General features: G+C 44.9%; 1 protein-coding gene across 4 annotated transcripts; it reads right to left on the reverse strand.

Moving 5' to 3' along the window:
- Positions 1–32,128: 32,128 nt before the first annotated feature.
- On the reverse strand, positions 32,129–60,438 carry TENT4A (terminal nucleotidyltransferase 4A). 4 transcript variants are annotated; one of them, XM_077933586.1, is made up of 13 exons: positions 59,650–60,438; positions 55,072–55,195; positions 53,352–53,398; positions 52,428–52,548; positions 43,507–43,614; positions 40,515–40,643; positions 39,127–39,340; positions 37,370–37,496; positions 36,929–37,029; positions 36,552–36,718; positions 35,124–35,282; positions 34,774–34,843; positions 32,129–34,110 (listed from the first exon to the last, which is right to left on the reverse strand). In XM_077933586.1, exons 1-13 carry the CDS (start codon positions 60,327–60,329, stop codon positions 34,085–34,087), a joined length of 2,073 nt encoding a protein of 690 aa, XP_077789712.1. In that variant the 5' UTR covers positions 60,330–60,438; the 3' UTR covers positions 32,129–34,084. The 4 variants fall into 4 exon arrangements, with proteins under 4 accessions (XP_077789712.1, XP_077789710.1, XP_077789709.1 ...); XM_077933584.1 differs by having other exon boundaries at positions 34,774–34,846; positions 59,650–60,437; XM_077933583.1 differs by having other exon boundaries at positions 32,129–34,843; positions 59,650–60,437.
- Positions 60,439–60,948: the final 510 nt, after the last annotated feature.

The raw sequence follows: 60,948 nt of genomic DNA on the forward strand, positions 1-60,948 counted from the left end.
TGGTGTTCTCAAAGGCATCTGGTTGGGGCAGTCTGAGCTATATAGGTCTTCAGGTGGCATAACCAGCACTCTGAACTGTGCACAGAAATGGCTCAGTAGGTGGTGAAGTTGTTTTAACAAGGGGCTCACATGCTCCCTGAAAGCAGCCCCCATCAGCAGTCTGGCTGCAGCAGTCTGGACCAGAAGAAGCTTCCAAATGCTTGTCAAAGGCAGCCCCACATAGAGCGTGTTACAGTAGTTTAGCCAGGATACAAGTAAGGCATGTGTCACCGTGGCCAGATCCATCATCTCAAGGAATGGGTGCAGTTGGAGCCTAAGCCATAATTGTGCAAATGCTGTCCTGGCCACTGGTGAAACTTCTCTTCCAGGTTCAGGACATAATCCAGAAGGACCCTCAAACTGTGAGCCTAAGTCTTCAAGGAGAGTAGAACCTTATCCAGTGCCAGCTGGATCCCTCTTCCCTTTTGACTGACCAGGAGAACCACAGACATTCCAAACATTCTGGATTACCCTAGAAGAGCAGTGGGCAGAAATGATAATATTTTTGGTGTCTGTCTTTAAAATGCTGCCTGCGCTGTACAAAGACTTTGGATTGGACAGAACAAATTATGGGCTATTACCTCCCAATAGATCCTATTAAATTACTTCAAAGAAGAGAGGATGACACCTAAAATGCGAAGGAAACTAATTACCTCTTTTCTATTAGTGGCTAAGTTCCAGTAGCATATGAATGGAAATTGAATTAAATCCCATACTCAGTGATTTGGTAAAATGTGGGACTTAATGGCGGCAGAATATGGAGCCAGTTGAAAGCAGCACAGAACTAATCTGATCCAGATGAGCTCCTGGGCACTTTGTGGCCTTTGGGCGAATGGTGGGTTGTTTGACCAATGAAGGTTAAAGTCATATTCTTCTTTCAGCATACTCCGAAAGCTGGGGAATACATAACTATACAGCACAGAAACTAACAAGACAAATTGCAGATCACAAGATTTTCTCTTTAGTGCTACAGACTTTTTTTTCCTCGTTAAGTTTTGCTGTAACATGGATAAAATCCCCAGCTGCTTTTTGTGAGGCTGTGTGATGAATGGCTTAGTGCATGGAGATAGCTTCCATTTCATGTGGCCTCTACCTGCCTCTCTGTCCCATCTTGAAATGTTTCTGGGCATTATTGTTGTATGGTTGATTTTATTATACTGTTATTCTCTTCCGTTAAGAATTTTCTGGGGCAGCAGCACTAGATTTAGCTTCCATTAGATGAAACAATACAAGAGACTTATGGTGTTCACATCATCTTTGCTTTATTTTCAAATATACAAGCAGAGCAGAATAGGCATTCCTACAGCATGCAGCAAATTCACTAACCCTGCATTTGATTTCCCAGAGAGACAGCCTGCAACCTAAGTTGCTTCGCCTTCAGCCATTTCACATACTATTGCATTCCCTCCAGATTCAAATTGCAAAACTGGCTCCTACTATTGCCTGTTCCTTTCCCTCAGTCAGCATGGTATTGCCTTCCCCAAGCTCTGATGGTAATCTCAATCCAAAAACTAAAGAGAGATTCCCTAGCATCAGGAGAATATCTCTTGCCACTAGCTCTCATTCACCAATCAATCAATCAATCAATCAATCAATCAATCAATCGCTAAAGCCAGACATCAGTCGTTTTCTCAGTAAACATCTGCAATTATATCTCTTCTCCCTTGGAAGGCTCAGAGTTACAGTATATGGGGATTCCATCTGTTTCCTATTCACATCTTCCTCCCGCCCCTGTTAAGTTGTGGGTGAACATATCAGACGACACAGCGATTCTTCAAACAGCTCTTGTTTATTCACAGGCCAGGGCAGAACTGAACTGAAGAGCTCAGTCAGCCTGCTTATATAGAGCTCCAGTACCATGTTACTGTAACAACTTTCTAAAACTATCCAATCACTGAACGTCACTTTCGATCCTTCATTTGCATAACTATCTACAGTATCCCCCTGCTGGCCCAGGGTGAGAACTTCAGTACATAACACCCCTCCCCACCGAGATAAGGCGTTAGTTACAATAGTAATGGTTTCCTTATATACAGCACTACACGTAATGGTTCAATTAGGCACAAAAGCATATCGGTTACATTTCACATACTTCCACATACTTAGACCAACAGTGTTACATGTCCAACAACATAGTCCTTTAAATAAGTTGGGCGCTTGGAAACTCTGCCAGACTGCCGGGGAGAGGTACCCAGGTCCGGTGGGCTGCCTGATTCTTGCTGAGGCTGTGGCGCGACCCTAGGTGGCGTTGAAACCAAGTCCCCTGGATCCGCTGCTGTGGGTGGAAACTCCACGAGTGGAGTTGGCGGAATGTCAGGCACGGCAGTGGTCTGAGTCTGTGGTAAGTCTGGCAGACCCTCTGAAGTGGCTTGGTTCAGCTCCATGCCCGCAGTTTGCGAGAGAGGTGTAGGTGGAGCCTCGCCATCTGTAAGTGTCTGTTCTGGAGCCACGAGCACAGTTGGGGGCATCACGGTAGTGTCCAAGTCCCCAACCCTTTTGCCGAGCGCACCATTCTCTCCGCTTGCCCGTTGCTGGATGGATGAAATGGTGCCGTTAGGGCATGCCGGATGCCCAGTCCCAAAAGGTACCACTCAAAAGTGCCTGACGTGAACTGCTGTCCATTGTCGGAGACAAGGACATCAGGACACCCATGGGTCGCAAAGAGGCCTCGCAGCACCTGGATGACGGCCTCGGTAGGGGTGGAGGGCATCAGGGCCACCTCCAGCCATTTGGAATGGGTGTGCACCACTACCATAACGGTCCGGCCATGAAAGGGGCTGGCCAGATCGATGTGCACCCTCGACCAGGGTGTCTTGAGCGTCTCCCAGGTGTGTCCCTTAGCTGCCGGTGCCGCAGGCCTCGATTCTTGGCACGCTTGACAGGCGGAAACCCAGGCAGTGATGGTTTCGTCCATGTTAGGCCACCAGACGTAACACCGAGCCAACGCCTTCATTTTGATGATTCCTGGGTGGCCAATGTGCAGAGCCTCCAGGACACGTTGACGGAGTCTTTGGGGAATCACGACGCGGTCTCCCCACAGCAGACAGCCGTGATGAGCCGAGAGTTCGTGTTGTCTGGTTGCGAAGGGCTGGAACTCTGATGCAAAAGGCCCTTGTGGCCGCCCCCTCCACACCCAGTTGAGCACACAGCTGATCCTGGGCAGATGCGGAGGCCACAGGCGCTACCGGAAGATCCTCAATCAGGAGGAGCGATGAAGCAGGAGCCGGGTCTTCCACAAACGCTGGAAGAGGGCAACGGCTAAGGGCGTCGGCATGGCCCATCGATTTCCCCAGGCGATGGACAAGCCGGTAGTGGTAGGCAGCCAGGAAAACAGTCCATCGCAGCATGCGCACGAGAGGAGTTGGTCGATCACCGGCGAGGAGGCCCAGGAGCGGCTTGTGGTCAGTGATGAGGTCGAAAGTCCTGCCGTAGAGGTATTCATGGAACCTCTTCACTCCAGCCACGAGTGCCAGTGCCTCCTTGTCGAGCTGGCTGTAATTCCGTTCAGTCAGAGATAGCGTCCTGGAAAAGTAGGCGAGCGGTGCTTCTCTTCCGTCTGGAAAACGGTGACTAAGGACAGCGCCGATGCCAAAAGGTGAGGCGTCGCAGGCAAGGACCAGTGGCCTGGCTTCACTGTACTGTACCAGCACACTGTCCGATGAAAGGAGAGCCTTGACAGCGTTGAAGGCGGCCGTCTCCCGATGACCCCAGGACCAAGGTGTCTTCGTGCTGAGAAGTCGGTGAAGAGGCTCAGCCACCGTGGCTTTGTGGGGCAGGAACATGTTATAAAAGTTCAGCAGTCCGTCTTGTTCTTCGGGATGGGGGCCTGCTGGATAGCGCGGATCTTGGATGTGGTCGGGTGAAGGCCGGAGGCATCAATAAATAGCCCAGGAACTCCACCTGTGGAATGGCGATCTGGCACTTCTCCCTCTTTACCTTGAGCCCGGCCTCCTGGAACCTGGTCAGCACGGCGCGGAGGCACTCGAACAGCTGCTGGTGTGAGTCTGCGGACACCAAGACGTCATCAAAATACGGTACCACACCCGGAAGCCCTTGCAGGAGACGCTCCATAAGGCTTTGGAAGATACTAGGAGCCACACTCACCCCGAACTGCAAACGGTGGCAATGGAATGCCCCTCGGTGGGTGACAATCATCTGGGCTTCAGCAGTGGCATCATCGATGGGCAGTTGTTGATAGGCTTGGGCAAGGTCCAGCTTAGCAAAGACCTTACCCTCACCCAAGGAATGCAGCAGGTGTTGGACAACAGGAACCGGATAAGCGTGCTGCTGAAGTGCCTTGTTGATCGTGCACTTGTAGTCAGCGCAGATTCTCACCGACCCGTCCGGCTTGACAGGCATGACGATGGGGGTTTCCCACTTGGCGTGGTCAACCGGCTCCAAAATTCCTTGGGCGATCAGCTTGTCCAGTTGTTCGTCCACCTTAGCCTTGAGAGCAAAGGGAACCCGGCGTGGCTTTAGCTTGATGGGGGCGACTTGTAGATCAAGACTAAAGGAGATGAGCGTACCTGTATATTGCCCCAAAGTGCCGTCAAAAACCTCGGCAAAGTCTTTGACCAGACCCTCAGTCTCTGCATTAGAGATGCAGTTGATGCTGGTGACTTCCAGGCCGAGGGCATCAAACCAGTCTAGCCCTAGGAGGCTTGGCCGCTGACCTTCGACCACCACCAGCTGGAGCAGGCCCGAAAACTCCTTGAAGGCGATCCAGAACCGGCCAACGCCTACCATGGGAATGTCGTTTCCCTGGTAGTCTCTCAGGTGTACGTGGTGAGAGTTGAGTTGCCTTTTGGACACTCTGGGTACCAGTCTTTTGATGGTGCTCCAAGACACGATGGACAGGGCAGACCCGGTGTCAATCTCCATGTCACATGGAGCTCCTTCAATGAGCACCGTGACGTTCAGCTTGCGTCGCGTAAGCGAGTCAGTTTGGCCAATCGTGGTTCCAGATGGGCAGCGGCAGTTGGTGAGAGCGAAACAGCTTTCCTTGGCAGACTGGAGTGAAGACTTGGCTTGCAAGTTGGTGAAGGGGGGGTGTCATACGGAGCTGATTGGCAGACCTTAGCGATGTGGCCCCTTCTGGAACACGTCCGACAGATGGCGTCTCTGAATCAACACTTGGCACGGGAATGGTTGCCTCTGCAGCTGGCACATTCCGGTTGGCCCTAGGACTTCTGTTGGAACTTCCTGCACTCCTGCTTTGTCTGGTGCACATCATCATCTTCACTGGAGGATCCCTCATCACTGCTGGCCTCTTCGTGATGCACTGGAACTGGCTTCCTAGCAAGACACGGGCTGCTGGCCTTGCGGATCTCCTGGGCAGCTTCTGAGGCCACAGCCTCCTCAATGGCTTTCTGCAGCGTGAGGTCTGGCTTGGCGAGGAGACGCCGTTGCAGATGGATGTCCCGGACCCCGCAGACAATTCGATCCATCAGGGCATCGTCTAAGTCTCGGAACTCGCAGTGCATTGCAGCCTGTCAGAGGGCGGTGGTGTAGTTGTTGATTGACTCCCCCTCTGCCTGGTTCCGGTGGTAAAACGCATGGCGGGCAGCAATCTTGGATGACTTTGGCGCATAGTGGTTGCGGAGCTTCTCTTGGATCGTGTCCCATGGTGTTGCCTGGACTGCTAAAGGCGCAACCAATGCTCGGGCCGTCTCAAACACCTCAGGCCCACAGAGGCTGAGGAATAGGCCCCGCTTCCGTTCCTTTGATACTGCTGTCAGCTCGTTGGCTTGGAGGTAGCAGTCGAACCGAGCGAGGTAGGAGTCCCATGGTTCAGAGGCTGGTGCAAATGGCGGTAGAGGCACAAGTGAAGCCATGATTCCAATGCTGGCGTGAAGGGCGATGGATGGAACACTGTGCTCTAGCCAGAACAGTCAGCTCTGAATTGGTTCTGTTCAGTGATTTCGCACAGTGATTCAGCTCCGTTCAGAGGAAGGCCGCATGTGGCTGTGCTCTGATGTCCATCAATCCCACCTTCGTCGCCAGTGTTAAGTTGTGGGCGAACATATCAGATGACACAGCGATTCTTCCAAAGCAGCTCTTTATTTGTCAGCTGGAACAGAACTGACTGAGGAGCTCAGTCAGCCTGCTTATATAGAGCTCCAGAACAATGTAACTGTTGCCATTTTCTAAAACTATCCAATCACTGAACGTCACTTCCGATCCTTCATTTGCATACAAACTATCCAATCACTGAACGTCACTTTCGATCCTTCATTTGCATAACTATCTACAGTATCCCCCTGCTGGCCCAGGGTGAGAACTTCAGTACATAACAGTGGTGGTGATGATGGAAAATGGCATGGAAAGAGAGGATCCATAGAGAGAGAAAATTTCCCTAGAGCCATGGTTCCAGACAAAGAGAGAAAGAGAGAAAGCCTGGGTAGAGTCATGCAGGAAGCTTCATAGATGTCTGGGGATTTGAACCTGGATTTCTCTGCTCTGAGACTTCCCACTGGGAGGTTTAAGTCTTCCCTCTCCAGCTATGTGAAAACATGCCCCACCCCTTGCTAGTGTAGCAGTTTGTATGAGGAACAACACCAATCTGCTAAGAGCTTCCCAGTTAAACTGTGAAGGGGTTAGGTAAGCCTCAAACTAAGTAAAAGGCGCGGGAAAAAAGAAATGGCCTGTGTCTCTCACTGGCTGCTAGAGAGGCAACCCTTTCACACCCAGCAGGTGTGTCAATCAGGATCAGGCCTAGGCAAACGTGGCCCTTCAGATGTTTTGGGACTACAACTCTCATGATCCCTAGCTAACAGGACCAGTGGTCAGGGCTGATGGGAGTCATAGTCCCAAAACATCTGGATGGCCGAGTTTGCCTAGGCCTGATCAGGATAAAAGGAACAAGGTCCAGGCCTCACATCTCTCTCATGGGTATGCTGCCTTTACTAACAACCAGGCCCTAAAACATTAGAGAGCACTCAAGTAAAGGCAATCCATTAAAATGTATTTTCTTTGCATAAACCAGTAGCTGCTGACTCATGCCCTGAGGGAGGAGAAATTGTATTATTAATTTGTATTGTACCCCTTCTTCTCTAAATATGAATGACTAGCAATTCATGTTAAACCATGATCGCAGAAGAGACCTTTTGCCCTGTGTGTCACCTGGGCCTCAGAATGCGTGCATGGCAAAGCTGAGCTTTGTTTTTAAAATTATGAAGAAAGCAAGAAAGACATAACTGTGAAACTTGGGGGCCTACATGGTCTATGAAATAATAACTGCTATCATTTGTAAGCTATGTAGCACCCTAAGCTTGCTTACCAAGGCTCCAGTGATACACAGCGGTCTGGGTTGCAACCTCATTTGTACAAGATGTTAGAAACACAGAAAGTTTTCTACAATGATTGAAGAATTAATTTTGCATTCAGATCCTAAACTCAGCAACCTGGTTTCTTGGCAATTTTCTCCCCTGAAGTTTTCATCTTCAGGAGTCCTCTATCCTGCATTCTGGTGAGCAGCCAGCTTTTCTTTGGGGCTCTTTGGAGAATTCTCTCACTTTCTGAGCAAGGTTAAGAAGAACAGGTTGAGAGCAAATAATAAAATGATTGAAGGAAACCGCAATATGTATTAGCAGGTCTATTAATCCTTTAGTAAGAGGTGAAGCTCCAACTGCCCTTACATTTCCATGAGCCCCAAAATGGATGGAAATCTTCAGGATATCCATATTCATGCAAGAAACTAAGTAGCTTGGGAATCGCCTTTTATTCATACAGGCTGCAATGAAATATAAGCAGGAGCTCATTAATACAAATAGCCCAAGGAAACGTTCGAACCATTTAGAGAAACACTTTCTGTTTACACAGAAAGTTAGTTTACACTGCAGTTAGTTACTTAGAACTAACTGTAGAACACAGCAACAAATATGGAAAGTTAGAGACTGCTTTTCTACTGGGAATAGGTTTATGGAGGACATAAAGACTACAATAACATTAATGCAACCAGTGGCGCCGCAACGGGGGTGTGGGGGGTGTGCTGCGCCCTGGGTGCCATGCCTGGGGGGGTGACAAGAAGGCACCCCGCAGGGGCTCGCCCCACCACAATGGCGTGAGCAGCCATCGCGCTGCTGCAGCTGCATGTGAAGGATCCTCCGTTTGTGCCTGCAGGCTCAAGCAGAGGACCCCGCACCATCCGTATGCCACTGGAGCAGCACCGCCAGCAAACTGCTATGTACGGCACATGTGTAGCGTCACTACGTACGGCGCATGCATCGTACGTATCGACGCTGCACATGCGCCCTACATAGCGACACCCTACCCCAGGTATCACGATGCCTTTGTTCACCCCTGAATGCAACACGACAATTAAATCTGATCTACCAACCAAATCATGGTTAGCACATAAACTAATAAAAAGGGTATATCAAAATTAATTTGGGTATGTTTGTGGAGGACCCCTCACTGCTAGTGCTGGACTTATTTGGGTTCAGATTTATCTCACCAAGTTAGATGGTTCACAGTTGAATCCTTCATAGAATCACAGAATTGCAGAGTTGGAAGGGATCCTGAGGATCATCTAGTCCAACCCTCTCCAATGCAGGAATATGCAGTTGTCCCATAGAAGGATTAAACCTGCAACCTTGGCATTATCTGCACCAAGCTCTAACCAACTGAGCTATTCATCTCTTTCCAAGGAGACCCCGGCAGAAGATAAAGGAAGATGCTCGGGGTGAGGATGATGCTGTGCCCCCCAGGCTCCAGCTCTAGTGCTGTTCTTGCTCCCAGATTGGCTGTCTTCTTTGAGGATGGGCAACTTGTTGCTGAGGAAAGCCACCTTGGCACCTAGCACATCTACTAGCCAGAGAGCAGGTAACAATGAGCTCCCATAGTAGGCAGAAGAACACTCCTGATTCTACACCATCCTAACTAGGCACAAACAGACCCTCCTAGTCGTCTTGAGGAGGATCCCAAGCCCCAGTTGCCTCTAACATTGCCTCCGCTGTGCTGCAGGTTGACTATTCAATTAAATGAACCCAGTCTTTAACAATAAAGAAAAATAAAGAACAGCAGCAGCAAAAGAAATGGTATTCATCTCAGGTAAACTGAAATATTCCTGTAAGAAGTCTTTTCATTTCCTCTTAAGGTTTTTATTATTGAAAACTCAACCAATTTCTAGGGATGGTAGTCAAAACTCATAAATCAGTTGATTTAGAACTTGACAAGGCAATGGGTAAGTGTTGTTCTGTGACAGCCTGCATTCTATCAGCTCCAGACCTTTTCACTTTCCTTTATGGTGACAATGACAGCACTGGCGGAGGAAGAGGAGGGCGGTTGGAGCACACCACCCCCACAGCGCAATCCCGGTGGGGTGCCATCGCGGCTGCCCCCCTGCCCGCGCTGGGTGCCACAGCCCCGCAGGTGGTGTGCCACACCCCCAGGACACACACCAGCCATACGCCCGCCTGCTCTCTGCCCCCCCTGCTGCTGGAGCATGAAGCTCTGCCACTGAATGACAGCTGTGCAGGGGGAGCTGGGGGTGGAACCTTATTCACAGTGATTCAGGAGCCTATGAAGTAATTACTCAAGTGATATGATTTACTGGACACAGTAAATTAATAAAAGTGCACTCTGGAGCAAACTCAGATTCTTTTCCTATGGCATCAACACTGAAAAACAGTGATGCTCTGAAAATGAGGCTCATCATAAATTCTCTGGGGGAATTTAAACAATCGTTATGTCAAAGGGGATTCAAAACGTCTGCTCAGAAAACCTCACAAAGTATTGGAAACCTCATGAGGTGGCCAAAGTATTGGAGCCTCAGCTTCAGGATCTGTCCTTCCAGTGAGCACTCAGGGCTGATTTCCTTCAGAATGGATAGGTTTGATCTTCTTGCAGTCCATGGGACTCTCAAGAGTCTCCTCCAGCACCATAATTCTAAAGCATCAATTCTTCAGCGATCAGCCTTCTTTATGGTCCAGCACTCACTTCCATACATCACTACTGGGAAAACCATAGTATTAACTATACGGACCTTTGTTGGCAAAGTGATGTCTCTGCTTTTTAAGATGCTGTCTAGGTTTGTCATTGCGTTTCTCCCAAGAAGCAGGCTTCTTTTAATTTTGTGTCACCATCTGCAGTGATCATGGAGCCCAATTTTGTTAACAAAATCTGCCCTTTTTCCCTTAAGGGGTATCCAAGAGCCTGTATAGAGTCCTTAAGTGGGTTCCCTATCAGTAGGAGAAAATAACAGAGGCCAACCAGAGAATATTGAGAAGCAAAGCAGCTAGTAAGCCTGATCTTTATTAAAACTGTTGCAACAGGGTGCTCCCCCCACATGCAGGAGAGAGGAGAAAGACCCAGAACAAAGGTGTGCCAGCCCTTATATAGACTTTTGAAATTGCCCACCCTCAAACTCAGGACCACCCCCAGAAACATCACAGAAGGGGTATAGCCCAGGACCACCCCCACCCCCCAAATACATCATACATACATCACAGAAAGAGGTGGCCTCCAGCAAAATCCTATCTGGTAGAAAACTTGTCAATGGTCACTGATTGGATCACCAGGGCAGCCTGGCCATTCTTTTGTAATGGTAAATACTTAATTCCTTAATTCCTCACCCTATTCACACCTTAAATGTGCCCTTAAGACAGGATTTGTGAGCACAGAGACAATGGGGAGGCTTTTACATTTCCTCCCTCCTTGCAGAGAAACATTTGGTCAGTTTGGGAGAGTCAAAATGGTTTCAGGACTGTCTTCCTGTACTGTTTCAGACATGTGGTTTATATATTTATGTACGTGTTTGCCTTGTACATTTAATTTATATATTTGAGACCTTAAATTCTTATAACACCAAGAAAGTAAAATCTCTCATTGCCTCCATTTCTTCACCTATTTGCCAGGAGGTGATGGGCCCAGTGGCCATGATCTTATTTTTTTTTGATGTTGAGCTTCAGACCATATTTTGCACTCTCCTCTTTCACCCTCATTAAGAGGTTCTTTAATTCCTCCTCACTTTCTGCCATCAAGGTTGTGTCATCTGCATATCTGAGGTTGTTGATATTTCTTCCGGCAATCTTAATTCCGGCTTGGGATTCATCCAGTCCAGCCTTTCGCATGATGAATTCTGCATATAATTTAAATCAATATGTCAAGACTACACTGGCATAAACTTGCTCATCCCAACTCAGCTGGGGCTCAACCAATATTGGTCTCCCCAAAAGGGTGTTATGGGGACATGGCAGAAGTGGAGCCAGAAGTTGGAGGCTTGGTCAGGATCCTAAGTCTATTTAGGTCAGTTATCTGACCTGGCAACCCAGCACAGAACGCCTTGGATTCCCACTGCGAGACTTAGGTACAGCAGAAGCAGTAGCCCTACTGCTGAACAGAGTTTGGATCTGGTGTGAGTCTGCACCAGTCATGATCTAGCTGGCTCCCAGGCTTAATAAGCAGCAAGTAGACACTGTCAGTTTACAAGCAGATTTGTTAAACACAGTAATTGCACTCAGAGCAGCTCCCACTGGCTACTGTCTCTTTCAAGACGTTGAGGCATCCGGGCTCCGACCAGCACCAACAGGAAGCACGCCAGAACCCCGCCTCCCGCTTCCTTGATTGACGCCTTCCCCTGACCCTCGTTAACCTATGGGCATGGGGAGATTCTGGCTGGCCTCCTACCTAGAATTTGTCTCCTCTTCTCTGGCTGAGGAGAAGAGGGGTTGCAGGCGACTGTCTTCAAACAGCTGAGAAGGAAGCAAACTACTCCTTGCCCCTCTGACTCCCTGTCCCCCTCATCACCCTCATCGTCGCTCTGGGGAGCCCTGTCCCTGACAGCACCAGTTTAACTTACACAGGCTTGCTTGTTTTATACCAGTTTCTTGGGCATAAGATTGCCACTTTAGTCTACAGAAATTGACAGTCCATCCTTCATTCAACAATTGGTGGAAATCCTGTCAGAGGACAGAATCCTGTCAGAGGACAGGATCACACTTCAAAACGACCTTGACAGATTAGAGAACTGGGCCAAAACAAACAAGATGAACTTTAACAGGGAGAAATGTAAAGTATTGCACTTGGGCAAAAAAAAATGAGAGGCACAAATACAAGATGGGGGACACCTGGCTTGAGAGCAGTACATGTGAAAAGGATCTAGGAGTCTTGGTTGACCACAAACTTGACATGAGCCAGCAGTGTGACGCGGCAGCTAAAAAAGCCAATGCAATTCTGGGCTGCATCAATAGGAGTATAGCATCTAGATCAAGGGAAGTAATAGTGCCACTGTATTCTGCTCTGGTCAGACCTCACCTGGAGTACTGTGTCCAGTTCTGGGCACCACAGTTCAAGAAGGACACTGACAAACTGGAACGTGTCCAAAGGAGGGCAACCAAAATGGCCAAAGGCCTGGAAACGATGCCTTATGAGGAACGGCTAAGGGAGCTGGGCATGTTTAGCCTGGAGATGAGTAGGTTAAGGGGCGATATGATAGCCATGTTCAAATATATAAAAGGATGTCATATAGAGGAGGGAGAAAGGTTGTTTTCTGCTGCTCCAGAGAAGCGGACACGGAGCAATGGATCCAAACTGCAAGAAAGAAGATTCCACCTAAACATTAGGAAGAACTTCCTGACAGTAAGAGCTGTTCGACAGTGGAATTTGCTGCCAAGGAGTGTGGTGGAGTCTCCTTCTTTGGAGGTCTTTAAGCAGAGGCTTGACAACCATATGTCAGGAGTGCTCTGATGGTGTTTCCTGCTTGGCAGGGGGTTGGACTCAATGGCCCTTGTGGTCTATTCCAACTCTATGATTTTATGATCCCATGCAGAATGGTTGTTACCTGTACAATGCAAAAGTCGCACTAAGAAGTGCTACATCCCTTAGCAACTGAGAAGGTTCAAAAACAATTGGTTCCAAGGGACAGATCACACTCTGCCCACATGTACTCTGCATGCAGTGGGGCAAAGGATGGGCTCACAGACTCCTCCCACTGCACTGTCATGGAGCAAGCAGGTCAGTGAATCACACAGTTCAAAGGTGGAGTCAACTCTTTATTAGAGAAACACGATCTGCACTGTAGGTCCTATTCCATGAAATAAGTTGCTGAGACTTAAAGCCCCCACCTCCCCACTGCCGTCTATGTCTCCTCCTCTCCAGAGCTTCTTTCAAGCCATCAGAAACTGCACATGCATGAAGCCGCCTGCTGCTCTGCCCATTTCATCCCTTCTTCTGGTTCTGAGAGTCAGCTTGTAGCAGCAGGAGGGGGAGACACCCATGACTTTCCACTAACTTGGTTCATCTCTGCCTCTTGACCTCCCTCCTTCCACCATCCTGCTTCAGCTTCTGCCTCTGATTCCTGACTTCTCTCTGCCACAGACTCTCCCAACTCTCTGAGCCCTGTTACCCCTTCAGCTTCCATTACCTCCTCTTCCCAGTCTTCTCCCTCTGACCACTCATCGTTGTCCCATCACCACTTCCCATGCTCTGAACCTTCTTCCCTTGGTGGCTCCACCCGGTTCCTCCTACCACTCACTCCTTTATGCCCAACCAGTCCATGCATGCATAACATTTCAGGTGGACTGATGTGCACTTGACCATGAGTATGACCCCCAACCACATGGTCCGTCTGCTGCAAAAAGGGATAGATTGCATGTGTGAATGTGTATAGCTGCCAGCTCTATATGCATTGTGGGCCACAGGAAGCCTCCCATATCACCAACACATGCTCCCCAGTAAAGGACATGTATTCTTATATGTTCAGATCTTCAGGGTGGGAGGTGCTGCTCTATATCCCACTACCATCAGAGGTGTGTGTGGCTGGGCAGCCTCTGTGGCAGCAATCACATTTATGGAACTTTGATTCCTGGGAAATGCACCTGGCCTCCTTCACAATATTCCCATTCCAAGTAAAAACATTTCTGCTCACATTTCTGCCACTGTCCTGTGCATTTTTGAGCTGTTATTTTTGAGCTTATTAATATTCTGTTTGTGCAAATAGATGATTTCTCCTGCTGTTCTTGTTTCTGTTATATATAATCTAGTATTATATGTTTTATATTTTGTCAGTGTTAGGTGCCTTGGGCATCTTGGAAACAAAACGAAAAGGTGGAATATAAATATTTTAACAAACATGTGAGGGGCTCTTGTTGGAACAAAATAAATAGGGTAGGAATGAAAATATAAACCAACCAGCCAATATAGAACACCCATTTCTAATTCCCAACATCCACAAATTCTCTGAAATATGATTTATCCCTTACAAAGTTAGAAGGATTGTTTTTGTAATGAAGTTTTTCACATACACACACCAAAATACACACACACACTTAAAAAAACAAAACAACAACAACCAACAACCAAATATTGTCTGGAAACTTACCAAGTTAATATGTTCCCATAGCTTCAAAGCTATCTCTGGGCAAAGAGTTCTACCTGTATCCTTCTAAGAGTAGACATCCAGAACAGATACACTGTGAAATACGGTATTTCCCATTTTACAAATGAGGCTGTACAATTTGGCATGAATGTCACACACCACAATGATATGTAGGCATGATTGGTTTAAATGACAACTATATGGCAAAGCAATTGCTAGCCTTGTCAAGATAAAAACATGAAATTCTCTGCTCGTCTTCATGAAATAAAAGGAAAACAACTGCTGTGTCTCTGGCAGGATAACAGAGGCAGTGCCTATGGTTGCACTGTGTATAAGCAGAGAAGGATGACAGCAAAGAGGTGTCCTTAGAGGTGGACCAGGAGTGGACCCCAGGAAATTGTGACTGTATTTGCTGGTGCCTGTGAAAGTTTTGCTCCTGGAACACAATTTGTTTGAATTTTCTCCACTTAAATGGGCTTGCAAAATACTACACTTATTACTCTGAGGATTTCACTTCTTGAAGTATGCTGCAGCAGAATGAAATCAATAAGGATATAACTTCTATACTCTAACCCTCTAGAACAGATTTTCAGATGGGGCACTGGGGCATGCAAGGAGGATTGGCAAAGATAATTTCTCTTCCTCCACTAATGGTGAATTCTTCCCACTGGAGCAGCACTGCTAAGAGACCCATCTGGATTCTGCCTTGTTAAACAACTTATGTGCAGTTACAAATTCACCTTAGATTTCATCCAGAAGTTTCATTATGATAGTGACTGATTTTGCATCAAATGAGAGGGTTACTTCCATTTCTAGGAAAAACAAAAAGTAAAACTCTAGCTAACAGGCAGCTCACCCAATGTGCTTCAACCTTGGGTCCCCAGACGTTGTGGGACTACAACTACAATCTTCCATGACACTTGGCCAAGCTGGCCAGGGATAATGGGTGCTGTAGTCCCACAAGATCTAGGGACCCGAAATTGAAATTCACTGAGCTAACCTCTCTTTTCTTCCAAATTGCTTTTCAAAACCCACCTGTGGATTAAAAGCAATTTTATGCCATTTTAACAGCCATGGCTCCCTCCAAGATCAAGAGAAGCAATCAGAACACATTATGCAGCACATCACAGGGTTAATTTTGAAACATTTTTTGCTTCAGCAGAAATGTGAAGAGTTAATCGGATTCCATATCTGATTAGCCAAACCTTGACTCAGAAGCAAAACACAAATAACTTTTTGATGAGTGTTTACACAGTGTAACCCAAATCAGGCCAGTTTGTTGTTGTTGTTGTTTTGTTGTTGTTGTTGTTGTGTGAGCATTCACACAAAAATTAAATGGTGCCTAGGATTTAAGAGATGATAATTTTTGCAGCCTGCATAGACTAGAAAGGACTAGAGAACGGACTTCCCAGAAGTCCGCTGAACGTTTCAGCTGAGCGTTTTGACAACATTCATAGTCATTACTTCTGGTAAATTTGAGTTCTACACTTGGATAGCTTATTTCCTGGAATTTCCTGTTGCGAAACAGAATGTGAAGCACTGAAATATCGCAGGAGTAACTAAGCTCAAAAGCCTGGCCTTAGATGTATATGCTTCTAAAGGCATATGCATTCATACAGCTTCCTACCAGGCAGTTGCTGCCACTGCTGCTCTCCCAAGAGTAGTCTGCAGCTGTGCTGGATCCTCAAGTCTTCAGAAAGCTAGGTCACAATTATGGCAGGCTCCATAAACAGGATTCTGGAGTGACTCGCTTCTGGGCTCATGGCTGAACAGTTACCATGTGGAAACAGTTACCATGTGCCTCTGTGCCAGTTACATATAAAGTGAAGCTGCTGGGGTTGTGAGTCTTATTTTAAGATTTTGCCGAAGAGTGCTAAGCATACTCCCCTGCCTTTCTTTCCCAAGCGTTCTGCTTCTGACTATTCTAGGGGGCTCAGGACCTGTGACATCTTGGCTACAGAATGGTGTGAACGCATTGGATGCCTACCATGACATGACTGCTAAGTGTTTCAAGGATAAAGTTGCTGTCACCCCCTTGACTTGGGTGTGATAGGGGCATGTCTGGAGCACGGGTTCAAATGGCTTCATGGAATGCCTTTCCGTTGCTGTGGACAAGGCGCTCGGAGGGGGACAGCCTACCAAATAGCTGCCTGGCCCTTTTCTAGCTTACAGCTTCCAAAGGAGGGAGGATGTAAGGTCCTGAAGGTCATCTATAAGGCCATACCTTAAAAAGGCCACTGACCAAAAATCTTACCCATCTGCATTTTGTTTTCCCCTCATTATTCCCCCACCCAGCAAACCATTAGTAAGAGCAGCATTTATAATTAGAGAGTTACACCCTGGGGATTCAGCTGGATGCAGCTCCACACTTTGCTTACATCTCTGTCTCTCAAAAATAGCATCTCCTCCCAGATGGGGGGAAATCACGTCCCAACGCCTGGTGTGTTTGTATCAAGGACTTATTGAGGGATTAACTGTTGGAGTAAGAAATATTATTCTGAAATGTTGGCACCAAGACCTCATTTAAAAATCATTACTCCCACACACCCCACACTCAAAAACAGAAAAGTGGCCCTGCCTATTGAACTGTTATCTGAGCTCATGATGAGTCTTGCATCTCTGGCGGGTTATGCAGATTCTCTCAGTGACACTGCTTCCAGCAATTTCAGTTTCATTACAACATTGAATAAAATGGCTTTTATTTGCAAACATCAAGATCCAAAAGGAACACAACAACACAACATTTTGTGCAACTTCTTAAAAATTGTGGGATGCAGCCCAGCTGCTGTGCATGTTTACTTAGAAGTAAGTTCTAGTAATTTACTGGGAATTACTCCAAGTCTGCTCACCTCTCTTGGTGGGGTGACATTGCTGGACAAAAGAGGCTTCACTGGGGGCCCCGACAGTGGAATTCAAATGGCAGTGCCCTTCCTGATAGGCGGAGGGGGCATATGAGCCGGATCTTAGCCATGCCATGGGGCAGAGCCAATGGAGAAAATGGTGGGCTTCCCTCGGATCCGCCCCTTGCCTATTTAAGCAGCCCACACTTGGGGTGCAGCCTCTTTGTACTCCAAGGTAATTGTGTGTAAGATTGTCACCTTAGGTGTTGCTGGTTTTAAAGTCAATAAGGTAAAAACTAAAATGCTGGTGAAAAATATGAATGTACAATTAAAAGAAAAATTACAACAGATCAGAAGCAATATCTGAGTCAATTTAACTTGTACAGTGCTTTTTAATACACTTTTTACTTGCCCATGAGAACATGTAAAACCCCCCACAATAGTCAAGGTTATTATCTGGTCTCATATAAGGCAGCTTCTTAAGTTTGTCATTTAAAAAATAATCATGGATATGGATAACCTGCTCTAATATTGTGATCCCATTGGTCTCCCCTCCAGACAGTTGGCCAGATTCATGCCTCCTCCTTAGCACCTGAGGTTCTCACACTATTCATTTGATTTAATTTACAAACTCACAAATCATACATTTGCACAACTTATAATTCAATGTCTCTAAAACAGAACCATTTTAATAAAGGATTCCATTCCACAAATTTCTCACAGCAGCAACCTGGTAAGATAGAAATGGCAAAGACTAGTGGAAATCTTAGACCAGGGGTTGACTCAATGTCCATGGTATCAAGCCACCCATTAAAGCTTTCACTGGTACCCCCAACCAGCTGCCCCAAACTCTGAGCTTCCAGGGTTTTGTTTTAGTCTATAGCCCTCCTAGAAAGAAAGTTATGGGGTGAAATATGCAGGAGCCTTCTAAGTGATTTCTATGAAATGAGAAAAGTGTTGCTGTGGTCTATATAACCAACATGCTTAACTCTAATTAATCCATGGAGGGGTTAAGACCATAGAGTTAGCTGTCCTGCCAGGCTTAACTACGGTAAGTCACTTAGAAGGTGGAAAAAAGTGGGCTGGATGAGATAACTGTTAGGTAGATTTGTAGCTGGTTGACTACTGAACCCAAAGAGTGCTCAGTAAGGCTCCTTGTCACCTTGGGCAAAAGTGAGAAGTGGGGTGCTGCAGGGTTCTGTCCTGGGTCCGTTGTTGGTCAATGTCTTTATAAATGACTTGAATGAAGGAATTGAGGGGATGCTCATCAAATCTGCAGATGACAGCAAGCTGGGAGCGGTAGCCAGTGCCGGTGAAAACAGAATCAGGATACAAGATTGGAGAACTGGGCCCAAGTTAGCAAAATGAATTTAAATAGGGAGGATATCTTAAACTGCGGTCTGACTTCTCCAAGTGGGGACTATCCCAACCATCTTACTGCTACCATCTTTAACTTTTTGGGTTACACCATCTCCCAGATATGTAGCTGACAGGAACCCAAAGTTTTCTGCAAATGAGTTATGGAATCTGTATGTGCCTGACACTGGTCAACAACAAATTTGTTGTCTGCATTTTTTTCAGTTGATTTAGGACGAATCAGATGCGCTGAATCCAAAAATCACATTGGTTTTGCTCAATCAGGTCAAGTTTTTAAGCTATGGCCACATGTCTTTTTTTACGTTTTTGTTCACATGTACACTTGTGTGGAGCACTTTAGAAGAAGTTGGTGGGGGTAAAATGCCATGTCGAATAATTGTTTTGATTGGAAATGATTATTTTAATGACAAGAAGTATTCAGGTCCGATAGTTCTGGGTGATATGCTTACCATGCTTATTTTGGTATTAAACTTGGTGACCAGGATAAAGCTTGGGTGCCACAAGGCATGCACTGAGACTCTACATGGGTGGACCAATGGCAAGAGGAGTCTGAACTTTGGAATTCCCATGGTTTGGAGGGAGCCGACAAACCATGTCACTGACTGCTACTTCTGCACTGTTGATGTGACTGGGATCAACAGAAAGAACTGGAGCAGCCTCAAGTATCCTGATCTTCAATCAGCACGTCGTCCTGTAGCTCATTGTGATGAAATTCCAGTGCCTATCTTTGGAGAACTTCCTGACATTAGTGACGAAGATGCCTCCAGTGTTGAAGGACATGAAGAAGAAGAAGTGGTTCTTGAAGATGATGCTCCACATCCATTTTCCCAAAAGGAGTTGAATGATCTAGTTCGCGACCTCAGCTTGTCAAAGGACTCTGCTGAACTGTTGGCATCCAGATTGAAGGGAAAAAACCTCCTCTCTGACAGTGCTCGCATCAGCTTAGAATCATAGAATCATAGAATCATAGAATCATAGAATCATAGAATCATAGAATCATAGAATCATAGAGTTGGAAGAGACCACAAGGGCCATCGAGTCCAACCCCCTGCCAAGCAGGAAACACCATCAGAGCACTCCTGACATATGGTTGTCAAGCCTCTGCTTAAAGACCTCCAAAGAAGGAGACTCCACCACACTCCTTGGCAGCAAATTCCACTGTCGAACAGCTCTTACTGTCAGGAAGTTCTTCCTAATGTTTAGGTGGAATCTTCTTTCTTGTAGTTTGGATCCATTGCTCCGTGTCCGCTTCTCTGGAGCAGCAGAAAACAGCCTTTCTCCCTCCTCTATGTGACATCCTTTTATATATTTGTACATGGCTATCATATCACCCCGTAACCTCCTCTTCTCCAGGCTAAACATGCCCAGCTCCCTTAGCCGTTCCTCATAAGGCATCGTTTCCAGGCCTTTGACCATTTTGGTTGCCCTCCTCTGGACACGTTCGAGTTTGTCAGTGTCCTTCTTGAACTGTGGTGCCCAGAACTGGACACAGTACTCCAGGTGAGGTCTGACCAGAGCAGAATACAGTGGCACTATTACTTCCCTTGATCTAGATGCTATACTCCTATTGATGAGGCCCAGAATTGCATTGGCTTTTTTAGCTGCCGCGTCACATTGTTGGCTCATGTCAAGTTTGTGGTCAACCAAGACTCCTAGATCCTTTTCACATGTACTGCTCTCAAGCCAGGTGTCCCCCATCTTGTATTTGTGCCTCTCATTTTTTTTGCCCAAGTGCAATACTTTACATTTCTCCCTGTTAAAATTCATCTTGTTTGTTTTGGCCCAGTTCTCTAATGTGTCAAGGTCGTTTTGAAGTGTGATCCTGTCCTCTGGGGTGTTAGTCACCCCTCCCAGTTTGGTGTCATCTGCAAATTTGATCAGGATGCCCTTGAGTCCATCATCCAAGTCGTTGATAAAGATGTTGAATAAGACCGGGCCCAAGACAGAACCCTGTGGCACCCCACTAGTCACTCTTCTCCAGGATGAAGAGGAACCATTGATGAACACCCTTTGGGTTCGGTCAGTCAGCCAGTTACAAATCCACTGAGTGGTAGCATAGTCAAGACCGCATTTTACCAGCTTCTTTACAAGAATATCATGGGGCACCTTGTCAAATGCCTTGCTGAAATCAAGGTAGACTACATCCACTGCGTTCCCTTCATCTACCAGGCTTGTAATTCTGTCAAAAAACGAGATCAGGTTAGTCTGACATGACTTATTTTTCAGAAATCCATGCTGACTATTGGTGATCACAGCATTCCTTTCTAGGTGCTCACAGACTGTTTGCTTAATGATCTGCTCCAGAATCTTCCCTGGTATTGATGTCAGACTGACTGGGCGGTAATTATTTGGGTCCTCTCTTTTCCCCTTTTTGAAAATAGGGACAACATTTGCCCTCCTCCAGTCTGTGGGGACTTCGCCTGTTCTCCAGGAATTCTCAAAGATGACTGCCAGTGGTTCTGAAATCACATCTGCCAGTTCTTTTAATACTCTTGGATGCAGTTCATCTGGCCCTGGAGACTTGAATACATCTAGACTAGCCAAGTATTCTTGTACTATCTCCTTAGTTATTCTGGGTTGTGTTTCCTCTGCTGAATCATTTGCTCCAAATTCTTCAGGTCGGGCATTGTTTGCTTTATCGGAGAAGACTGAGGCAAAGAAAGCATTGAGGAGTTCAGCCCTTTCTGTGTCCCCTGTTTGCATTTCACCATCTTCCCCTCTGAGTGACCCCACGGTTTCTTTGTTCTTCCTTTTGCTACGAACATACCCATAAAAGCCTTTTTTGTTGCTTTTAACCTCTCTAGCAAGCCTGAGTTCATTTTGTGCTTTAGCTTTTCTGACTTTGTGTCTACACGTGCTGGCTATTTGTTTGAATTCCTCTTTGGTGGTTTCCCCCCTTTTCCATTTTTTGTACACATCCTTTTTTAATCTTAACTCAGTTAAAAGTTCTTTAGATAGCCACCCTGGCTTCTTTAGGCACCTTCCATGTTTCCGTCTCATTGGTATTGCCTGAAGTTGTGCTTTTACTATCTCCCTCTTAACAAACTCCCAGCCATCTTGAACTCCCTTTCCTTTTAGTATTACTGTCCATGGGATCTCACCCAGCACTTCCCTAAGCTTTATGAAGTCGGCTTTCTTAAAGTCGAGAAATTGAGTCCTAGTATGCTTGGCTGCTCCTTTCCGCTGTATAGTAAACTTCAGAAGAGCATGATCACTCGCGCCTAATGATCCTTCCACTTCTACCCCACTAACCAGGTCATCAACATTGGTTAGGACCAGATCTAAAATGGCTGTTCCTCTTGTTGCTTCTCCCACTTTCTGGACAATGAAGTTGTCTGCAAGGCCAGTGAGGAATCTGTTTGACCTTATGCTCTTGGCTGAGTTTGACATCCAACAAATATCCGGGTAATTGAAGTCCCCCATTACTACTATCTCCCTTCCTTTTGCATGCTTGGCCATCTGTTCCAGGAAGGCATCATCTATGTCCTCCGTTTGGCTTGGGGATCTATAGTAAACTCCCACAATGAGGTCACTGTTATTCTTCTCTCCCTTAATTTTCACCCAAATGCTCTCACTTTGGCTTTGAGGTTCTAAATCTTGGATCTCTTCACAGGTATACACATCCCTGACATATAACGCCACTCCTCCTCCTTTCTTGTCTGGTCTGTTTCTTTGAAATAGATTGTATCCCTCCATTATTACATTCCAATTGTGGGATTTATCCCACCAGGTTTCAGTGATTCCTATTATGTCATATTTAGTTTGCTGTACCAGGAGCTCAAGCTCATCTTGTTTATTTCCCATGCTTTGCGCATTAGTGTACAGACATTGAAGTCCATTAATCATTCCCCCGTGTCTCTTATTTAAGGATTTTTTCCTCCCACCACTAGGTCTGCATGCTCTTTGCTCCATTCGGTCTATGACATTTGGATGATCATCTTCATCAATTGATAGACTCCTACCTTCAGGAGCACTGTCTCCCTCCCCCACATTAGTCAGTTTAAAGCCCTCCTGATGAGGTTTCTGAGATTTTTTGCAAAAACATTCCTCCCAACCATTGTGAGGTGCAGCCCATCGCTTGCCAGAAGTCCATCTTCAAGAAACTGCAGTCCGTGATCTAAGAATCCAAACCGTTCCTGTTTACACCATTTGCGAAGCCAGTTGTTCACTTCCACTATTTTTCCCTCTCTCCCTGGGCCACGTCGTTCAACTGGGAGGACAGATGAGATGACAATTTGTGCATTTAATTGCTTCAATTTCCTGCCCAGAGCCTCGTAATCTCTTTTGATCTTCTGGAGGCTATTGCTTGCAGTGTCATTGGTTCCCACATGAACCAAGAGGAAGGGGTATTTGTCAGTGGGTTTTATGATTCCTTGCAGTCGTTCAGTTACATCTTGGATCTTAGCCCCGGGGAGACAGCACACTTCCCGAGACATCTTGTCAGGCCCACAGATCACTGCTTCTGTTCCCCTCAGTAGGGAATCCCCTATCACCACCACACGCCTCCTCTTAGGTCTGGTCGGGGTTCTTCTGTGAGCTGTCCGTTCCAAGGTCGCCTGGACATTCCCTGAGGACTGCCTTTGCTGCTCGTCTTCATATACCTGATCGACTGTAATGAGGGAGAGATCCTCAAATGGAGTCTGCTCTTCGTCTTCCATGGTAGGGGAAAGGACCTCAAAGCGATTGCGTATTTCTAAACAATCAGAGTGAACCCTGGGCCTCCTACTTCTTTGAGTCACGTTTCTCCATATATCTGGCTCCTGTGTTGGTGAACTAGCCACCTTCTCAGGGGAGTCCCCTGTCTCTTCCTTGGTGGAGACGGTGTGCTCTGTTGCTTCCAAGAAGAGTTCCAGGTCTCTAATTCTTTGGAGCGTAGCTACACGTTCCTCCAGTTGCTGGACTTTGTCTTTTAAGAGGGCAATCAACATGCAGTTGCTGCAGGTAAAGCTGCCTGCAACCTTTGGCAAGATGGCAAACATTGCGCAGGAACCACAGGCGACTGCAGCTGTTCCCTCACCCTCCATCTTGAGAACGTGTCGTTGGGGGTGACTACAGTGGTCCTCTATCATAAAAAGTGTGGAGACAGGACAAATAAATCCCCCCCAAAAAACCTAGGTCTCCCCCCAACAAATGTTTGAGACTAGCTCCCCTAAATCTAAAATATGGATCAAACTGCGCGCCCTGCCCCCTCTGACCTTTGCACAGAGAGAGCAGCTAAACAGCCACAAGAAACTCACACAAGAAAACCCTTTTTGTTCCTTCTTCAGCTGCTGCCCTAAAACTCTGATAATGTTTTCTGCAACAGGCATCAAGAGTACCTCCGTTTTTTCTCGGAAGAGAAGGACTTGGTGTACTGTGCAGATATTGCACAGCTTCTGCTCAAGCTTGGAGTGCCACAGTACGAACCCAAAGATTGGAGACTCTTCATTGACAGCAGCAAGAGATCACTGAAATGTGTTCTGCTACACAACGGCAACCAGTTTGCCTCTATACCCCTGGCTCACTCGACTACACTGGAGAACTATGAAGCGGTGAAGTATGTGCTGTAGAAAATTGGTTATGATCAGCATAAGTGGTTTATTTGTGTTGACCTCAAGATGGTGAACTTTTTGTTGGGACAACAGTCTGGCTTCACCAAGTACCCATGTTTTCTGTGCATGTGGGATAGTAGGGACCGTGCTCAGCATTACACGAAGAAGGACTGGCCTGTGCGGGAGGAATTGGTGCCTTGCAGAGAAAGGAACGTCATCAACGACCCTCTGGTGGACAGAGACAGAATACTCTTCCCACCGCTGCACATCAAGCTTGGCTTAATCAAGCAGTTCACCAAAGCTCTGGACAAGGATGGTGACTGCTTCACTTACTTGTGCCAGGCTTTTCCAGGATTGACCATGGAGAAGTTGAAAGCTGGCATCTTTGACGGTCCTCAGATCCATCAGCTCATCAGAGATACAGAGTTCGGAAACTCAATGAACGAAGTGGAACTGGAAGCGTGGAAGGCATTTGTTCTGGTAGTGAAGAACTTTCTGGGCAACAATAAGGCCACAAACTACGCAGAACTTGTCAACAACATGCTGACTGCTTTCAGAAACCTGGGCTGCAACATGAGCGTCAAGATGCACTACCTATTTTCACATATGGACCGGTTTCCTGAGAACGTGGGTTCAATGAGTGACAAGCAGGGGGAGAGATTCCATCAGGACATGAAAGAGATGGAGACCAGGTATCAGGGTCACTGGGACGCAGTCATGATGGCTGACTACTGTTGGACTCTGAAGAGAGACCTCCCTGCCGCTGAGCATTCCAGGAGTTCCAAGAAACGGAAGTTCAAGCCCTCAAGTTTGAAAAATGGTGAAGCAACATGCAATTTACGTGTACTTACCTTTATCAATAGGGACGCAGGTGGCGCTGTGGGTAAAACCTCAGCGCCTAGGGCTTGCCGATCGCATGGTCGGCGGTTCGAATCCCCGCGGCAGGGTGAGCTCCCATCTTTCGGTCCCAGCTCCTGCCCACCTAGCAGTTCAAAAGCACCCCTAAGTGCAAGTAGATAAATAGGTACCGCTTTATAGCGGGAAGGTAAACGGCGTTTCCGTGTGCTGCGCTGGTGCTGGCTCACCAGAGCAGCTTCGTCACGCTGGCCACGTGACCCGGAAGTGTCTCCGGACAGCGCTGGCCCCGGCCTCTTAAGTGAGATGGGTGCACAACCCTAGAGTCGGACACGACTGGCCCGTATGGGCAGGGGTACCTTTACCTTACCTTTATCAATGCCCACCATTCAGTTTACAGTAATCGATGTTTCTATCAGGTAATCAATATACCGTATGTTGTTGGAAAAACATTTTTTTTTCTCTTAAAAACATATTTAGGATGATATGTGTTGACAAAAATCAGCTGATAATGCCACAAAAATGTAATCGATTTTGTCACAAGATCTGATTTTTTTCAAATCAACATAGCACAAAAACCTGACCTGATGGAGAGAAACGGATGCCATTTCCAGATTCAGCAGTGCAAAAATACTCTAAATCATTTGTAGAAATCTAGACAACATTCAAAAAGTAAAAAATTGTTGCCCAGTGATCATACTTCCACTCTGAAATCCTTATTTGAAAAAATCTCATCCATATAATAAAGTCTATAGATATCATTCTCCTACTGTTGGGCATACTTTCTCATCACAACAGCTGAAACTTGAAAATCATATCCTCCCCAATTCTTTCTCTTTTCTTAAGAACACACAACAGGGAAGCCAGTGTGGTAAGTGTTTGATCTGGGTCAAGTAGATCTGGCCTCAAATCCTTACTCAGCTGTAAACCTTGTTGGTGACTGTGGTGAATCATTTTCTCTTGAAGCTAAACTACACGTTGTTTGTAATTCTGTGGTACTATTTCCTTGATTTTTCTCTTTTTTAAAAAATGGAAAGTATCCATAGGAGACAAACAATAAATAATAGCAGTGGGGTCTGAACATACAAAAGGGCTGGCAGAGATGAATGTGGGGAACCTCTGTCCCTTTGATGCTGCAGGGCACAATTCAGCCAATGCGTTCCCAGCCTCACACTGAAAATCCGACATGCAAATGAGGCTGCCCTAGTCAGAAAACTAGGCCTGGCATGCAGAGCCTCCTCAGTGGAGAGGAACTGGCCCCACCTGTTCCCACTTGCCCCTTGGTGCATGAAAACAGAAAAGGATTAAACTCAGGCCTGAAAAGAAAAGGTAACACAGTAGAAATATGGTGGGGGTGGGGGTGGGAGGGAAGTGTTGTACAATAATGTGCTTTGTTTGTTTTTAAGTTGTCAGTCCCTCACGATAACCAGCAGGTCTGACATCCCTTGCTTCGAGTGTTCAAGAGCAAGATTCAGTCACTTCAGCTGATGGGATGTTCAGGCTGTGAAGATAATAAATCCTGGCTGGCTGCTAGCTGCAATGGCTTGGATGCAAACAGACCCATGCATGAGTGTTGGGAACATCTTCCTGGGGTGTGTGGAGAGCCATGGCAAGAAGTGGGAAGGATGCAAAAGGTCAATTGTATGTCCATTTATACACATGCAGAGAGCAGTGGGGGTTTGCAGATGTGGTTACCATGTACTACTCAAAAGTCCTGGAGCAGAGAAGAGCAGAGATGCATTTCACATTAGATTGAAATAACCAGCCAAATCTTCAATTGAAGGTTAGTGGTTGAAATACATTTCCATTTCCATCAGCCTCAGAAAGAACAGAGCCTCTTCTGGTTAGAGAAATGTCCTGTCAGAGGCACACTGTTTTATTCACAAGGGTGTCTCATAAAAAGAGAATAATCATCCCTGCATGCTGACATAATTAGGATCCTAAGCACCCAAATTGCATTTACGTAGTTAAGGGACTCAGAGACCTACAAGGAAGAAGAAATGTTTTCTGGCCTGAAAATCTGAAATGTTATCTTTAGGAGCACTTTCAAAACCAGCACCAGGCTTTTATTGGAACATTAACTTTAATCACAAAGGTGGCTATTTTAAATAAAAGTATCAGACCCAGTGAAGTGCTCAGAGAAAGAATACAACCTGGAAGCAAAACTCCACCCATGATAAGTTGTTTTGGAGACAGGGAGTACTCCATTTCCCTCCTACGTTGGGGACGGGGAGAGGAAACTGTCAGTTTGCATTTCTTAGTGCAGAAAGTATTGATCTGATGTGTAGAGATCTTTCCTATTCTGATTAATTCAAGAAGGTTCTGGAAGCTACTGGAAGCTTCTCTGTATGAAAGAAGCTTCATGATTGTTTGGGTTATACCTTCTGGGAAGCTGGTTTGAACTGGTTCTCTTATCTCTTCTAATTAAGGTCATGCTGACTATAAATATAGACCACAAGGAGCCTGGGTTTTACTTTCTCTCTTCCTTTTGGTGTGGCATTCTGTACATAGTATGCCTAGTGTTAAGGTTTAGTCTTGCTATAGGTTTATAAGTTTTTGTAAGTGCTGCAACTGGATTTTTATCGAATGTGCCAAGCCTGAATGTACTGGATTAGTGCTCATCTGCCTTCAGTAGCAAGTAAAGCTCTGCTGCATGAAGTACAATTGCCTCTGGTCTATTTTTTGGGAATCTCTGCTACATGTTTAAGTTTTTCTTCCACACGTATTACAGAAACTACATTTGCCCTGAGGACAAGCACATTAGGGCTCAGAGAGTCCAGTTCCTCCCTAGTATCACCTCACAGTGGGCCTTCTGAAAGGAAAGAGCTTCAGCTCCCATGGACTTGAAAGCAAGCTCTCTTTCCTCAGTTCTCCGTCCCCCACACCTGGCCAACTGCTCCTCCCTCAACCCCTCACCCACCTCACCTGTCCCAACACAGCTTGCCCCACCCTCCCCAAACAATGCACTCCAAGCCCACTTTTAATGGAGGGAGGAAGCTCTTCACGGAATGCTTTGCTCAACTGCTTTGTGAAGTGTCTTCCCACACTGTTCAACTGCTCACCTGTGCCACCTGCCACCTTGTTGTCACACTGGTGTTGGCGTGGCCACCTTGTGAACTGCAGCATGACAACAGCCTGCCATTTTTATGTATATAGGAAGATATCCCACCTTTGCTCCAAGGAACTCAAGGTAGTATACATGGTTCATCCGCTCTCTCACTCTATCCTCACAATACCTGTCCAGACCTCGCATCTGTGTGCCACCTCCTGCCTCTATAGGCCCCCATAGCTGGAGCAGGCTTTGGGAGAAACAAAGTGCCATTTGTCCCCTTCCCGCCAGTATTTTTCTGGAAGGCTCTCTAAGCATGTTTGCCCCATTCACTCAACTCAATTGGACTCAAAGCCAACTTTAGGTGTGGATGACTATATGTGTCTGTACATTTTTGAACATCTTTGTATTTCGAATTTTTGTTTTCACTCAAAAAAGCAGTTTTTGAAACCAAGGCAAAACACTTTGCAAAGCAACAGCCCAAGAGATCAGAGTATTTTGTACTGTATTTTATACAGTATTTTTAGTCAGAAAGGAAAACTAATGCAAGAGTGCCCCCTTCCTGTAAAAAAAGAAAATATTCCAGTATAATTCAGAATCTCATAATCAAACCAGAAGAGAAGGGGTGAGTTTTTTTGTTTTTTAAAAACCATTTCTTCTTCTTCTTCTTCTTCTTCTTCTTCTTCTTCTTCTTCTTCTTCTTCTTCTTCTATTATCATCATCATCATCATCATCATCATCTCCCTTGGTAGCTCATTAGTTCAATGAATGTAAGCACCACAAGGAAGATCTCTATCTATAGCACAATCACATATAAGTTTTGGGGTTGTATCCAAAGTAACAGTCAATCAGTGCAAGGATTGTGCAGTGACGGGCTGTCCTTCTCCCACCTCATAGAAAAGCCCGCAAGAGCCGTGCTCCCTTTCACAAGGGAGAAGGCGGTGAAGGTCCTGTGTGAGTGCCTGGAGGCGGTTGGAGGATGGATGGCGGCTAATGGATTGAAGTTGAATCCTGACAAGACAGAAGTACTGTTTTGGGGGGACAGGGAGCGGGCAGGTGTGGAGGATTCCCTGGTCCTGAATGGGGTAACTGTGCCCCTGAAGGACCAGGTGCACAGCCTGGGAGTCATTTTGGACTCACAGCTGTCCATGGAGGCACAGGTCATTTCTGTATCCAGGGCAGCTGTCTACCAACTCCACCTCGTACGCAGGCTGAGACCCTACCTGCCCGCGGACTGTCTCGCCAGAGTGGTGCATGCTCTAATTATCTCCCGCTTGGACTACTGCAATGCGCTCTATGTGGGGCTACCTTTGAAGGTGACTCGGAAACTACAGCTAATCCAGAATGCGGCAGCTAGACTGGTGACTGGGGGCGGCCGCCGAGACCACATTGAAAGACCTACATTGGCTCCCAGTACGTTTCCGAGCACAATTCAAAGTGCTGGTGTTGACCTTTAAAGCCCTAAATGGCCTCGGCCCAGTATACCTGAAGGAGCGTCTCCACCCCCATCATTCTGCCCGGACGCTGAGGTCCAGCGCCGAGGGCCTTCTGGCGGTTCCCTCATTGCGAGAAGCAAAGCTACAGGGATCCAGGCAGAGGGCCTTCTCGGTAGTGGCGCCCGCCCTGTGGAACACCCTCCCATCAGATGTCAAAATGATAAACAACTACCTGACATTCAGAAGACATCTTAAGGCCCTTCAGGGAAGTTTTTAATGTATGATATTTTAGTGTTTTTTGGTTTCTATGGAAGCCGCCCAGAGTGGCTGGGGAAACCCAGCCAGATGGGCGGGGTACAAATAATAAATTATTATTATTATCATTATTATTTCACAAGCCTCACGGAGCGTGTGTGTGGCTCTTGGGGGCTTTTCTCCCTCCTCGGGGAAAAGCCTGCAAGTGCCGCACACACGCTCCACGCGGCTCATGAAAGGGAACGCTGAGCAGAGCCTTTGATGCATACAGGCTCTGCTCAGCGCTCCCTTTAAAGAATTTTTTTTTCTTGCATTCCCCCTCTAAAAACTAGGTGCGTCTTATGGTCAGGTGCGAAAAATACGGTATATGATAACAGCCTTTTTCAACCTTGGGTTCCTAGATATTGTTGGACAACTCCCATCATTCCTAGCCAGCATGCTCAGTGCTTGGGGATGGGAGTTGTAGTTCAAAAACATCTGGGGCCCCACACTTGCATTAGAAGAGGCTGTGGCAGGAGTTGATAAAAAGATGGAGGAACACAGGATTGGGGCAAGTGGTACAGACATCATCCTGAATTAACCTCTGCCATCAAGAGAAATGAGGGAAGTCCTACATTTAGGAGCAGACCCACCTAGAATTGCACTAATAGGCCAGCTCCATCTTAAATGAACTGTTTATAATTTGCAAGTCTGCGACTGCAATAATACTTTTTATAATGGGATTGCACGCTGTGGCTTAAGCTTTGGAAACAGTTTTAAGTTTAAGTGAAATCAAGCTCAGAGGAAGTATGCACTCTGAAACTGGTTCCCAGTGAGGAGATCCTATGCCATCATGGTGCCGGAAAAAAATTAAGTATACCTAATTTTTTGTTTATACAGTGGTACCTCGGGTTACATACGCTTCAGGTTACATACACTTCAGGTTACAGACTCCGCTAACACAGAAATAGTACCTCGGGTTAAGAACTTTGCTTCAGGATGAGAACAGAAATCGTGCTCCGGCGGCCCGGCGGCAGCAGGAGGCCCCATTAGCTAAAGTGGTGCTTCAGGTTAACAACAGTTTCAGGTTAAGAACAGACCTCCAGAACAAATTAAGTTCTTAACCCGAGGTGCCACTGTACTTTATCTAAGGAAAGTAATATAAAAGGTAAAGGTACCCCTGCCCATACAGGCCAGTCGTGTCCGACTCTAGGGTTGTGCGCCCATCTCACTTAAGAGGCCAGGGGCCAGCGCTGTCTGGAGACACTTCCGGGTCACGTGGCCAGCGTGACGAAGCTGCTCTGGCGAGCCTGCACCAGCGCAGCACACGGAAACGCCGTTTACCTTCCCGCTATAAAGCGGTACCTATTTATCTACTTGCACCCGGGGGTGCTTTTGAACTGCTAGGTGGGCAGGAGCTGGGACCGAAAGAAGGGAGCTCACCCCGCCGCGGGGATTCGAACCGCTGACCATGCGATCGGCAAGCTCTAGGCACTGAGGTTTTACCCACAGTGCCACCCGCATCCCAAGGAAAGTAATATATGGATCCCTAAAAACTACTCCAATTATGAAGAGAACTATACATGCAACTTTGATTGAGCTCCTTGGAGGAAAGGTAGGATAAAAATGAAATAAATAAATGACAAACAAGAGAGCTTTATAAGATTAGCCAGCAGTTAAAAAAACCACTGTTTCCACTAATCATTCCAAAATGGTAGGTTTTCAAAACAAAAATCGTAACTCTTCTTTATTTTATATTTATAAAAATATTTCTATACTGCTGTATTGTAAAAATGTACCACAGCATCACAGAAAAATTAAAGTTAAAAGCAGTAAGAAATTAAAAACAAACATCAATAGACCATCCTGGGGGGTGGGGTGTTCTCTTGCTTGACTGCATAGGCCTGGCAGAATAGAAAAACTTTCAGCAAGTGTTTAAAAGCTGGCACAGAAGGCTCCCAGTAAAACTCTATATTAAGAAAGGAAGAAAGTGTCTTCTTTTTGTCCTTCAAGTTCTTTTCTCCTTTAGACAAATGATACAGCTGTTGGTCCTGTTGCATTGCTTAGAAGCATTTCCCACATTCCCCATATTAGAGTTGTGGGTTTCCTATTGACATTAAGCACTGAAAAATACAAATGTATTCACAAAACATGCAGCCACTCACTTAGAGGACTTTAAAGAAAAAGTACACCAATTATTAGAGGACAGGATTAGCAACAGCTATGAGCCATGCTAGCAAGATAAAAGCTCCAGTTTCAGAGGCAGCATATTTCCTGTTTATTCCCAGCATCTGGGAATGAAGTATCTGCTACCCTCATGTCCTGCATGGGCATTTGTGAAACAGAATGCAGGATCGGGCAGGTTTTTGGCTTGATCACAGTATTGTGATAACACAATGAACAGAAAAGGTCACAGTGGCAAATGAAGAAAGTTGCACCACAGACACATCTGGCTTTGAAAATTTATTAAAAATCAAAGAATACAAAACTTCACATAAAAATATGTATTTTAGCTTCCCACATTGTTATACACACAAAAAGAAACTGAACATGATATTTTAATTAGCTATCCACAGCAGCATATAATATAACCAGAGTGGTAGCCAGTGCAATTTATTGGTTCACCATGACTGAAATGGAACATGATATCTGCTTCTCTTAAGCCTATTCTGCTTTTAAATGGACTCTGTTTAGGACACAGAGGTTTCCATAACATAGGTACATATTCAATATTGCTAGCATGTAAAAGTGAGTACAGGTCTATAATCAGCCCTTGAATACTGGTTTATTCAAGTTTAGATCCCTTATTGTACCAGCATCTATTAAAAACCTTTCACAAGGTTTAAAAAACAGTCAAAGCAAAGATACACATCCAATATCAAAGCAGGACTGAGATTTTTGGCAATTCAAAATCCAATTGCTGTTTACATAGTTATCAGTTGTAAAATTATCATTCATCTGGAGCAGTATATACACCAGGACTGGGATCCTACAATTCTGCATGAGAAAAGGGGCACACAAACAACTTTCCCTTCTTTCTGCAACCCCTTGCACTGCATTAGATGCTGCTCTGAGGAGCTCCTCAAGTTCCAAGAGAAGCTTTTCATGAGGTCTGAGAGGCATTGTGAGACAGAAAAACCTTTTGTGTATGTGGAGATCTTGGCAACAATGTTCAAGAATTATTCTGAGAAAACTTAGTATCTTACAACCTATGGCCGACTAGGAGAGACACTGATTGTTTACTTCTGGCTGCAGGCTGCCCAACTGCCAGTGTGCATTTGCAAAGCCTCTGCCTTAATCAAATTTGCCTGATGAAGAGGTTTTATACTCATAAACATGACATACCTTTCCCGAGAGATGCTGGTACAGTAAGTCATATACATTTTATGCCCATGAGAGTATCAAAACAGCAGCTACAACCAATACCAATATGAATATTCATTAATAATAGGTAAATAATATTTAAAGTTTTATTTCTTGTTAAACTCTGAACTGCAGACAAAATGTGCTACTCTACTTTGGAATGTTGCGCTCTCTTCTCTCACTACCCAAAGGCCTTGCATTAATTCGGACAATGTTTTCTTTAATATGTGCTGCACCACCTTTCAAGGCAAGCCTACAGATACTAAAGCTCACTATTAGAAAAATCATTCTGTGTCAAACATTCAAATATCAGTTAAGAACATTCACTTCTGTATATCCTTCAGATGTCAAGATAGCAGAATTCTTTCTAAGCTCCTCCTCTAAGCAGAGCTACTTATACAGTGCTGTTGAGATTTAAGACTTCTTATCTTTAAAACAAAGAAAAGATGCAGCCAGTGACAATGAGAATATAGTGCTTTTTAAAAAACCCAGGGCTACACAAGATGTGTTTTCTTGCTTTAAAAAAGGTTAACAGAGGTTGCCATGGCAATGCACACTTGCATAGAATCCCTGTATGCATCTTTAAATCAAGTGACTGCCACAGACGATCGTGTCGCACGGGACTGTGCTCTTTTACAAGTTAACAGACTGATACTTTAAAAGCATAGAGAAGCCCAAAGGTACATTGCAGGTAGTTGCTTTTAACAGAACTAATGCACGCTGCTAATCAGATTCCTTAATGGAATCAATATATGTTCCTTTCTCCACATTCTTTAAGTTGGATATTTCATTCAGCAACAATGCTTGGAGCCAACCAGAGGGTAAATAAAACTAATTAAAAGCATTTGTAGATGAACATCTGGGACTTATTCACCTTTACCCTAAAAGACTGGAATTCTTTATGCTGATCTCTGTCCAGTTTTAAGGAATCAATTGAAGGTCCAAATTATCTTGCGTGATCCACATTGAAACAAGTATGACCTGTGCAAGAGCACTAGATTGTGCCCTCCCCATTAGCTAGAGTTAACGTAGTGAACCCCAACTTAAAAAATGCAGTCTGGGAAAGGATCTGTAAAGCAAGCAAATAATAAAATTACATTCTGTACACCCTTCATTCCTTAAATATAACTTAAATGAAAAACATTCAGAGTTATTGCACAAAAGTTATGTTTGATTTGAGTATGGTAACAAAAAGTTTAAACAAGAAATGGGAAGGCAACAAGCAAAGTCACAAAAAGTCCTTTCCTTTGCTACAAAGGAAAGGAAAGTCCAAACCATCTATACTTTTCTGACAAAACAAAAAAGCTATAATGAACAAATGCAGCTACAGCAGAAGGTGACACCGCATTTATGGTCCTCACAGTACTTCTGCTACAGCTGCTTCGGCACTGTAGTAATCATGGATAGGCAGAAGACAAACTTCCACATTTAATAAGGCTTCACAGATAAGCACAATTATTTCTTTTAAGATGGACTCCACCACCACACAAAGAAACATGCAAGGTTGGATGCAGATATTTGGCAACATCCACAAACTGAAATGCCCAGTGCTGTTCTCAAGTCCAGACTAGTGTCACACATACTGCGTAAGTCTTAAGTGGACACTCTGAGGTTGGCCATTATCTGCTAAGGCTAATAGGCAAACTGTCTCTGTATTTCTTTCTTCTCCAGATATTACGGTTATGTTGGTGGTGCCCTCGGTTGCTAACAGGCTGCCTCATGGCTCCATTACCAGAAGAACTGTATCCGCTGCCTTGAGTATGATTGTGAGCTGCTTTGACCGTCAGCTTCATTCCATTGTGCTGCTGGAAACAAGAGGAAGTGGTCACAATTAGTGCCAGCTAAATTGCAACTTTACCAATTTCTTTTACTAAGTTTTGTCTCCTAGCAATTCACCAAGGCCAGACTCATACAGCTGTTTCCACATGTGTGACCGAAAGAGATGCAAACTGCATTCAGACAGTAAAATATAAGCAAAATCCTTCAAGAAAATCCATTTTAGAATAGTATTGCAAGCCAACTGATTTTCTGCTCCACCATCACCACTATCCAATGGGACAACTTCCATCATATAGTCCATACCTGATTATTAGTAGTCATAATCAATGTTCTTGCAGGCACAGACTGAGTTTTACCACTTGGCACAGGCAATGCTGGTGGTAAACCAACTGTAAGCTGAGATGGTGCTTGGAGATTGAAGTGGTACACATTAGGAGTTGTGCAAGGTGGAGTATCTGAATCCTTGTGACAAAGAAAAGGGGGGAATAGGTTTGTTGTTCTTTTAATATGAAAGGAGCACATGCTTACTACTCATTTAAGCACCCACACAAGCAAATACCAATAGCACTGTAAGCACCAGAAGATGATAAATATGTCAGGAAGCTGATACTTAGTCCTCTTAAGATGTGGTTTTCACCAAGAATGTTGTAGAAATGTCCTGTACTAATTTGTAATGCCACTGGAGATCAAGGAAGCCTTTGTAAGAAAGGCAATCATGTTTGGGGAAAGATCCAAAGGGGATTCAGGAACTGTGGACTTTCCCCCAGGACATGACACCATACGTATATCTACATATACTATACACCCTGTATGTTCTGGGACTTAAATAAGCAATTCCTGAGATTGCCTGATCACTATTTTTTATTATTTATTGCATTTCTGTCCCACCTCTTTCTCTAAGGAGCTCAAGGTGGCCTACATGGTTCTCCCCCTCCTCCTTTAATCCCCACAACAACCCAGAGAGGTAGGTGAGGCTGAGAGACTGCGACTGGCCGAGGGTCACCTAGTGATCTTCATGGCCGAGTAGGGTTTTGAACCCTGGTTTCCCAAGTTCTAGCATGACATTCTAACTGCTACACCACAGGTTTTACATGGCAAGTGTAAAACCTGCCATGCTCTGCCCATACTAATGAGGATGATATAGTTGTATAGGCAAGAAAGGTGCAATTCACATGAGCAACAACTTTTCTTTGTCTTATAACCTTTTTTAAATCTGTTATTTCATGTGCTTTAATACATCTACCTATTAAAATTCAATGGTGTTGTTCAGGACTTGGGAAACATTTTAAAGTTAAGAAGCATTTTAAGACACCAAATACATAAAATACAGAGCTAAAATGGCTGCAACAGAAAGGAAGCAAGGTTTTTAAGAACTAATTACTTTAATTGGTGCTATAATGCTCTTTCATTTAAGTGCTTCTGTGTGGTTTTCTTTTTAAAAAACTTTACAAATTATTTTCTCTCTTATTAAAAGATTGATTTAACATTAAATGTCATTATGACAGTTAAGGTGACATAGGCATTTTATCTTTCTGAAAATACAGCATGATAAATCATCAAGTTTTAGAGAACAGCAATGTACCGGTAACTGGAAAAGTTTCAAGCTCAGTTAGTTTCAACAAAAGTTACGGAAGTCCTATTGCAATCTTACACAGATATACCAAATTATAGTCAGAAAAAAGGAATAAACAAATAGAAAACAGCTTCAAGGGGGGGAGGAATGGGACTTACAATATCACTGCCAGAAAGAGAAGAAACGGAAGAGGCAGATGAGCCTGATGACAGCTGCTGAGTACCAGTAAATGACAAAGCCAAAGGCTGGCTGTATGCCGATTCAGCATCACCATTCTGGACTACATTACATGCAGATATTGGTTCTCTCCCTTTCATTGGAATACCTGTAAGCATACACATTTATCAGTTTTGTTTGCAAATAAATCACCTTTCACAGTCCCTTGCTGTAAACAAGTGATATTATGCAATTATCAGATATACTGCAGGCTTTAGCCATGACCCACATGCTCACTTCAGATATCACATCAAACCAAGATGTGGTTGAAATTAATTGAAATTTTGGTGTGAGTTTTTACTTCAAATCCTTTACTCACCAAGATCAGGTGACAAATTAGCTTTGCTTCCCCATTTCTTCTTAATCCAAGCTCTGTAGTCAATCACTTCCTGTGTCACTTTGATGATTCTTCCTAAGGTACTGGAAGAGATAGTGACCTACATAAGAAATCTACACTGATTTACGGATAGAAGTTTGCAATCAAGAACCCTTGTAGATAAAGGCTTGCATACACACAATCTTGCTTCATTTTGACAAAGAAAGTTTTAAACAGCTTGTCATGCAGAATGGAGGAAAGACAGCGAGAGGAGGAAGGGGGAAGGGAGAAAGAAACAAGTTTCACAGTTACATTAAGCTAGTCATGCATTTCAGGATACAGTACTGTATGCTGACATCTCCAGTTATGAAGCCATTTAAGAAGACCAATAGTGCAAAGTTGGATTTTCAGAAGCCATGCAATTAACACACTCAAATTGGTTACCTTTCCGAATCTCTGTTGGGATACGATCTCGCAAGTGGTGATACTGCATGGCTTAGAACAATGTAGGCATAATCAAAAACTTGCTTTACTTGCATGGCACCATAACAACTTCTTCCAACATCGTTGCCTATAACGGTTAAATTAAAAATTTAAATAATGTTGACCTACAAGACCTGTTCATCATTTTTAAAGCTGAATAGTAATGGACACTTCTGATTCCATGTTGTCCTTGGAATACCCATACATTTACCCCTTAAAATCTTGAAACAAGCAGTGATTGCTTGGAGAGGTTCTTAGTCCTTATACACAAACCACTTTCTGCACATATTGTGATCCATACTTCACCTAGGTACCCGATCTGCTATCGGACAGACTGTTCTGGTGACCAATGCACACACTGTTATAAATTATTGCATTTTCCATATATTTTAAAACAGTCCATTTTCCAGCCTCAATAAGAAATTCCATTCACATCGCTTTTCAGTTGGAAGCTCAGGGTTACAAAGTGATAGGGCGGATCTACATTCATGGTTTGTAACGTTAAGGAAGGGTTACGGAACGGTTGTCGTAACATATTTAGACATACAGCAGTACCTCGGGTCAAGAACTTAATTCGTTCCGGAGGTCTGTTCTTAACCTGAAACTGTTCTTAACCTGAAGCACCACTTTAGCTAAGCGCTGCATAATTTCTGTTTTCATCCTGAAGCAAAGTTCTTAACCCGAGGTAATATTTCTGGGTTAGCGGAGTCTGTAACCTGAAGCATATGTAACCCGAGGTACCACTGTACAGACCCTTCAGGTTACAGACTCTGCTAACCTGGAAATAGTATCTCGGGTTAAGAACTTTGCTTCAGACTGAGAACAGAAAACGTGCAGCGGTGGCGCAGCAGCAGCTGGAGGCTCTATTAGCTCCATGGTACCTCAGGTTAAGAACAGTTTCAGGTTAGGAATGGACCTCCAGAATGAATTAAGTTCTTAATCCAAGGTACCACTGTATTACGTTTTGATTGTAATGTTAATAATGTGCTATTAAAATGTGACACCAGAGTGCGGTGCAGAGCAACAAGGAACCAGCAGTAAGGGAAATTGCATTGTTACGCAAGAACGTTAAGGTAGGAAACTTCCAGTCATAGTCTACACTGCAGATCAAACCTGTGTGTCATTTACAAGGCTCATGCTACATTCATGCCTAGCAGCAACTGAAGGTGAAAGTGGTCAAATTAGGAGAACACTCAATTTGCTCAGCAGAGGATTATTGCATTTTCAAATCTTGAGGACCCTAACTCCTTCCCTATTATTGTGGGATGCTTCACAAAACTTAGTATGCAGTGTTTAGTCCATAATTTTGCCCCAGAAAAGTCAAATGCAACAGGATGAAAAGGAAAGGATATAAAAACTGATTTACTAAGCCCTTATATGGAAATTCTTGCAGCCATGGATACAGAAAATAAGGAAATTCTGGTCTCAGGCGTCTTTAAAAAAAAGCAGCACCATTTAAAACATTAAAAATATACTACATTCTACTACTAATCTCTATGTATTATATGATAGTAAAAACAGTGGGGTAAGAAAACACACACAAAATTGATGGTGGAAAGAAATCACAAGATCAAGGCAAGATTAAGGGCTTATTTCTGAATGATTATTTAAAACAAGTAACAGGAGCACCCATTTGAAGGATTTCCTCAGATAACCTTTAAACTCTGTGTTAAATCTGCATTCTTAATGGAAAAATATGAAGCAGCTTGCTATCTCACCAGGCAGAAGAGGATCTTCAATACATAACATGGAAGGTCGATATCCATTGGTCATGGCTTTCATGATTTCTTCTTTGGCAATATAGGCGCCTCCATTTTTTATTCTAATACCAGTTTTCAAGTAATTAAAATTCCTTCCATAGAGTTCAAAAAATTCTATTAGAAGCATTCCAAGATTTTCCTCCAGTCTTCTAGCATCAATTCTTGGGTGCAACTGCAAGAAGAAAAATAGCAGTTTTATTATGCTGGTGTATGTGATCATTTATACTTCTGTCATCTTTATGGTGAACCATTTAAAGTTGGAAATGAGCATTAACTATCAACAACCAAAAATAACCTCAACTTCTTTAATATCAGATAGTCTTCTCACTTTAAGATTTTAGGAGATAGACTTTCAAAGAATTGTATGCTACAAGAAGGTATCATAACTAGTCCAGTTCAAATTAATTACATCCATTTATTCATAAGAAGGGATGCAGGTGACGCTGTGGTCTAAACCACAGAGCCTAGGGCTTGCCGATCAGAAGGTTGGCAGTTTGAATCCCCGCAACGGGGTGAGCTCCCGTTGCTCGGTCCCTGCTCCTGCCAACCTAGCAGTTCGAAAACACATAAAAGTGCAAGTATATAAATAGGTACCGCTTCAGCGGGAAGGTAGACGGCGTTTCTGTACGCTGCTCTGGTTCGCCAGAAGCAGCTTAGTCATGCTGGCCACATGAGCCGGAAGCTGTACCTGGCTCCCTCAGCCAGTTAAGTGAGATGAGCACTGCAACCCTAGAGTCATTTGCGACTGGACCTAACGGTCAGGGGTCCCTTTATCTTTTATTCATAAGTAATTTCGTTGTCCCCGAGAGGGGGCAATGACAATAAAGATATTATTATTATTATTATTATTAAACATGCCATGTGAAATACAAACCATTCAATTACCGCTATCTGAAAAGTTATGCAGTATGAGGCAGCACTGAAAAATGATTACACAACTACATGAACTCTATCCTTAACCCCAGGATAGCCCAAACAGTGTCCTCCAGCTATTGTTGGATTCCTGCTCCCATCATCCCTGACCACTAGCCATGCTGGCCCCATGGGGCTAACGTGAGTCAACATTTGCACCATACACACAAAATCTGTGGATTAGTGAAAGTTTACAGCGGAACAGCATCATGTTTCTCAGCCCACTTTACACAAAGATTCTACTGTCTTTATCCCATAGCCTTTTGTTGCTTTTTGGACAGAACTCTTGCAGGAATTACACACTAATAAAGTAAAATCTACAGCCAATACAAAAGGTTTTGAAGCAAAAGAATCATATAAAGGTAAATAAACATTAATTGCTAACCAAAAATTTGTAAAGAATTCTTCAAAACTGACAGTACCAAATCACATACCTGTAAGAAGCTAACTGCCATTAAAATTAGGCTGTAAGAGCTAATTCCACCAGTAAAAACTTCATTCAAATCCCTTTGAAGGAGGAACTGTTTTAATACTAAAATCAAGTAAGGCAGCAATGAGTATTTCTGCAAATGAAAAGAACAGTTAATTTTCTGTAAGACAAGTTCCAGGTGATATGTTTATCATTATTTACTATAAAATACAAAAGATTTCTACAAACAACAACAACAAAAAACCAAAAGAATAATGGGAGTAAAAAGCCTTTATACATTCTTGTGAATGAGCTAACGTATTTTCCTTAAATTCATATTTATTACCTACAAAAATATAAGTGTCACAAAATAAGGCATCAAGAACTGCTGTTAACACCAAAAATAGAAACTTTGACACAGTTAGCAAGAAAGTTGCACTTGTTAAGGGATGTGAAAGGATGTATAAAAAAATTGAACTATGTATTTGTACTAAGCACATCCACCAAACCTTAAAAAGTATTCAGAGATTAGTGTTTTTTTAAATTAATATTCCATCTTACAGGGAATCAGAAAAATCAAGGCAGACCTTTGTGATAGTACATGCAGTGAACAAGTGATTCAGCTGATTGTATCCATACAAAATCATTCAAGGGCAACAAACTTCTGTAAATATGTACTAGTTTATTCAGCCAATATTCCCGAGCCGGGTGGGTAATCTGAAGGCACCTGAGCCAGAGTAGGTGAAACCCAAGGGTCCACTGGGAGCCCCATAGAACAGCAGGATATAGATAGAACTTTTTTTTTTTTTACATTAAAAAACCAGATTACTAATTTGTTTCATCCCCCCAAAAAATGTTGTATGAACTTGCCATTTTTTCAGAACAGCAATAGAAAGTTCACAGAGTACTTACACTGTATAGTTCATTCATTGTTCTCAGTATCAGGGGCTCAAGGTTTGAGTGAATATGTAGTGCCAACTCTTGATATGCTTACCTCCAACTTATGAACTGGCACTGATAAAACTGTTCACTTGAAGATAACCCATTAGAACATAGTTAAGAAATATGCCTCCGGCAGTAAATGCAAGATGCAGGTTCAAAATTTATTCTGTCCTGAAGTGCACAGAAAGCCTTTGTTAAATGACTGCAGTTTAGCCTATCTACTTCACAGGGCAGTAGAGAATAAAACTGAATGCCTCTATGTATAAGCCCAGAGCTTCTTGGAGGGGGAAAAAACAGAAATGAATGGGATGGCACTATACAGATATTGCCCAGTTGTGGAAGGAAGCCTCAAGAAGAACTAGTGGGCTAAGAGGATCGGGATGTGTAATTAGGCCTGAATGAGGTCAACTGCTCTCAAGAAATCACCTGGGTGAGGGACTTGGCTATTTTTTCAGTCCAAAATTATCCATTTTATTAACCAGAGATTTTCAGGAAGTCCATTCACCTTTTTCCCGGTGGGCGGCATTGCAGTTGTAGCCTTCGCCAACCCCTCCTTAGTAAAGGTATGCTAAAGGGATCCAGGGTGTGAATCCTGTCCAAAGCAGGACGGGGGCTCGGGCCATGTCACAGCCCCTACGGGGACCCCTCGAGGTGCCCCTCTTTGATGTAAGTCATAGCGAACCTCCTATCAGTGGTTTACCCTTAAGGGGACTCCCTGCAGATGGGCAGGAGTCAAGGTAGTCTGTAACCAATAAAGTTGTGACCTATTTGAACCCATAAACCAAAATACTTTTTGTCAGTGTGTTTTATTGTTCTCCTGGGAACTTTGTGGCTCAGGTGCCTCGGCACGCAACTTGAGGTCCAGAAGTAGTTGCAAAAAAGTTATTTTATTTTTGCACCATGAAACAAGAGAAAATACCAAACAATATTTTGGACAACTAATCTGGTTCTATGATTGATGGGTATGGCAGGTGCTTGATGTTGACCAAGATTCAGTATGTCTGGATTTCAGACAAGGGAGAGAAGAGGAACCTGCCCCTAGTAATGGCACTCAGTTTGAAAGAGAAGGTGATAAATTGTTTCCAGCATCCACCAATCCAGTTATAGAATCTCAGAGGGCCTGGAATGTCCGCAGTCACCTTACTCCTAGCCCAATAGGCGTGGCATCGTGAACAAAGTCTGATGAAGAGCTGTCACCCTCTCCCTAAAAAGACATGGTGGAAAGCTCAGTCTTTATGTCCCAATGCTTGAATGAAAGGCTCCTGCAGACAACAACCTGAGGCTATAGCCCCATATAGAAGCCTGCCATAAACTTTGTCATTTTTCTCCATGTGTTAGATGTTCCCTAGGATGCTTGGAACTTCAGAGGACTGCCCATGCCTACAATGTACAGTGGTGCCCCGCAAGACGAATGCCTCGCAAGACGGAAAACCTGCTAGACGAAAGGGTTTTCCGTTTGCGATGCGCTTCGCAAGACGAATTTCCCTATGGGCTTGCTTCGCAAGACGAAAACGTCCTGTGAGTCTCGCAATTTTTTCCCGCTCCCCCCCCCCCTTTTCAAAGGCGCTAAGCCACTAATAGCCTTTTAGCAGCTTAGCCGCTAATCCTTTAATAGCCGCTAAATCCCTAATAGCGCTAATCCTCTTAGCCGCTAATGGGCTTGCTTCGCAAGACGAAAAAACCGCTAGACGAAGAGAATCGCGGAACGGATTCTTTTCGTCTTGCGAGGCACCACTGTAAAAGCTTTTGTCAGGATGGAGTTGGCAGCAACTGCTTTGAGGGAAAGCAATGAAGTATTGTGCACAATGCTGCTTCATTATTTCTAGGGAGCACATGCCCATAATGGGAGTCACAGAGTTGAGGAAAAGTGCAACCAAGAGGTGAACTTTAATGAGCCCATGGTGCGTGGAGGCAGGGTGTAAAATGGTTTAATTATGTACTCTGAGCCTGGCTGGATTGTTCTGCTTTGAATGACATAGTTAAAAAATGCTGGTAACCATATGAATTGTTGCATTTCGAAAAGCAATAGAAATATCAGGGAATATCAAAATTTGTTTATCTTCTATTGACTGTACCTTCATGTAGTCTTGGATAAGTTGAGCTGCCTTCACACCAGTTTCCATATTAAAACTAATGTCAACTTTCACTTCTGTTTCCTGGTCAGTAAGCTTTATTATTGGTACCTGTAAAGATATTCAAACCAGTCATTCAACCAACTCCAACAAGTAGACCAACAGTTTTTATTTTAAATTAAAATATCCAAGCATGACTTACAAGGACAATTTAACTTTGCATCAATGCAGATGATGTGCAGTGAATAAAATTAATTTCACAATGATCTAGATAAGTCTTGCAAAGAGCCGCTTTGCGGTAGCTACCCAATATCTGTTCAACCCATAAGCACTGCTTCTTTTACCATGCCAATGTTGCTACTGTCAACATAAAGGTAAAGGGACCCCTGACCATTAGGTCCAGTCGTGACCGACTCTGGGGTTGCGGCGCTCATCTCACTTTACTGGCCGAGGGAGCCGGCTTACAGCTTCCGGGTCATGTGGCCAGCATGACTAAGCCGCTTCTGGCGAACCAGAGCAGCGCACGGAAACGCCATTTACCTTCCCGCCGGAGCGGTACCTATTTATCTACTTGCACTTTGACGTGCTTTCAAACTGCTAGGTTAGCAGGAGCAGGGACCGAGCAACGGGAGCTCACCCCGTAGCAGGGATTCGAACCACCGACCTTCTGATCGGCAAGTCCTAGGCTCTGTGGTCTAACCCACAGCACCACCCGCGTCCCTACTGTCAACACATGCTCCTGCTAACTCAAGTTCTTCTTTTGACACTGAACTGGCACCAACGTATGCAGCCTTTATGGCACTTTAAAGGAGCTTCAGCATCCTTTGCAAAGTGTTACCATCAGAACAGTACACTTGTGCAGATTCAGGTGCTCACCTTGGGATGGAGATTTAAATTGTATTTATTTAATAGTTGTGAGGAAGCAGTTTTGACCAGTGTTTCTGCTCTGTTTAGGCTGGTGAGCCCATTCTTTGAGAAGGGAGACCTAGTCATGATCACATATTAAGATCATGATTAAGAGGCGCAACATGGGGCTGCCTTAAAAAAAGTAACTGGAAATTTCAGCTGGCCAAAGAAATGCAGCAGCTAGATCTCTAATCAATAATCAATCAGAGTTCCATAATTTTCTTTTGTCCTTCTCTCTCTCAAACTTTTTCCCCTTTTGTGTTAAGTCTTTTTAATTAGATCATAAGCCTGAGAGCAGGGACTGCCTTAGTACTGACATTTGTATGCTGTTCTCATAGCCTTTTTTTGCTGAAGAAAGGGATAAAAATACTTTCAATAAATCAGTCTCAGTTTTGTAAACCATGCAACACCAGCACAATTCCATTTGTATTGGCTTCCAGTTCATTTCCGAGCCCAATTCAAAGTGCTGGTTATGGTTTTTAAAGCTCTAAGCTTTAAGAACCATCACTTAGTGTATGAATATGTCTATTTAACTCAAAGTTTTGGGGAGGCATTGTTTTGTGTCCCACCACCAGATACAGTTGGTAGGTATTTGGTAGAGCTCTCTCTGCTGGGTCACCCTGACCTGAGTGATCAGACTGGTCGTTTCCCACATCGTCTTCAAATGTCAGACCAAAAAGTTTTTATTCTAGCAGGAAAATGGGTTGGCTTGCCCCTGAAACTTGCTGCTAAATATTATGCTTCAGCCTTGTATTTTTATTTAGGTTATTTATTTTTGTATATTTTTTCTTGCAAGTCACTTTGCTACTTTTTTTAAAGTGATGAACAACTTTAACAAATAATAAATATGATGCTGATTCCCTACTGTGTTATTTGGCCCAGTTTGCATGTAATGCTAAGTCAAAATATGGCTTAGCACAGTGAGCATGTTGCCAGGAAGGAGACTGCATTTGCTGCATTCCTGCTTTGGTCCAAGGCTAAGTCATGGCTTGGCACTGTGTTGTGTCCCGCAAACAAACTATAAGAAGTAATCAAAGTTGGTTTCAGTTTATGGTCTCTCTAGAGGAGTCCTCAAACTTTTTAAACAGGGGGCCGAATCAGTGTCCCTCAGATACTGTCGGGGGCCAGATTATAGTTTGAAAAAAATATGAGCAAATTCCTATGCACACTGCACCTATTTTATTAGTAGTGCACAAAAAAACAAGAAAAACAATACAATCTGGGGTGGGGTTGTTGTTTTTTACAGAGGCAAGAAAGAACACGAAAGAATTGCAACCAGCACCACACAGGCCCGCCTCCTACCGCCGTTTCCAAAAGTCCTGCTATCCACCCTATGGAGTTATGGAAAGGTTGGAGGGGAAAGAGGCCACTTGCGCCTGAGAGGAAAGTTTGCTGTGGCAAGATTGGGGGGGGGGGGGGGGAGACGACCAGAAAGAACAAAAATGAGATGCGGGTGTGGGAGAGAAAGGCAAGAACGGAAGACCTGTGGTTATTTTAAAAAAAAACAAAAACAGAAAGCATGAAGGGGGGGTCAGGCAGCAAAAGGAAAGAGATGGTATGCTGCCCCTTTCCTTGCCATCTCCTCTCCTCTTCATCATCCTCCTCCCTCTCTGGGGGATCCGTGACCAGCTGGCAGCCGGCACCACCAGCACCAGAACCTGGTAGAGCAGCCTCCGACCCTCCCCGCCAGCTCAGGCCATCATCACCTGTCAGGGACCAGAGCAAGCTAGGAAGCAAGCACGGGAGGCATCCGACCATTCCCCCCACCCCCCGCTCCTTGGACGAGGAAGGAAGGGAGGGAGGGAGGAGAAAAGGCAGCTCTGGTCTTCCCAGTTCTCTCACCCACTCAGCAGTTCCTGCTGCTGCTGCTGCTGCTGCTGCTGCTGCTGGCGGTGGCCCCAGCCCTCCTCGGAACTGGCAGCTGATGGGGCTGTGTGTAGTTGTGTGTGGGGAGTGGGGTGGGAGCTGGAAAGGAGGAGCGGTTCTTTCCTCCGTACCTCAGTCTCTGATTCTCCCAAAGGCACCATTCCGGGGACTCCCCTCAGCTCTAGCAGCTCATTGTCACCTCTTGGCAGCCTGGCCCCATCCCTCCTCCTCCTCCTCCCTCCCTGGTGATCTTGGCTTAGTAATGGTGGCGCAGAGAAGCCAGAAGGAGGGAGGAAGGAGGAAAGAAAGCCGCTGGCACCAATGAGAGGGAAACAATGCTGCTGGCACCAATCAAAGTCCAGCCCCTTTCCTCCACAAGGCGGGGAGAAGTCAGGAGGAGGGAGGAGGAGATGCCACCGCCACCGTGTGAGGGAGAGGGAAAGAATGCGCACGCTGGCGTAGCCAAACAAGCAGATCCACGCCGTAGGCCGGGTTTAGAAGACTATTGGGCCGGATCCGGCCCACGGGCCTTACTTTGCAGACGCACGCTCTAGAGCAAGGCAAAGCACACGTGCTGGTTCAGACATAACATTAAGTCAAACACAGCTTAGCCCTGGATAGAATGACACCAAACGGGGGAAGAGTGCTGCAGCTGCAATCTTCACTCTGAGAACTCATACTTTTGCTCACTCATGTTAAGCCATTAGTTCAACACAGCATGCAAGCTGGGTCTATGTTGTTAGCAACTACACTGTGCGTCTCACTGTAAGTTTAAAGAGTTTGAAGATTCACCATGCTGTCTTTGAAAAAAGAAATCCCCTGGGTAAGATAATGTTCCACCACTTTTTAAAGTCACTCTCTCCAAATAAAACAGGATCAGAGTTGAATCACCTGCTGAGAGTTTCATGTACAACCAAGTTTATTACACCAAAACTCAAGATTTGGTGTCTTAGACATAGAAATCTTTAAAAAAACAGGGTACATGTCCATTCACACCACAGGCTCTATCTAACTCCCAAGCACATTTACTATTATGGCATCAAACACCAGCTCATTTACAGTGATGCTCTAGTCTAAATACAGAATCTGTATCTGTTTACTGAGAGTTCAAGTGATGGATTGAACCTTTGAACCCTTGGACCTACCAATATTACCAGCATTTCAAAACAAATTTGGAGATGTATAATTTGACCACTTAACTTCAGAAAAAATGACACAGTAAGACAATAAGGACTAAAGCCCCAAGGCACCATCAAAACAAAGGCAGCCTACAAACTAGATGTGTCTGGGAAGTGTGCTAACTATTGCAAATCCTCTGAAGCTATGACTCACAGGCTAAAGGCAGCCTAGCATGTGCCAGGAGGAATCTTCCAGTGTCAGCATCAGCAAAGCTGGGGGCAGTATAGACACTGAACACCATTTGTCAGCGAAGTTGTCAGGACCTTAACTCATGGACGAAAAATCAAACAAGACAAAGGCAAACAAATGGCTAAGTTTATGGTTGGTAGACTGAAGATTTTATATCAGGACCCAGAAATGGTTCTCAAGTTGGCATGTAGAGTATATCTGTATCACATGAACAAATGATTATAACAAACTTAACTACTGAGCGATCAGTCTGAATAATAACAGAAATGTAACACTTATGTTTTGGGTTATTTGGACCACATATAATGAGGTGAGCTAATTTGGAAGAATTAATCAAGATAATGAAAACTGCAAGCAACTTTTATTTTTATTTATTATTATTATTATTATTATTGTTGTTGTTGTTATTTATTAAATTTGTGGAGAACATATTCGTGAACAGTGACAGTCATAAACAGTGATAACCATGAATCAATTGCAATACTGGGAATTTGATAGGAAGTCCAATAAAAGAGAAAACTACAAGGAAGTTTCCAAAAGGGAAGCATTTTTAAGGAAATATGCAATATATTTGCAAGTTATTTTGAACTAAGAAAGGAAAAGAAAAATGTTTTGGGGTTTTTTTGAAGTGCTGCTAATCAATGAGAACTATATTTGAACAATGAATGTGAAGTAGTAGTTTTGCTGAAGAAATTTACAAGAGGTTTCAGGTCATTGATGGGTAAATGGAAGGAAGTCTACTTGATGCAATGTTCAAAGAAAAGATGCAGGATAACCAAAACAAGCTTAACTCTACATCTGGTATTTTCTGCACATCAATAATTGCAAAATGGATTATAAAATAAGTAACCAAATTACTATAAAATAATCCTAAGATTTAAAAAATAATTCTAATAATACGTTAAATACAGTTTTTATGTGCTCCTCAGGCATGTCTAGTTACAAAAGATAAAAAATGCTGATTTGAATGTTTCAATTAGCTGTTTTAACCATCGGCTGTGGTGAGGACTGCAGGGCCTGCTCCTTTCCAGGGCCTTCTCCAACTGGCCCAGGGGGTGTGGCCCAGGCCCTTATTTGGAACAAACTTTTGGGGAAGTGTGGGAAGTGTTCTGCCATTGCTTCCCTGTTCCAAGTGGTTAATGTGTTTTATAATGTCCTCAAGCAGTTGGTGGCAATTTAAATTTTTATTTCTTTTTTTCCTTTTTTCCTTTGTTGGCGGTGGGTGGGTGGGATGGATATTTGGTTGGGGATTAATTTTAGAATAATTGTTCTGTTTTTGTTTTTTGTTGTTTTATTGGTTCTGTATAGTTTGTGTTTTGTTTTTAAGGGGCGGGATCAGGGCTGCCTGGGAGTGGGGCACCAGCCAACACAATGGCTGGGACAAGTTCCACAGGGGGGGAGGCACTGGGACATCCGATCTCGGTGATCATGGGCAGGAGGAGGAGTTACGCTAAGACCAGACCATGTCATTACCGAGGAGGCAGGTTTAGTCGTTGTTTGAGGACTATCCCTGCCTCCGGGTCTGGCCTTGACCGGATGGATACTGGAATCAACAGGGGAAACCCACATGACCTGAAGGTGTTGCTGTGTAATGCCAGGTCAATGATGAATAAAACCACTGCCATCCACGACCTGATTGTGGATGGAGGATTTGACTTGGCATGTGTGACAGAGACGTGGTTGGAGGAAGCAGATGGGCCTGTCCTTGCCGCTGCTTGCCCTCCAGGTTTCTCTTACGCACAGCAACCCAGGTCATGTGGGCGGGGAGGGGGGCGTTGCAGTGATTTTTAGGAAGTCATTAGCTTGCATCAGGCGTCCTACTGGGAAGACCCAGTTTTCTGAGTGCATATTCTGGAAGTTGGGCAATAGGGGCAGTACAGGAATCCTTTTGGTGTACCGACCTCCCCACTGCACCAAGGATTCCCTGTCCGAGCTGCTTCAGGTCATGGCGGATGTTCTCCTGGAGAAACCTAGTTTGGTTGTCCTAGGGGATTTTAACATCCATGCTGACACGACCTTACAAGGGGCCACTCGGGACTTCGTGGAAAGCATGGCCTCCATGGGGCTGTCCCTGAATAAGTTTGGCCCAACTCATAGTCATAGACATGCCTTGGACCTGGTATTCACCTCTAGTGACGTGGGTGATCTGACACTAAGTAAAAGTGAAACAAAAGAAGTGCCATGGTCAGATCACTTCCTGGTGCAACTGGACTTCTCCGTGACCCTTCCCCTCTGCAGGGAGGTGGGACCAATTCGGATGGTCCGCCCCCACCACTTAATGGATCCAAGTGGTTTCCAGAGAGTGGTAGGGGATGCTTTATCCCATGTTGATGGCCTTTCAGCTGATTCCCTGGTGGCCCGCTGGAATGCAGAGTTAACCAGGGCTATCGACTGTCTGGCTCCGAAGCGCCCTCTCCGATTGCATGGAGCCCGGACAGCCCCGTGGTTTTCTTCGGAGCTGAGGGCGATGAAACAATCACTGAGACGGCTAGAGCGTCGGTGGCAGAAAACTCATTCCGAATCTGACCGGACACAGGTTAGAGCTCAACGTCGAGCCTACCAAGTGGCGATAGCGACGGCGAAGAAGACTTTCTTCACCACCTCTATTGCATCTGCAGAAAATAGTAGCAGGAGACTCTTTCAGGTGATCTGCAATTTAAGGGAACTACCTTTACCACCGGGGCCTTGTAAAGACCCCAAGATCTCCTGCAACAATTTTGCAAAGTTTTTTTGCAGATAAAATCACTCATATTCGGAAGGAGCTAGACACCACCATGGGAGCAGGGCTGGGTCGGGAGAGTGCTAGAGCCCTGCTCCCTGGTCAAGTTGCATGGAATCAATTTTAATCCGTTACCCCCGAGGATGTGGACAGGCTGCTTGGACGCGAGAAACCAACCACCTGGATCCTTGATCCTTACCCATCCTGGCTAATAAAAGCAAGCCGGGAAGGGCTGGGTGATGGGCTCTGTGGGGTGGTGAATGCTTTCCTCTGTGAGGGAACATTCCCAGATCCGCTGAAAGAGGCGGTCTTTAAACCGCTTCTTAAAAAACCATCTTTAGACCTGGCCAGTATGGCCAACTATCGCCCAGTCTCAAATCTTCCATTCTTGGGCAAGGTGATTGAGCAAGTGGTTGCTAAACAACTCCAGGCCTGGAGGATGCGGACCATTTGGATCCCTTCCAATCGGGATTCAGGCCTCATCATGGGACTGAAACTGCCTTGGTTGTGCTGGTTGATGATCTCCGGCGAGCTAGGGACAAAGGTAAGAGTTGTTTCCTAGTTCTGCTGGATCTCTCAGTGGCCTTTGATACAATCGACCATAACATCCTCCTGGACCGTCTAGAGGGGCTGGGAGCTGGGGGCACTGTTATACAGTGGTTTCGCTCCTTCCTCCTGGGCAGTGTTCAGAAAGTGGTGTTGGGGGATGAGTGTTCAGACCCCTGGGCTCTCACTTGTGGGGTGCCTCAGGGTTTCGACCTCTCCCCCATGCTTTTTAACATCTATATGAAGCCGCTGGGAGAGATCATCAGGGGGTTTGGACTGGGTGTCCATCAATATGCAGATTATACCCAGCTCTACCTCTCTTTCAAATCAGAACCAGTGAAGGCGGTGAAGGTCCTGTGTGAGTGCCTGGAGGCGGTTGGAGGATGGATGGCGGCTAATGGATTAAAGTTGAATTCTGACAAGACAGAAGTACTGTTTTGGGGGGACAGGGGGCGGGCTGGTGTGGAGGACTCCCTGGTCCTGAATGGGGTAACTGTGCCCTGAAGGACCAGGTGCGTAGCCTGGGAGTCATTTTGGACTCACAGCTATCCATGGACGCGCAGGTCAATTCTGTATCCAGGGCAGCTGTCTACCAACTCCACCTGGTACGCAGGCTGAGACCCTACCTGCCCGCGGACTGTCTCGCCTAAGTGGTGCATGCTCTAGTTATCTCCCGCTTGGACTACTGCAATGCGCTCTATGTGGGACTACCTTTGAAGGTGACCCGCAAACTACAACTAATCCAGAATGCGGCGGCTAGACTGGTGACTGGGGGCGGCTGCCGAGACCACATAACACCGGTCTTGAAAGACCTACATTGGCTCCTAGTACGTTTCCGAGCAGAATTCAAAGTGCTGGTGTTGACCTTTAAAGCCCTAAACGGCCTCAGCCCAGTATACCTGAAGGAGCATCTCCACCCCCATCGTTCTCCCGGGATGCTGAGGTCCAGCGCCGAGGGCCTTCTGGCGGTTCCCTCATTGCGAGAAGCAAAGCTACAGGGAACCAGGCAGAAGGCCTTCTCGGTAGTGGCGCCCGCCCTGTGGAACGCCCTCCTATCAGATGTCAAAGCGATAAACAACTACCTGACATTCAGAAGAAATCTTAAGGAAGCCCTGTTCAGGGAAGTTTTTAATGTGTGATATTTTAGTGTATTTTTGGTTTCTGTGGAAGCCGCCCAGATGGGCGGGGTACAAATAATAAATTATTCTTCTTGTTGTTGTTGTTGTTGTTGTTGTTGTTGTTGTTTAGATAATCTTATTATCCTACTTACTCCTTTTATAAACAGTTTTGAGGTTTTTATGATCAAGCAGAATATACATTTTGTGAAATAAAAAATAAGTTTAGGATTCAAATACTACTATTACAAACTCAGATAAAGCCGTTGAGCCAGAAACCTGCATCTTCAGAAGCAGAAGTATTGAGATTCAACACAGCATAAAAACAGCTGCATTTTTTTAAAAAAATCATACTAAATAGCTTGAGTTTCTAAAATGGAATATAGCTTGTTCCTGTTACTTACCGTAGCTTTGTCAAGTACTTTAATTGAATATGGCTCAGCCACATTGTGTTTCCTTAGTGCTTGTTCCAGAAGCTGTAGAGGGGGGCTCTCCCATTTCCCAAAAACGACTAAATCGATATCACTATAGATAATACAATATACATAAAGTTCATTAGAGGATTACACATTAATATTCCTTTGAAGATTGTTAAATTCAGTCTTCAGTAGACTAACCTTACTACTAATCCCCTCAAACAGAATAGGAGGGCTTCTAAAAGTAGGAAAATGAATACAGGATAACAGACTGTGGAGTTATTACATTGCAGCCTCAACCAAGAGCACCACACACAGGTATAAGTGTTTGTGTGTTTTGTGTATTTTGTCACATAATGTTGGCAATCTGGTTAAATTTTAAAAAGGCCCAGATTACTGCCTACATGTGTACATACTTTCCTTTCTGCATTTATAGAAATATTTAAACTCTGGAAAACAATTGCTAAGGTCAGTTATTATTCATAATCATTACTCTATATCTGCCAGAATATTACAGAGTAGAAGTCTAAAATGCTAGCATACATAGTGATGTGATATGTTGAATGCTATGAAACACCTCAGTGAAAAGTCAGTATCACACAAACAATTCTGCTAAATAAGACTTAGCTTAAAAAGTTATGCCAAATTCAAGGACGGATATAATGAAGATATATTAACATATTCCCATTACATACCATACTATGTAAACCTACGTTTTACATAGCACATACTAAACCTAAGTTCATGTTAACGGAAATCATTGCATGTTTATCCCCGATTCAATTTCCTTCCCCTTCCTTTTGGTGTCTTCCCTGTATTGATTTTAAGACTGGAAAGAACAAAAAATCCCTTTTGTATGATAGCATTATTAACAAAATACACTGAGAGCTGGAAATGTTAGTCAAGGCTTACCTAGTTGGCAGATAGAGCCCTGTACTAAAACTTCCAAATATCTGAACCTGCAAAAGAAAATGCAGACATTAACATTAGGAAGAACTTCCTGACAGTAAGAGCTGTTCAACAGTGGAATTTGCTGCCAAGGAGTGTGGTGGAGTCTCCTTCTTTGGAGGTCTTTAAGCAGAGGCTTGACAACCATATGTCAGGAGTGCTCTGATGGTGTTTCCTGCTTGGCAGGGGGTTGGACTCGATGGCCCTTGTGGTCTATTCCAACTCTATGATTCTATGATTCAGATCTCACAATTCTGAACGCTGAACTGAAAAATCCCTCACGGAAATCCACATGCCTTTATCTTCAGAAACAGTTCCTTTTACTGTTATTTGCTTCTTCCACTCAAAAACTAACTGGCTTGTTTAAAAGGTCATGCTACTCGATTGCTAATCAAATGATTTGGTAATCAGAAGTGAATTATTTCTTTACTGGTTTACTCTAACCAGAGTTTGTTTGATTCAGTTGTCATGGAAAACTGTAGGTTACAGAAAACCAGGAGGTCAGAAACCCTACATGGGGATGAGGGAGCCCTCAACACATTCCTATTACTTGAATGAAACCAATTTATAAAACTGAATTAACAAGGAAAGACAAATATTTATGCTTTGTAATATTTATTACCAAGATTGTGATTTTTCTGGCAGGCGTCTCATCAGTAACGAAGATCAAAAACAAAACAGATTCTGAAAAGGAGGCATACCACAATAAAGGTTTCAATGTTTCCTAATAAGAATGTGCCCAGATTGGGAAGGGACAGTGCAAAGCAGCATTTTCATAGATGGCAAATCACAGTGGAACACTCTGACTACTGTCTCTCTGCACCTATCCCCATATCCAGCTTTAAGGCTAAGAGACATGAATGTAGTCACAATATCTGAAGCAGTGCACAGCTGTCCCTCCAGTGTCATAAATATAAATAGTTTTATTGGGATGGCTTTTATGACAAAAAGCCTACTGATGTGTTTTCATGGGGGGGGGGGGATAAATTTAGTATAATAAGGGAAGTTTCCACAACACTTTGGATCTACTGAATGCTAGCCATTGTATACAGTGGTGCCCCGCAAGACGAATGCCTCGCAAGGCGGAAAACCCGCTAGACGAAAGGGTCTTCCGTTTTGGAGGTGCTTCGCAAAACGAATTTCCTATGGGCTTGCTTCGCAAGACGAAAATGTCTTGCGAGTTCCTGCAGGGTTTTTTTTCCCTCCCCCCCCCCTTTTTCCCAAGCCGCTAAGCCGCTTATCAGCTGATCCGCTAAGCCGCTTAACAACTGATCGCTAAGCTGCTTATCAGCTGATCCGCTAAGCCGCTTAACAGCTGATCCGCTAAGCCGCTTATCAGCTGATCCGCTAAGCCCGCTAAGCCGCTAATAGCGCTAATCCGCTAATGGGCTTGCTTCGCAAGACGAAAAAACCGCAAGACGAAGAGACTCGTGGAACGGATTCTTTTCGTCTTGCGAGGCACCACTGTACATCATTTTAAATAAACAGAGACAAAAGGATCCTATGGAAGCCATCAACGTGGCACAGCACTTAGAAAGAAACCTTGTTTACCCCAAGGCTTTTGATTTGGGTCAGAAGACATAAGGAAGTCAACCCTATGTTGTGCCCAGTCCACCCACATTATGGTGAGAATGGAGTTGAGAAGAGCTTGGGGACCTAAAATACCAGTCTGAGATGTACTCACATCTGCTGTAGGCCAAAGATCTTTGATGACCATTTTTATTCTTTTCACTACTTCTCTTCTCATGACTTCTTCTTCAGGACGAGGGGACATGAAGGCATAAAAGTCAATTATTTCTTCATGAAGCCTATGGGGAAGAATAAAAAAATATTTTTTAATTATTTATACCTAAGATCCAAGTCTGGGTTTCTAAAGCAAAACTTCCATCCATTAGTATGAAAAAGTACATTAAATTACAGTGGTATCTCGGGTTAAGAACTTAATTCGTTCTGGAGGTCTGTTCTTAACCTGAAACTGTTCTTAACCTGAAGCACCACTTTAGCTAATGGGGCCTCCTGCTGTCGCTGCGTCTCCGGAGCACAATTTCTGTTCCCATCCTGAAGCAAAGTTCTTAACCTGAGGTACTATTTCTGGGTTAGTGGAGTCTGTAACCTGAAGTGTCTGTAACCCGAGGTACCACTGTAGTCTGAAAATTCATCCATTGGTATGAAAAAGTACACAAATTTGAATTTAGAACAGTGTGAACTAGAATATTCTATAAATAGCAAAATTTCCAATGATTATTATGTAATTTGGAGGAAATTCCATTCCTAGAAAGCAGTTTGTGTGCAGGAAGCAAAATATGCAACCTGAAAAGACAAAATAGTTTTGGTGAGCTGCAGTACAGCTGTACCTTGGTTGTTGAATGCCTTGGTACTTGGATGTTTTGGCTCCCGAACGCCACAAACCCGAAAGTGAATGTTCCAGTTTGTGAACATTTTTGGGAGGCCGAATGTCCGACGCAGCTTCCAAATGGGTGCAGGAAGTTTCTGCAGCCAATCGGAAGCTGTGCCTTGGTTTTCGAACTGTTTCGGGAGTGAAACGGATTAAGTTTGACAACCAAGGTACGACTGTAATTATAATGAGTAAAGAATAATTTAACAAATATTAACGCCTTGGCACTAAATACATTTAGAAAGTTTTTTCAACTAGGGTTGTCTGTATACTCTAAGGGTATGTTTCTGGTGTTTACAGAGACAGCAAACATATGAATATGTTTTATTCATAAACCAGAGTACTGTTCTGAATCCTAACAGTATACCTGAAGGAACGTCTCCACCCCCATCGTTAGGCCTCGTTCAGCCAAGGGCCTTCTGGCAGTTCCCTCACTGCAAGAAGTGAGGTTACAGGGAAGCAGGCAGAGGGCCTTCTCAGTAGTGGTGCCCGCCTTGTGGAACACTCTCCCATCAGATGTCAAGAAAATAAACACTACCTGACTTTTATAAGACATCTGAACGCAGCTCTGTTTAAGGAAGTTTTTAATGTTTGATGTTTTATCGTGTTTTAATAATTTGTTGGGAGCAAACCAGAGTGGCTGGGGAAACCCAGTCAGATGGGTGGGGTATAACTAAATTATTATTATTATTATTATTATTATTATTATTATTATTATTATTAACACTCAGAACTGATTTGCAGTAGAAATCATTAATTCAACTAGGCCTCAGAGGATCAGATATTTAAGGATGATAGGCACAACAGCTACTACAGGAAACAAATTATAGATTCTGGGTATTGAGATTAGAGTTAAGGAACTGATCACAGGTCACAGTAAACTGTCAATGGATTTTTATTTCATGGCATAACCTTGGCCATACATTATGTCTTTCTCATGTGACATGTAGGACAGTGTTCAAACCACATGGAATAATCCAATATAAACTCTCTCACACATACAACTGAATGACAATGGCTTCCCAATACATGTACACACACATTAAAACATGTGGGACAACCACAATTTTAATATTACACAAGTCCCATCAAAGTATCAAAAGTATGCTTAATAATAGAGCACATGAGAGAGACTGGGACAACTAGCTTTAAGGGAAGTTGTAGCTTTCTAAGCTCCATCTTAGGGTCATTCCACATTATGAGATGGAAGAGCAATCCCAGTTCTGCCATTGTGTATATCTGACAGCTGCAGCTAATTATGGCTCCTTGATTAGTGCTTTAGGTGTGATACAAGTTTTCCTAATATACACATTTGGGTGTGCAACATCACTTCACATAATTAGTTTGACAGCAAATCAAGGCCATTGCAAAATAGGATCAAAAATCTACATTCTTAGGCATCTTCTAGATAAGCAGGTTGTATTGTATGTACACATAACGTTTGTAAATCTTTTCAAAAATAAAAAAGAAATTTAAAAAACATCCTGTAAGATTTCAGGGCTTACAAAATGTTTAGCACAGTTCAGGAGAGAAGGTCTGCTCAAGACACTAACATGTTACAGTATCCTGGAATATTGAGGATTAGAACCAGGCCACGGGGTGTGTGTGTGTGAATGAATGTGTGTCATGAGGTTAAAAGACTGATCTTTGCAATACAGGGGATGCTTCAGGAAAAAGAATATAAAAAGGACATATTTCCCTTTCCCACTCTTCAGACCCTCCTCATTACATAAAGTGGTAACATGTTCAGGCCCTGTGCCCTCAATCACTGTATAGCATAAAGCAGTTGCCAACGTTTTTGGACTAGTGAGCACATTTCAAATTTTGAGAGTGTGCTGAGGGCACCAGTTGCAACATAGCAGCCATGGAGAAGGCATGGCATAACACAAAATGGCTGCCATGTGAGTGTGGCATAAGATAAAAATAGAGAGACAACCACTTCTGACAACCTTTTGCTTACAATGGGTTACAAACTATTTCCTGCTGGTCCAGATTATGGAGATCACATGTATACAGATGCTGTTGCTGTCTAATAAAAGAGAGCATTCCTCAGTACTAGAAAAAATATACAAGGGTGCAACCCCTTTCACATAAAACTCCCCTCCACAAACTCCTAAGGCTTCTGCTGATAGATGGCTACGCTTTGAACACATGCACACCTCAAAGTTTATAGATACAATGCAAAAATTTGTTAAGAGGTTCCACTCTGGCATGTGTGACAAACCCGCCTTCATCCCAACCTAGCAGCTGGAGAAAGCCTGCTAGACCAGGCCAACTGCCCATCTAGACCAGCATCCTCTTCTGACAGTGGCCAACCAAATGCCTGTAGGAAACCAGCAAGCAGATTTAAAGCACAAGAGCACTCTCCCTGTGATTTCTAGCAACTGGTATTATTCAGAATTTTACTGCCTCCAATTGTTTTCCCCTCTTCAGCTGCAAGGCAGAGAGAAAGGTGAGGGGGAGATTTGTTGCTTGTGTATTATTGTACTTGGAGAACCTCAAGAGCGCAGTAGCAGAACAAACCCCTTCACCTTTTTAGCTTTAAGTGGTGGGGGATAGGTCTCTGATTTCTTTACTATGGACAACATCTTACATCTACAGGAGTAGTCCTGGCAACTATTTTATCTCACTACCAAGGCCAGCCAAAATTCGTGCAACTTTGCCTGCAATCTATATAACAGTCCTTTTGGGGATGCCAAGATTGTCAGAGGAGCTGCTATTGGTTTGTTCCACTGTCCTCAGAAGCTCACAGTGGTGTGGGAGAAGGCATTCTCTGTGGCAGCCCCTAAGATATGGAACTCCTTCCCCACAGGGGTCTGTTTAGCATTTTCATTGTTCAACTTTCAGGGAATGTTGAAGACAAACCTCTTATAACCTGGGCTTTGACAGTCGATGTTTATATTTTTAAGACTCCCCTCATTTCTGGAATTGTAAGCCGTTTCTAACATTGTTTTAATTGTTGTAACCCACCTTGGGACCTTAGGATGAAGGGCAGGTGATAAACAATCACAACCGCAATGTAAGTCAGCGCTATTCTAATATTGCAGATATACTGGGGCAGGGATGAGAGCGGTTCTCCAAAGGTTACCTAGGGAGTTCATTGTTACTGTACTAGGGAATTCCTCCTTTGAAGCTCAGTATCATAGCTATAATACTAAACCAGGTGAAAAATGATTTTGAACTGTTACACCTAAAACACATGGGCAGAACAGCCATTCCTAACTACAGGCTTCACGGAAAGTGGACACCTTTCAGCCACAACCTCATTTTACTCTGAAGTATGACCACTGATCACAAAGTGACTTAGACCCCAATTTAAGTGTATATAGAAAGGAAAGTTTCACATGTGTTCTGCAAAGACGACCCTGCATTAAGACACAGGTCACCTTGAAAAATCACACAATCATCCTCTCTGTCTCATTCCGTTAATAGCTCAGCCAATAGAACATAAGACTCTTAATCCTGGGTTTGAGCCCCATGTTGGGCAAGATTCCTGCACTGCAAGGGGTTGGACTAGATGACCCTTGTGGACCCTCCCAACTCTACAATTCTATTATTCTAAATGGAGGTCCTAAGCCAATTTACTGGATTTCTCAGTCAGTCCAATCGAGAATGCCTTACTGTTAGGATTCATTTCTTGTCTTAAAAGCATCCAAGCACTTTCAGCCTACAAAAATCAGCCACCAGGCAGCCTTAGTAGAAACCCCCTCTTAGGGGGCCAGATTTAGCACGGCTACAACGTATCTATGAATAGGACCCCCCCCCCCCAGTCTAAAAGCAATCACTGGGGAGGGGAATTTCAGGCGAGGGGTCTTGGCCCCGCACAGCTGAGGAGCCCGTCGCCAGCAAGGGCCCAGAACGGCTCACCCTTGGATGCCGGGGCTGTAGCGCTGCCTGCTTTTCCACGGGGTGCCCGGAGCGGGGCCGAGCGCGGGCTGGGCTTGGGGACAAGGCCCGCCGCCGCCGCCGCCTCCTCCGGAGAGCAGGTAGTTCATCCCATACGTGCTGGCCTTGTTCTCCCGTTTCCTTCGGCTCGGATGGTACTGGTGCTGGTGGAGGTGGCGGGCGGGCAGGGGCGGGGGCGAGGCGTCCGCCGGCCTCGGGCTCTGCGCCGCCGCTTCCCCGCTCCGCTTCGCCGGTTTCCCCCCGGGCGAGGCCTGGCGAGACCCCGAGGGCGGCGGCGGCGAGGGGAACGAAGGCGGCCCGCCGGGGCTGTCAGCGCCGGACTCCGCGGAGGAGCAGGAGGAGGGCGGAGGCCCCGGAGGAGGCTTGTGCAGCAGCGGCGGCGGCGGCGGCGGCCTCTCGGTCAGGAGCGGCGGCGGCGGCGGCGGCTTGGCGGCGGGCGTCGTCGTCAAGCGGCACAGGGAGTGGCGGGCCTGGGCTGCCTGAGGGAAGGGCGAGGGCGGCGGCGAGGAGGGCGTACGCGGCGAGGAGGAGGAGCCGGAGCCGCCTCCGCCGCGGCCCTGCGAGGTTTCCCAGATCTGCATCCAGAGCGCATTGGCGGGGCCTTTCTGCTCGGGCTGGATCCAGGCCACGCGGGGATCCATCCATCCATCCGCCCCGGCGCCTCCCTCCCCCCGCCCGTTCGCTCGCTCGCTCCCTCGCCGGCTCCGGCGGCCTGTCAGGCGCGCGCGCGCAAGGCCCCGACTTGTGAGGCGGCGCGAGGGGGCGGGGAGGGGCGGGGCCAACCGCCTCAGGCCCCCGAGGCCGCGCGCCTGCGCCCTGCGCCGCCCCGCCCCGAGCGCCTAGAGCTAGGAGAGGCGAGAGTGCTCGCTGGCTCCTGCGCGGGTCGCTTCGGCTTCAGGCAGCCAAGGCAGCAGCTGGGCTCGGCACGCGGAAGAGGCCCGCCCAAAGGCGGAAGGCAGCCGCGTCAGGAGCCTCAAAGCTGCGGGAGCCCGTGTGCTGAGAAGCCGGCCTTCTCGGGGACCCCGGGAGCGTGGGCTGCCAGCATCTCGGGGCGCACAGAGGATGCATGCGCATTCAACTGCCGAATAGCATCCGGCGAGATTCAGTGGTCCACAGACTTGGAGGAAGCCACCTGATAAAGGAAGGCATTTTTTTCCACCTGCTGGCTCTCTAACTCCTTCCCCGCTTGCCATAAAGTGGTCGTTTATGCATAGAAAAAAAGAGAGGACAAACGCATCAAAACAGAGGATGAAAGATGAC

Source organism: Podarcis muralis, chromosome 8 (genome assembly GCF_964188315.1).
Source record: "Podarcis muralis chromosome 8, rPodMur119.hap1.1, whole genome shotgun sequence".
NCBI classification, from domain to species: domain Eukaryota; kingdom Metazoa; phylum Chordata; class Lepidosauria; order Squamata; family Lacertidae; genus Podarcis; species Podarcis muralis.

Bases quoted from the DNA above. Each gene is read 5' to 3' on its own strand.
- TENT4A (XM_028738425.2), bottom strand. From the start codon at position 60,329: ATGGATCCCCGCGTGGCCTGGATCCAGCCCGAGCAGAAAGGCCCCGCC. The intron at 39,341-40,514 runs GTATGTGATTTG...TTCTTCTTGCAG, and splicing joins TGGCAGTTAGCTTCTTACAG to TTGCACCCAAGAATTGATGC. The intron at 36,719-36,928 runs GTGAGTAAAGGA...GTATGCTTACAG, and splicing joins TAATTTGTCACCTGATCTTG to GTATTCCAATGAAAGGGAGA.